This window comes from Rattus norvegicus, chromosome 13, assembly GCF_021556685.1.
Source record: "Rattus norvegicus strain SHRSP/BbbUtx chromosome 13, alternate assembly SHRSP_T2T, whole genome shotgun sequence".
NCBI classification, from domain to species: domain Eukaryota; kingdom Metazoa; phylum Chordata; class Mammalia; order Rodentia; family Muridae; genus Rattus; species Rattus norvegicus.
In genome coordinates, this window is record NC_141546.1 from 109,031,913 (window position 1) to 109,093,767 (window position 61,855).

Consider the following 61,855-nt stretch of genomic DNA (forward strand, 5'->3'; position numbering starts at 1 on the left):
TACAAATTTAAGTGGCTTATTCAACTTTTATTTTTGTAAACAGCATTTATTACATTATGATTAGTAGTAGTACCACTTAGAAAGCAGAATGTGCTCCATATAATGTATAATAAAAGTAAGAGGAAATGGCTCTTTAGCTCTTTTTAAAGCACTAGCAACAAACTTTTGACATAATGTTGGCCTAATTGTCATTATTCATTCCTTTTTCCTTGTGAGTGACTACCAATTGAGGCATTATCTGTCCTTTGAGGGCCATAGCCAGATTTAACTCTTTGAGTTGAGAAGGTCCGGTATCATCATAGAGTTTGGTAGTTTGAGCAAGCTTAATCCCCATAGGCTCACATGTTAGAATGCCTGGCTGACAGGAAGTAGCACTGCTAGGAGGTGTGGCCCTGTTGCAGTTGCTGTGGCCTTGATGAAGACAGCTTCACTGAGGGTGAGCTTTGAGGTTTCTTATGCTCAAGCTCTGCCAAGTGTGAAATTAGAGTCTTCCCCTGGCTGCCTGCAGAAGACAGCCTCCTTATGGTTACCTTTGGATCAAGATATAGAATTCTAAGTTCCTTCTCTGGTACCATGTCTGCCTTCTGGCTGCCATAGTTCCTGCCATGTTGATAATGAACTAACCCTCTGAAACTCTAAGCCGGTGCCAATGAAATGTTTTCTTTTATAAGAGCTGCCTTGGTCATGGTGTCTCTTCACAGTCATAAAACCATAACTAAAACAGAAGTTGGTACCAGGAACTCTGTGTGGTATTGCTGTGATAGGTCTGGCCATGCTTTTGTTTAGAGGAATGTGGGTTTGGGAACTTTGGAAAGCAGTGGAATGTTCTAAGTGAGTCTTAATAGGCCATACTAGTAAAAGCTTGGAAGACAGTGGTACTGAGGATGATCTGAACTGAGGGTAGGAGGATCTGGATCAACAGGTTTCAGAGGAGGATTTTAGTATATGGTCTCGAGACTGTTCTTTTGATATTTTTGTAGAGAATTTAGCTGTCTTTTGCTGTCTGCCTAAAGCTAAAGTGAAGAGATTTAAACTAATTGCATTGGCAAACTAAATCTCAAAATGACCTAGCATAGACTCTTTCATGTGCTTCACTTTTATGCTTCACTTTTTGATCAATGTAGCAAACAGCAAGGAAAAATGCAAAAGGATTTTTTTCTGGTCAGAGAAAGGGATCTAAGCAGCTTGAAACTTGAGTATTTGAGGTCCTACTCCTGAAGATAGAAGAGCACATAGCAAAAGAGTAGTATAGTTTAAAGGACCTGATAGCCGCCTTCCAATAACACCAGCAAGGAAGTGAGGATTTCAGTCCTACAACCACAAGAAACTGAATTGTGCTAACAAGCATGAGTTAGAAGAAGTATCCCTACACTTACAGAGAGGAGGAAAACCGGTCAACATCTAATCTTCAGCTTTAATACATGCTCTGAGTGGGGAGCAAAAGCACATTCTGGCCTGTCTGGCCTATTGCACAAAAAATAAAATAAAATGAATGTCCTGTTTAACCTGCCATATCTGTGCTGATTTCTTATGCAGCACTAGGAGACAAATGGCACAGCTCAGACTTGGGACTAGAAATCCATGCATTTTCATCTTATATACACTTTGTTTCTCTCACATATTTGTTTCTTTTTCTTTCTCACTAGTTTATTTATAAATATTTTAAATCAAAATATAATTACTAGAAGCCATAAATAGTTTGGCTATACATTACTATTGATAAAATATTAGAAAAATGGCTGGACATGATGGTGTATATTGTAACATCTGAGCTCAGAAGTCTGAGGCAGAAGGGTCATGAAATTCAAGGCTATATAATATGCTCTTATCTCAATAAGAACAGTACAATATACGTACATGTATATATACATAAAAGTTAAAAGTCTATACCCTGTAGCTTAGTTTGTTTAACTAGGGAAATCACTTTCTTCCTTTTAGATTTTTATTTTATTTTATTTGTGTAAATACATTTATTCTCTTTCTTTTTACATCTCTATCTCAGTTTCCCCTCTCTCCTACCTCCCCTTTAGCTTAGTCTTCTTGTGGAATTCCTAACAGTGATCAAGAGCTGTTTCTGATTCTTTTGCTTATTTTGGGGATCCTTTCCTTCTACTGGGTTGCCTCATCTAGCCTTAATACAAGGGGAAGTGCCTAGTCTTACTGCAACTTTATATACTGTGGTTGATATCTATGGGAGACCTACCCTTATCTGAAGAGAAACAGAGATAAAACTCACACTTTTTTATACCTCAGTTCTTCATATACAAATAGAAACAACAATGCATATTCACTGCACTTTAAGTAAAACTCATGTTAGACAACAAACTCAATGTTCTTTCTGAAATTCATGCTGGTCAAAAATGCTAGCTAACCCCCCCCAAAAAAAAAACCTAGCAGGTCACTTAGGGCAACCAGATAAATCCACAGAAGCAAAATCTAGACTAGGGCATCTAGACTCCTACAGAAAGGTAAAATGCCTCTCAGAGAAAGCATCTGAGATAAGCTGTAAGGGTGATATCTCCTGTTCAGTGCACTTTCAGTTCTCAAGGGAAAGGGGCAGATGAAAAACCATGATAGACTAGTTCTCAACATTGCCAAGAACAAAATGTAAAAGTCTAAATGAAAAAAATTAGAATGCCATATCATCCCAAATGATCAAGTAAATTGCTTAGAATGTGGAAGGGAAAAAGAAAGCTACAGCACAATGCATGTGTAAAAGGGACATTAAAGAGAGTGAACAAATGAATGAAACCAAACACCCATGAAGCAAAGGAGAAGCAGAAGTCCTGGAAATGTTATCCTTGGCTGAAGATGGAATATGCCTCTGCTTAAATAATGGTGTGTGACAGGTCTTAAACAGGAAAGCGTATTGGAAAAACAGGCTGCAGGCATGGTGGAGCCCGCATTACGAAATTCAATCTATGAAAGAAAAAAAAAACAGACAAGAGATGAGTGATAAGCACACCCATGAAGGACAAAGGAAAGCAGATGAGTTCCTCCAAGTATTAACAGCCTCCTGGTTGGAGAATGTTCATTATAAATCTCATTATAGTTGCAAAACAGGGAAAGATTTTGGAAGACAGTTGGGAAAGGAAAATCAGCATGATACTCTATCTGTCCAACAAAAACAAAACATTTTTTCCCTACCTGTTCTACTGTTCACAACAAACATGCATGTTAGAATGTAAACCCAGGTAATGAATATGTACATGCGGTAAAATAGAAAACATATTTAAAGAAGTAATGACAAGCTTTTGCAAATGCAGGACAACCTCTATACAATCTGTACAAAACTAAAAACTAACTTTAGCAAGTAAAGCTACCTGACCACACACCTCCATTGGAGTCTTAAGATAGAGTCTGCCATGTCACTGGTGAGGGCTGGGCATGTTCTCAGTTTCTTCCTCTGTAAAACTAAGATAGTAAACACTTCACAAGGCTTTGGAAGAGTTAGATGGAATGTCACATTGAAAAATAGCTGACATATATCGCCAATGCTCAAACTGGTAACTTTTTTCTACTCACCGTTACCTAATAAAGAGAGCCAACCTTCCAACAACCTTTCTGTCCTAAAAGACTTGTGTTTTCACAATTATAGAAGTATAATTTGAGGCTCCTCAAAAAACTAAACATAGCTACAGTAGCACATATCAACTGCTTAACTGCTTGAGAGAACAGGAAACAGAACTGCCCAAACCTAGAAATTCCACACCATCCTGAACATAAGAAGACTCACCTGAAATACAGTGCACCACAACACATGCACACACACACACACACACACACACGCACACGCACACGCACACACACATGCACACATGCACATACACACACCATCACACAATCCAGCAATTCTGTGAGATAGATACATAAAAGCATTGTAAGCAGGACCCAGTATTATATCAATGTTCATTACAGCATTATTTATAACAGCAAGAGAAAAAGGTTGAGGGAAAACCCGTGTCTATTACTGATGAGTGAATAAACAAAATATATCATATAAGGAGTGAAATTCAGATACATGCTACTGTATAAGTGAAACCTGACATATTATGTAGAGTAAATCAGACTTTTAAAAAGGACAGATAACATACTATTTCATTATGTAAAATATCTAGATCAGGCAAACTCACAAAGAGAGGAAATAGAGGCAGCCATTGGCTTCAGAGAGAAGTGGGAAATGAGGAGTCACTGCCCAAAGGGGTAACAATGTTCTGTTTAGGATATTTAGAGTTTTGAAAATAGGTGGTGGTGACAGTTGCATAACAATTAAAATGTTTTAAATGGCATGCTTTAAACTATTAAGATTCATTTTTCCTACAAAGCCACCTATAACTCGGTCTTTCAAACATTAGAGAGGCAACACCCATATAAGAGAGATAAATTAATTTATGAGACTTTCCAGTCACTTCTGGGTTCAAACCTTCACTCTGCCATTCTTGTGCTGTCTGGAAGAAGGTGCTCAGGTTTTTATGAGCCTTATTTTCTCTCTCCGAGGAATGGAGATAATCCCAGGTGTGAAGGGATGTCATGGGGAACCATAAAAGGCTATGATAGATCAGCCAGTATTCCGTGGGGAGCACTGCTAACATAATAGAGGAATATAGAACCAGGGACAGAGGTCTGGCTGACCGGTTCTGGAGTAAAGTCTGAATTCTCAAGATTTTCTCAGTTGAAGTATAAGCCAAATTGATTGCAGATTGAAGGCAACAAAGCAGTCATTGAAGCTGGGATTCAAGCCCACTTTATTCTTCCCACCTCAGGGAAAGATCTTTGTAGTCAGCCCTTCATGGGATAGAACCACATGACGCTTAGAGTCAAGTTGAAACTCCTGAATAAAACTCACACAGTATGTCATGATCCAGCCTGCCTATCTATACTCCTGACTCTCACTGTATCTCCCTACTTCACTCAGTGCTGAGATACTCCCAGCTCCTCCTGAAAAGTTTCTTTTTTCTGTTTTTCCCTCCAATGTTTCCAGTCACCACCTGGTCAACACCTAGCTAGGAAAGTTTCCTGACTCACCATGACTGAGTTAGCTGTTTCTATAATGACTTTGTGTAATGCTTTCCCCTTTAATCCATGTTCTTGTGTCTCTCTAATAAAGCTGTCCCTACTTGAATTATTCACCACCTTACTCCAAGTCCCCAACATAGTTCCTGCAGTGCTTGGCTCAGAAACACAGGCTGATTACATAGATTAAGGAGCTTGACTAGATAGAAGAATAGAGATGGATGGACAGTCTAGCACTGGTTCTACATATAGAAGTTAATTTTGAAAGGTGGTAACAGATCCTATCAAGTTTTTGAAATCTCTCTCAGATCTTTATCATATGGTTAAAGTTCCCTTGACATATGTCAGTATCAATGAGAAATAGCAAGTGGTAGCGCATGTCCCAAATAAAGGAAGGAGGAAAATTGTTTATTAAAACCATTGGTGCTCTCAAGCCTCCACTATTAAGATGACTACGTTTGTTCCCATACTGCCCTTTGAACCAGCATGGTAGTGGTGGTTATGGTGGTGATGGTGGTGGTGGTTGATGTTGTTGTTGTTTTTCTTCATCTTCTTCCTCTTTTCTCCCCCCTCCTTTCTCTTCCTCTTCCTCCTCCTCTTCTTTTCTTTTATCTTTTATTTTTTTGAGACCCAGTTTCTCCAGGCTCTCTGTGTCCTGGAATTCACTCTGTAGACCAGTCTGGCTTCAGATTCAGAGATCTGCCTGGCTCTGCCTTCTGAGTGCTGGAATTAAAGTTGTGTCTCACCGCCACTCTAGCTGCAAGCACGGTTCTTCCTGCTTATATTGATAGTGTCACAGCCTGAATGATTTAAAATTCCTGTCATCACTGGCTTCACCAGTACTCCCAAACCACAAAGCTCCTCTGTCCAGACTTTTCACTCTCCACGTACATGCCCTTTTCTAGTCCTATTGTTAGTATCAAGAAGTACTTTGTGGGCTAGGAAGTTGGATCAGTCAGTAAAGTGCTTGCCAAGCAAGATTGAGGACCTGAGTTCAATCCATAGAACCCTTATTTAAAAAGCTGGATGTGGTAGGTAGCACACATCTATAATCTTAGCACTGGAGACAGGAAGATCTCTGGTGCTCAAAAAATCCCCAAGATCTAGGTCCCAGTGAAAAACTCCCAGTGACTCAGAAAACAATGTGTATGGCTGTTTAGTAATGGCCCCAAAAGTTCACCTCTAGTTTCTAACACACATGGACATACACCTATAAAAATATACACATGCAAAAATAAAACATAAAAAAACATACATATGCAAACACATCCACGAAAGTGCTTTGTATGGAATGTAGCTCTAATAAAGAATCTAGAAAGAACTAAAAAAAAAATTGAGCACCAGGAACAAGTAATCTAGTTAGGAAGTGAACAGTGAACTGGAAAACACAAATCCAAACAACACTGAAATTTCTACCCACCTGTCAGAATGGCTGTCTCTTAGAAAAAAATAACAAATACTGATGAGGATGTGGGGAAAAGAGAAACTGCATGGATTGTAAGTTAGTTGTACTAGTCAAGATATGGAGTCAGCCTAGATCTCCATCAATAAATGACTAGATTAAATGTGGTGTGTGTGTGTGTGTGTGTGTGTGTGTGTGTGTGTGTGTGTGTGTGTATCAAAATGTGATTAACCATAAATTGCATAAAAATTATGTCATTTGCAGGAAAATGGGCAGAACTAGAAATCATCATCCAAATTACCTTGACTCAGAAAATAAAGTATCACATTTTTTTCCTCATCTGTAGACTCCTTGGAGATAGGAATAATATCAAAGTAGAGACTGATAGAAAAGAAGATCTGGAGGGAAAGCAAGGTAAGAGCTAAGTGGTGTTGTGCATGTTAAGTTGATCAAAATATGGTATATACATGAATAGAGATGTCACAATGAACTCAGATATCTGATACAATCAATACGCACTAATAACAAATAAAATATTTGGTCACTACAATAATTCATTTTCAGTTGAGTCTTATCAGTGTATGTATATGTTCTTTATAGCATTCAGATTATAAGGCAGTAAAATCATGTTATATGCTTATAAAATTAATTTTTAAACTCATGTTTGAAACCAGGTGGTGGTGGTGCATATCTTTAATCTCAATACTTAGGAGACAGAGGCGGATGGGTCTCTGTAAGTTTGAGACTACACTGATCTACATAGTGAGTTCCAGGTCAGCCAGGATTTCACAGGAAAAAAAAAGTCTTGAAAAACCAAAAATAAATAAATAATATAAAAATCAAAATTAAAAACATCATGTTTGAAACTAAATACTGTGACAACCTATATTTTGCATGTGTGCGTGTGTGTGTGTGTGTGTGTGTTTAACTATGTATAAACTTATACATACTTATTTTTCTTGATTGCAAAAATAAAAAAATAGATTTTTCTCCACGGTATAAAATCATCATGAATGCCTGCTTAAGTCGACATCATTTGACGGAGCAGAGCACCGCCTGTTTCTTTAGCTCTACGAGGGAATAGCCCTGTGATAGCAGTTCCACTCTCCAGGTGTCTAGCAGGGCAAAAGAAGAATGAAACTTCTTTTTAACTTACTTCTTTGCTCTGGTTTTGTGACAGGATCTTACTATGTATTCCAGGCTGGCCTCCCACTCTCTGAACTCTTGGCTTAGCCTCCCAAGTGCTGAAGTTACAGATGTGAACCACCACACCCAACTTCAGCTAGCTACGGGGAATCATTCTGCTATTTAAGTTTCTTTTTTTTTTTAAACATTACTTATTTTGGCATCCAACAAATTTTCTTTTAGAAAAAATGGCAGGCAATAGCAATTGGAAGATATGCCTAAATGGTCACATGCATTTGAGGAATAGTTTTATCCTGTAGGTTGGAGCAGTTTACAGATTTTTCAGGGACCAGTATTGTTCTTGGAGAAGAGAAGACTTGGTACTCAGAGCAGTTAGGATCTAATTTCCCTGTGCCTCAGTTTTCTTTCCTGCAGAATGGAGATAAACAGTGATATTGCCTTCATAAACTTATAGGCACAGCCCAATCCATTATTCTTTGTGCTGCTGCCCCTCCTGACCAGTGAGTTTCAAATCTCATTGGAAGTTGAAAGTTGTCAGACTGTCTGCACAAGATGACAAATCCAGGTTTTAAAATTTCAATGATATGTTTATTTTTACCTATCCTATATTAAAAGTATGTAGCTCTCATTTGGACAAACAGCTCAGAAAAATTCTGTATTGTTTAGAGACTTTCTCATTATTTTTATAGATACTAAACATGTGCCTGATGAATTTTTCAACATCTGGTATTTGAGAGTTGAAGCACATAAATGCCAGTTTTCATTCTCTGGGCTCCAATCATGTAATGTCAGGCTTTGGAGGAAGTGTGACGCTCTGTCTCTTCAGCCTTGTGGAAAGGATTTAACAACTATCAGGTCAATATGTATGGGCAGCTGCTCTTATTTAAGAATAATATGACAACCCAGTGTCTAAATGACTCTTCTGTGTCTAATAAAGCCAGAGTGAGATGTTTTCCATATTGTTTTTCAATTTTCATTTTATAACACGTGTAATCAGTTCCTGTTTGAGAGGAATTTTATCCTCTGGTCGTCAGAAAATGGAACCTATGCAGTCCAACATCTTACACTTTTGTCTAGACTTCCAAAAAGTTTATATTCAGTTTGTCACTGTGTGTCTGTGCCACTCCATTAACTCTTCATTGACTTTCCTTGCTGCACCCTCCCATACAGATTGAAGAACTTCACGGTTAATTATCTCTTGCTGTATTTTCCGTTAGCCCTTCTAGAGCAGGAAGCAGCACAACCTTCAAGCTGTAAATAAAAAAAATTATTTCATTTAATTAAACAATACCAACAAGCGTTAAGTGCACCAGTCTTAGAAACAAACATGAGTCAACAACACTGTGCATAAATAAGGTCTGTTCCAAAGAGTTACACAAAAGAAAAAATAAGATATGCTCTGTTAGACACACACACATCTAGGTGGGGTAAAGGTTGGCAGAAGGTCCTTAATCCCAAAGCCTGAAAGTTGGCTTGAATACCAATGTCCTTTGACAAATTTTATATCCTGAGCAAGTTACTTGTATTCTTTTAGCTTCAGATTCATCATCTCAAAAAACATCTCAACTAATACTTTAGCGATTCTTGACATTCCCAGGGGTAGTAAGCTCCCAGTAAACATTGGTGTTCATTCTTTTAACTCCCCCTTTCTTATTTATCACAGAAAGACCTTGGTGTGATTAATATTCACATACTAGAGTTGAACAGTAAACTTACATACAATAAAGTGAGAATGGAAGCAAATTTTGAAAAGGAAAACCTATTAATTTTTCTTTCTATAGAGATTTCTTTACTCAAATTGTAGTTATCTAGGTCATGGCAATTTTTCATGGTTATTTTGTTATGTTTTGAGACAAAGTCACTATGTAGAACCAGCTGTCCTCTAGCTTGTAGTCTTCTTCCCTCTGCCTCCTAAGAACCTCTATACCTGGCCATGTGGTAATCTTTAACAGCTTCATCTGTCCAGGGTAGAGCAGCTGTGATTGTGGAAGTGGCTCAACGTTCGGTAAATCATGGGGTCAAAGAAGTGAGGGCACACAGCCCTTGTCCTGACAAGAAACACAAAGAACTGCCTAGGGAAAGGAAATTTCTCTATCTTCCAGATTAACTACTACATTAGAGTTCCTCTTCAGCCCACCGAGTGAGGCCCTCCATGATATCCAACATTCCCTGAACATGTGGTTCCAGAGAAGGCAGCAATCTGTAAAGATAACTGGACTTGTGAGCACTCTCCACCCAGAAAGCCACAGGACATAATCATGACTCTGGAAAGAAACAGAAGTCGGAGCCTCTGCCATCTTGAATGTCTAACCTCAACCCTCAGTCGTTGCTTACCCTTGGCCCTGCAACCATCTTTAGCAGCAGCAGCTCAAGAAAACAAAAACACCCTCTTTTGACTCAAAATTACCCATAATCAGATGACAAAGAGAAGTCAAGCAGGCATGTGGCTTATCAGAGTCCAAGAGGTGCTTAACTAATGATTTACTTGGAACTCTTACTTAATATACTATGCAGTAAACAAAAACATGAAGTATATGGAAGAAAAATTTCTGAAGGTTAATATATTTTAATGTTTAGTTTATATTTCACTTATTGAATCCTTATTTAGAAGAGTCACCATCAATTATAGGCTAGCTATATTTTCAAACATCTGTTCGTGTGTGTTTAAAAGTATTCATTTAAAATTAGATGAAGAAAATTAGATGCATAGGCCTCAACCCTACATGAAGAACTATAGGCAACTGAGGAAAACTGGGAATGGGAGAGGAGCTTTCCCCAGGGAGGAGAACACCAATTTGTTGTACAGCGCCAAACAGTCATCCCTGAAAACATACATAGAGGTAACATTATATGGACCAGACAGGTTATATTCAGGAATAAATGTATATTATAATAAACAATTGGTTAAAAAGAAAAAGTGAGACAATAAATTTGAAGGAGAGCAGGGAGGGTGTATGGGAATGTTTGGATGAGGAAGGGGAAAGGAGAAATGTTGTAAATTATAATATCAATAATGCTTTTAAAAAGAAAAATATTTACCTAATGAACTGAACGCTTTTCAATCCCGGTTTTTCGATGGAACTGGGAGATGATCAGGTCCAGCTAACGCACACACCATCAGAGGCTGCATAGTATAATATGATGCTACTGGCTACATCCTGCTTTGAGGCACTTGGAATGTGGCTAGAACTGTTGTGGTGCCGCATTCCTGCTTTTAACTGTAAAAACTGAAGCAATAACTGAGAATGAGGGCACACAGTGCAATTCCAGCACTTGGGATGCTGAAGGGGGAGAAAGGGGGAGAAAGGGGGAGAGGTGAAGACCAGTTTGAGACTGTAAAGTGAGCGCTTGTTTCAGTGACAACAAGAAAGCTAGTAAACACTGAAACCGTGCAAAATGTTTTGGCAGGACATGTATGTTGCTTAATATTTGTTATGTATGGTTTTCGGTGTACTCAGGATGTGTGTGTGTGTGTGTGTGTGTGTGTGTGTGTGTGTGTGTTGTGGGGGGTGTGCTATTTTTAGTGTTACATATAGACCACTTATTTAGTTTGTGTCTACATACTGATTGACTTAAAATATTTGATGGTTTTTTTTAACTGTATAACATTATATTGTATCCTTGATATTTTAGTCAGATATTACAAGCTGCAGTGACATCTATAACTGGTAATAATAATAATGAAAAACATTATTTTAATCATAACACAATGATTTTTAAGTTAAATGTAAACATGGGAAGTTTTAAGTCTGAAACCAAAATACACAACTGATGAAGAATTGCATAGGTACAGCTAATAATCCTGTGATAGCATGTTTGGTAAAATGCTTGTCTTATACTTATAGGCAAGGAGATCTGAATTTAAGCCCCCAAACCCATATTAAAAGTAAGTAAAGGAAAAACCAGACATGATAGAATATTAAACACTTGCAATTTCAGCTCTGGAGTAGTAGAGTCAGGTAGGTTCCTGAGTCCCTGATTATCTCCTACTGTCCCTGCAGAGACCCAGGGTGTCTTACTAAACAAGAAGGGGGCACCTGTGAAACAGCAGCCAGGTTTCTTCTCTCCTCCATATATGCATACTCCGTGTTCACAGAAGTAAAAATGAAAGAAAAGATCAGTGATATGCTGCAAATTCTACAATGGATAGCTGCTGTAATTTGCTGGAAGTAGAATAAATGAGACAGATAATTATTGTGTGGATTTCATTAAGAGAAACTTTCAGCTCCTCTCAGTAAAATTGTATATTTAAGGAAAATGTAAAAACTTAATTTTTAAAATATTTTATGTGTATGTTTTGCCTGATTCATGTATGTGTACCATGTTTATATCCAATGCCTACAGAAGTCAGAAGGAAACATCAGAGCCCCTGGAACTGTAGTTACAGATGGTTATGTTCCACCATGTGGATTCTGGGAACTAAATGTGGGTCCTTTAAGTGTTCTCCATCCCCAAGAACCTTTTTGTTAATTTAAAAATGTAAGAGTTTTAACAAGAACCAAGCTTGTGTCATTGGCCAGATGTTAAAGTGCTTTGCTTTACACATGTACATAAAAGATACATATACATTCTTAGATGGAAATATGCTAAAGGAAACTTTAAGATATAGATAGCACCTGAGGAATAACTTCTGAGTTCCTTTAGCGTTTACATGCATGTGCACATATGTGTAGGTACATGCGTGCAGACACACACGTCTGTACATGCCTACTCAAGAAGAAAGAATGTAAGATCTGTTGATTAAAAACTCCAGCTTTCTTTTATCTTTTTCCCCAATGTGAGCTTCGGTTTTCTGTTTTGTTTTGTGTTTTTGTTTTAAATTTAGATAAATCAGAAGATAAAAAATATGCTGTCCTATAAGTACTTTAAATGTGCTTCAATCCAAAGAATGGTTAATTTACCAAAAAATGTTGCTTATTCACTATCAAACTCATTCCACAATTATTTTAAACATTCTACATCTGTCAAAGAAGTTTAGAGAGATACTAAACATTAAGCAAATACTTTTCCCACTAAGGTTAGTCAAAATCAGATTTATTGGAATTTTCAAAGGCAGACTAATGTTTCCTTTACTTCTTTGTTCCACTCTATGATACATTTTAAAAATATTTATGCTCTTTGTCGAAGCACTCCATGAAGTGTGCCCTGAATACTGTTGTTAAATCATTCATTGTATACATGCAAAAGCAATGAGTCATTTGAAAGAAGTAGAAGACAATGAATTTAATAGCTTCTTGACTTCTTTGCTAATGTTCTTGTATTGAGTCATGAAAGAGCTTTATAAGGATTTACTGCCTATTTACTTAAATACAAGATTTTCTTATAAAGAGAAGTTTGTTGAATATTTCAAAATAAGATAAAGACCCCAAAAGGCAGTATGATTTATATTTTCATTTGTGATGTCAGACTATACCTGAAAGAGCCAAATTTGAAACCTTACGGAATTGAAAGCTTACCTTCAATCTAGCTAATTAAATTTGAGACTTTTGATTGAGACGCAGACTTTTTATAAGACAATCGATTAAATCACTCTGTCATTTTAGTTGTTGTTTACATGACAACATTTCAATTGTAGTTGATAGCATTATGTAAGTTGCATTAAAAAGTAACTGTAGGAAAATGTGAAGAGATTGCCAACTGAGAACAAGTGGATTTCCTAGAATCAATCAGTCAATCAATCAATCAATTCAAGTTTTAAGTTCAGAGTTAACTAATTTACTTAACTTGGTTAGACATAGTTTTGAAACTAGTAGCTTTTTCTTTCTCAAAGAGATTACTAGTAAAATGACAGAGCCAGGTGTGATGGCACACACTTGCAATCCCAGCCTTCAGGAGGTTGAGGGAGAAAGACTAGGAGTTCAAGGCCGTACTCTGCTACATAACAAGCTTGAGGTCAACCTGGTCTACATGAGATCCAGTCCTTCAAAAACTCATGAATTGTGGAGGAAGAAAGACCAGATCTGAGTGGAAATATTAAAGAATAATTTCAGTTAACAGAGAATTTTAAGTATGTTTGGGAGATTATGTGTGTACATGTGCCTGTGTGTGTGCATGTGTGTGTGTGTGTGTGTGAGAGAGAGAGAGAGAGAGCATGTGTATGTGTGATTTTTTTTCACTGTAAATTTATAAAATCAAATGCTTTAATCATTTTCCATTTAGAATTGAGTATCTGAACTGCAGAAGTGGCTTAGGGTTAAGAATGCTTGTTGCACAATCATGAGGACCCAAGTTCAGATCCCAGCACCTACAGAACAAGCCCGGTGTCTTGCAAATGCCTGTAACTCCAGCTAGGAGGCATCAGATATACTCATCTGACTTTGTGTACACACAAACATGTGCATAGGAACACACACATGTAATTTTAAAAAGAATATATCATATCTGGTTAAAAGTATATAAAGTATGCATAGCATGAAGGGGAAAATCTAAAATTCTTAAATATTTTTATATTCAACACATGTTAGAAGAAATATTTGAATGCATTGCATTATATAAAATACATGGTTTAAACTAATTAGCTTTGTTCTTTTTTCTTTTTTTTAAATATGACTAATAGAAATTTTTAAATTAAGAGAAACATTTACTTCAGTTGTGTACTGGTAAATTGTTCATGTTCCTGTCAACAACCTCTTACTTATCCTATAAGGAATCCTAATGAAAGTCAATGGAAAATAAATTAAGTTTAATTTAACAGACATGAAGATAGAAGAGGAATTAGATCAGAAGAGGGAGGTCAACAGAAGTAGGAATGGGACAAAAGAAGATAATGAGATGAATATGATAAAAATACATTGTATACATGTATGAACATGTTTTAATAAAACCATAACCAATGTTAAAGTAAAACCAAATAAATGCATAATTCATACACACTAATAAAGATAACAAAGAATTTCAATTACACATATGAGTTTAATATGAATTTCTATCAGGACACTGGTGTAGAAGCCACCAAGGGTTGCTAGCTAGAGAAACCACTAGATACCCAACTGGAGTGAGAGCTCGTTTTTCCTTATAGGTATTTTTCAGGCCTTGTTTGTTGCTTGCCATTGTCTCCCTGGACTTTCCTCTTTTAACTCTAAAAGAAAATCAGAGGAAGCTCACTTCTGGAAGCTTAAAGCCAGATTTCCTCTAGACATCTAGCTAGCCAGTTAAAATGTTGCCAGAGTCTATTCAGAGAAACCAGATGTGAGACTGAATGGTCTTCCCTAAGTTTAAGAGAAGCCAGGTGTGACACTGAATAACCTTCTCTACTAAGTGTAAGAGAGGCCTGGAGACTTTTGTCCTTAGAGCTACCAGAGGCTCTTAGGAAAGCAGAGAAGAAACTGATGTTCTGGAACTATGACAATCTAGGACTTTGTACCATTGAAAATGTCACTTAAGAAAATAAAAGTCTGTTTTTGTTTTTGTTTTTAAGGAAAAATGTGACCTTTGATGAAGAAGTGACTAAGGATGAAGGTTCAAGTTTCATAAGAAAAAGATACTTGATTTGCCTTCCTGTGTCTATATTTCTTCACATAGCAATGTGAGTCCTAAGGACCTAATACTTTATGCTTGTGTTTTAAGAATTACACAGAGGTATCAGCATAAATGATCAGAATGTCAATTTGTCTTGTTGGCTATGGTCTGGGAAAGGTTACTTTAGTTTGGAGAGGTAGAGTACGGTGGAGAGCTAAGCCATTTACACAGTTGTAGACTGTTGCACCCAGACATGGAAACTGGGAGGGAACAAAGCTTCAGGCAGCAAGCTTACCAACAGCCTCCATACTAGGTCTTCCTTTCACTGAGCTCTGTGCCCTGGGGCTGGGCACCATGTAGGCAGCTAGCATCATTTATTAGGAGAATTATAAAATGAGGTCATTTCCATAGGGAGATTTGTTGTCTAACTGGCAAACAGAATGCAAAACATAAGAAATTAAATAAAAGTAACTATTTGCCCTCTTTGAATTTTGTTTCTCTACCTTTTCTTAATAACAACAAAAATCCTTTTTCACTTCTTTTTGAGAAAAGTCAGTGGATCTACAGACATACACAAACAGCCTTTACTAATAAAGTCTCACATGCCAATTTTTCCTGTAATGGCTTGCATGCACTTCCCTGTATGTGTTATTTAAATCCTGCTGTAGGACATCTTCCTGCTGGGGCCAGTGAAACTTAGGATGTAAATACAAGTCTGGGCAAGTGGGAGATCTGCAGTTGATCTTCAGTTGTTCCAACTATAACACGGATTCTTTCTTGCTCACATTATTCATTCTATTGTTTAAACTTATGTTATAGCTGACATCTTCCCAATGCCTAGCAAAAAAAGAAAAAGAAAAAAGTTTTCTCAGAAATAGAAAAACCTGTACAAAAAAAAAGTACATGAACCAAAGAGATCCGGCAAAGTTCCTAAAAGCACAACAAAGAACAAAGAAATGTGAAAGTGGAAATGGGTTTTGAGAGAAAAAAGAAAAGAAAAAAAGGAAGGTAAGGAAGGAAGGAAGGAAGAGGAAGGAAGAGGAAGGAAGGAAGAGGAAGGAAGGAAGAGGAAGGAAGGTAGTCCTGACTTACTGCAGACTTTGAACAAGAAGGTCCCATGTAGCAATCACAACTATTTACCAATGAATTCTTCAGTGCCGTGGGATTTCAAACATTTTTTAACTTTCCTAAATCTTCATAGATTATTATAAACATTACTGATGAATAATATTGGGGAAATTATTTGAGAAATTTAAAAAGCATTTTTATTTGAAATAATTTATACTCAAGCTAATCTGAAATTACAAAACTAAAAACATTTTTAGGAATAAATAGGTTCTGGACATTAAAGGATGCCTGAAGTGCTGGCTGAGAGGTAAATTAGGAGAGTTCTAATATGCAATGTAGGTGGCGGAGAGATCCTAAACTGTTCTGCTATGAGTGTGTGTGTGTGTGTGTGTGTGTGTGTGTGTGTGTCTGTGTGTCTGTGTGTGTGTCTGTGTGTGTGTCTGTGTGTGTGTCTGTGTGTATGTGTGGTGTGTGTGTCTGTGTGTGTGTGTGGTGTGTGTGTCTGTGTCTGTGTGTGTGTCTGTGTGTCTGTGTGTGTCTGTGTGTGTGTCTGTGTGTGTCTGTGTGTGTGTGTCTGTGTGTGTGTGTGTCCCTTTTGGTAAAACTGAGCTTATAAGAAAATAAGAGAAATTCCTAAAGGAACAAGAAACCAGATTCATAAGTCTGTGCTCAATGCTCAGCTGCCAAAAGAATCTTCCCAATGGTCTCCTTCTCTGGAAAGCCCTGTGAGGAAAACTTGAGAGCTGATACTTAGTGAAGCAAGATGAGAAAGAACCATGCTTCATTCTAAATGTAATAGAAGGAGAGGGTTAGAAGATCACCATCCTAGGCAGCAGGAAAAGTTAAACAAAATTTTGATATAATTTCTCCACACTTGAAAATTCCTATCAGGAGAAAAGCTCTAGAAAATGGTGATAAAGCTTAAATTAAAAATGGAAGGACTGGTTGAAAGTCAGCTTCAGAACAGTTAATCCTCACCACCTCCTTCATCCAGCTTCTCCTGGGTGGCAGATTCTGCCAACTGCAGCAAAGTGACCAAAGGTTTAGGTACTGAAAGTTGTAAAGCGGATGTCTCTGGATGGCCACACTCCTGTCCATGTTTAGGAAGTGTTCCTGCTCTGAACCCAGCTGAACCTAGGCCTTCCCAGCCTCCCTCTCTACTAGTTTCTGCCTGCCATTGGATGAAAAACTCCAGAATGCACAGAGAATGTTCTGAAGCCTCTGGAACAAGCACAGGAAGACAGAAGGCTACTGGGTTTGGGAAATGGTTTGGTTTGTGAAGTACTTGAAACACAAGTACAAGGACGTGTGTTCCATGCCAAGGGCTCATGTCAGAACAATAACAAAACAAACAAAATACAAAATCAAAAAACCTAAGTTGTGGTGGTGCACATTTCTAATTTCAGGACTGGGTAGGCAGATATATTAAAAACCCTGGGGCTCAGTGACTGACATGGCTAATTAGAAACCCTACCTCAACAAAGAGGAGATGATGCCTGAGAAATGATACCCAACAATACACACCTGCATAGCACATACACACACGCACGCACACACGCGCGCGCGTGTGTGCGCGTGCGTGCGTGCGTGCGTGCGTGCGTGCGTGCGTGCGTGCGTGTGTGTGTGTGTGTGTGTGTGTGTGGAGAGAGAGAGAGAGAGACAGAGAGAGAGAGACTGACTAATGGCAGGGGATAACCAAATAGATCTCTTCCACAACTCAAACCTTGACTTTCAGATTTTTTTTATCAGATCTTTAGAACCCAGTAACTATCAAACATGAACACCAGAAAGCCTCTGTCTTTAAAAAATGAAGACAAAAACTAATGGGTTGTAAATAAATAAATAAATAAATAAATAACAACTTAAAGGAAATGTAGACCATTCAGGAAGGCAAAGAAAATGTTTTTGAAATGCTACCACCATCCATAAACTTAGATAAGATTCTTTGCACTTCAGGAGAATAGAGCCCACAGAATCAACTAAGCAGTACTCATAGGAGCTCACTGAGACTTAAGTGGCAATCGCATAGCTTACACGGGCCTGTACTAGATCCTCTTCATATATGTTATGATTATTTGGATTGGCATTTTTATGAAACTCCTAATGGTGGGAGTGTCTCTGACTCTTTTGCCTGTTCTTGGGACCCTTTCACTCCTACTGGGCTGCATCTTCCAGCTCTGATATGAAGGATCGTGCCTAGCTTTATTGCACCTTGTTATGCTGTGTTCGGTTTACATCCCTGAACGCCTGCTCTTCTCTTTTCTGTAGGGAAACAAAGTAGCTTTGAATCTGGGGTAGAGGTGAAGTAGGATGGGAAGGATTGGAGAGAGGGGAGGCTATGGTCTGGATTATTGTATGAGAGAAGAATAAATAAAAATTTTAAAAGATACTGTGTCCTTTAAACGAACAGAGAAAAAAAGTGTTGAAATAAAGACAAAGATAAAAACAATATTCAGAAAATAAAATAAAAAGCGCTCCAGAACGACTGCTAAACCACAATATCAGAAATTAAAAAGCACGATAAATGCTTCCAAAATTACCCAGACTAGAGTAAATATGAAAACAAAATAGTATTGAAAAGACAACTGTGAGAAATAGTTTAGCAAGTGTGGCATTCAGACAACAAAGTAATTCAAGCTAGTTTCCTCCTAAAGAACCCCTGAGAGCCCAGCTATACAGGAGACCTTAGCCACACAAGGCATATCAAGGATTCTTAAAACACTAAGCAACAACAAAATTATCCTACAAGTTTCCTGAGAGAAAAGGTGTAACATGCACAGGTCAGGGTTAGAGCAGCTCTAGAAGGCTCCCTAACAGCAGCAAGGACCTGGGGCGATCTTAAAGCAATAGTATCAGAATTCTGAAGCTAATCCAATTCCAGTCAACAAGTTTTAACTAGTTGTGAGCAGATAAAGGTCGTTTTAAGTAGATATGCTATTACAGTGATTGCCTGTGGTGCAGGACTTCTCAGAAAGCCGTGGAGGCTGTGCTATTCACAGTTAAAGTCAGCTATTAAAGAGAAGGTGAGAAGCAGGGAATTCAACCAAAGAGAGCAGAATGCAGCATCCTAAATGGATTTGAAAGAGCCAAGGGTATGAGTAGCACCAGGCTCAGAGAAGACCAGAGCAGCCTGTGTCAAGCGTCATCTAGGAGAGTCTAAAAACTAGCAGGTGATCTTCCTGAGATGGTCCCGCTATAGACAAATGACGGATTTGCTTTTCTAGGCAAGGATGAGAAAGTTTCATTTGTGGAAAGATTACTGCTATTAATATGCTTTTCCTGTTATTATTAAATATATAACGATCACTAGATATTGACCCACCCTTTCGAGCATATTTTTACAGACCTATGAAGATGTACTATCTTATAGTGATGCTATATAGACAAATAGATAATAATTCTACAGAATTCCCGGTTTGATTCACATAATTTTACGAAGAAAGTTTTTAGAGATGGTCTTAGTTGCTAGAAAGATGTAATAAAGTTAGAATCAAGAATAGAATGTGCCCACTACTCATAATTGTAAGTAAAGGCTGCATAATAAAAAATACAGTGAGATTTCATAACTATACTACAAAAGAAATAGATGGGACAATTTTGTATTCAAAGAAAAACATTTAGGTACAAGGATAAAGTTATAGGTGTGCACTATGACAAGGCAAGGGCATGTAAAAACTGTTAATTTGAGCTTTTAATGAGTATATTATAATGAAACACTGCTTTGAAGTTAATATCAACATCCTTCTGTAACTCCCATTCTATGTAACATTTTATCTCTGAGGTGATTTTCTAAAGAACTTTTTGTCTAAGAAGGTATAAAAGACCAGAGAAAAGAAATAAAGTTGTTGGATGAATGATATGACTTGGTGAGTTCCAACCACTCATCCATCCATCCATCTAAATGTATTTGTCTGTTTATCTATATGTTTGTGTGTAGATATATGTTTATATGTGTAAGGATGCATGAATATTTTTGGAGTTGATTGTGACAGTTGGGTCCGACCAGAGTATGGGTGTATGAATTTTTGAATGTATGTGCGTCAGTGCATATTTGGCTATATAAAGCATTTTAATTCTTTTCCTTTCCTTCCTCTCTGGTTCACAAAGAGTTAACCAGCTTAGCCAGAGCGTCTTCTAGCTGATTCACCAGGAAAAGGGGCACCAGCAATAAATCCTTTTATTTAATCCTTGCAGCTTTACTTTGAGGTGTTAAATGCCAAAGAAGGAAGTTTCTGGCCTCAGAGGAACTAAGACAGGTCAGCTACCACCGCAAAGTAACTTAGACTTAAGATAGACTTAAGATACATTTTATTGTATAAAAGACAACCCTAAATATTTCACAAGACCAAGTCTTGCCTCCTCTCCTGCAGATGCTCTTACCCCTTGGCTTGCCTCAAGAGAGAACCAAGAAAGAACAGCTTCTCTAAGATACTATTAGTAGAATAACTATGTATTTTGATGTCTTGAGAGTGTATAACAACAGAAGAAAAAGAGACCATGAATTTGAAAGAGAAGAAAATGTGTGTGTGTGGGAGGTGGGGGAGGGGAATACAATTGAGGGAAGGAAGAAATGATGCAATTATATTATAATCCCTAAAAAAATTAATTAAAAAAGAACACTAGCTCATTTTACAGAGGACCAGAGTTGATCCCTAGCACCCTCACGGTAGCTCACAACCATTGGTAACTCCAGTTCTAGAGTGTCTGATGCCCTCTGCTACTCTCTGTCCATGCAAGGCACGCTCATGACACACATGCATACATTTAGGCAAACATTCACATACATAAAAAGTAAACAAAGCAAACAAACACCAAACTGAACCAATCATGGCTATTTTCAGAAAACATTCTTTTTAAAGTTCAGGAAATAGCAAAGAAATAAAAAGTTACTTGGGTAATCTACTAGTTGAGCTCATATAACTATAGAATACCAAGTGAACAATCTGAATGTTCCAAGTCTACATTAAGATGTGACTATGAAAAATGAACTACTTATTTTAGTTACTGGAATTAATTTTGTAGGGCAAGAAGAATGGACTCAAAAATACAAGAAAGGGAGAATAATCATAATTCACCTGTCAACCAAGGGAATTTATGAATAATGATTAAAAAGAAAAATCAGTAAATGCAGACACCTTATCTAGAAATTTGAAGAGATATGCCCAAAGAATTGGATAAAGAAAGAGATGGATTATATGAAGAAGGGAACTGAGGTAAACATTTCTTTTTCCTTTTCTGTTTTTATTTCTATTTCATATTTATAATAAATCCTACAAAACAGAAGTCTCATATTCTCTCTCTCTAAAGACTCTCCAATGTAGGCTCCTGTCTGCAAACACATCTGGAATAGTGTGAGAGTTTGGTGCCCATCCATGAGATGGATCCCAAGTTGGTCCAGTCTCTGGTAGGCCTTTCCTCCAGTCTACTTCATTTTTGTCCCTGCTTTCTTTTAGACAGAAACAATTCTGGGTCAAAATTTTTGAAGGTGGGTCAGCGTCCCCATCCCTCTACTGGGGGCACTGTCTAACTACTGGAGGTGGTCTCTTCAGGTTCTATCTCTCCACTATTGGGCAATTTGGCTACAGTTACCCCCATTGAGTCCTGGGAGCCTCTCACATCCCAGGTCTCTGGGATTTTCTAGAGGTTTCCCCCTACACCCCAATCCTGGCAGCTGCATATTTCCATTCATTCTCTTGGCCTTCTGGGCTTCTCTCCTTCCCCCCCTCCCGTCCCGGCCCCCATGCCTGATCCTGCCCTCCTCCTCCCCTCTCCCACCCAGGTCCTTCCATCCCTCTGCCCCCTGTGATTATTTTGTTCCTCATTCTAAGTGGGACTGAAGCATCCTCTTTTGGGCCTTCCTTCTTGTTTAACTCCTTAGGACCTGTGGGGTATGGTATTCAGCACTTTTGGCTAATATCTACTTATCATACCATGCATGAACATTTGGATCTGGGTTACCTCACTAAGGATGATATTTTCTAGTTACATCCACCTGCTTGCAAAATTCATGATGTGTTCATTCTTAATAACTGAATAATGTTCCATTGTATAAATGAACCACATTTTCTGTATCCATTCTTCAGTTGAGGGATATCTGGGTTGTTTCCAGTTTGTGACTATTACGAATAAGGCTGCTGTGAACATAGTGGAGTACAGGTCCTTGTGGTATGGTGGAACATCTTTTGGGTATATGCCCAGGAGTAATATAGCTGGGTCTTCAGGTAGAGCTATTTCCAATTTTTTGAGGAATAGCCAGATTAATTTCAGAGTGTATCAATTTGTACCAGTTTGCAATCCCACCGGCACTGGAGAAGTGTTCTCCCTTCTCCACACCCTCACCAGCATGTGCTGCCACTTGAGTTTTTGTTCTTGGTCATTCTGATTGGTGTAAGGTGTAATCTCATGGTCATTTTGATTTGCATTTTTCCCTGATGCTAAGGATGTTGAACATTTCTTTAAGTGTTTTTCAACCATTTGAGATTCCTCTGTTGAGGATTGTCTGTTTAACTCTGTACCCCATTTTTAAAATTGGGTTATTTGGTTTTTTGGAATCTAACTTCTTGAGTTCTTTATATATTTTAGATATTAGCCCTTATCAGATGTAGGATTAGTTAGTGAAGATCTTTTCCCAATCTGTAGGTTGCCATTTTGTCCTATTGACAGTGCCTTTTGCCTTATAGAAGTTTTTCAGTATTAAGAGGTCTCATTTCTCAATTGTTGAACTTAGGGCCTGAGCCATTAATGTTCTGTTTAGGAAAATCTCCCCTGTGCCAATGCTTTAGAGGCTATTTCCCACTTTCTCTTCTATTAAATTCTGTGTGTCTGGTTTTTGAAGTCCTTTATCCACTTGGACTTGAGCTTTATGTAGGGAGATAAATCTAGTTTCATTTTTCTACAAACAGTCCACCAATTAGACCAGCATGATTGTTGAAGATGCTTTTCCCCCTCCATATGGTTTTGGCTTTTTTGTCAAAGATCAAGTGTCTATAGGGGTATGTGTTTATTTATGGGTCTTCAGTTCTATTCCATTTATCGACCTGTCTGTCTCTGTTCTAGTACCATGCAGATTTTAATCACTATTGCTCTGTACTACAGATTGAGATGAGGAATGGTGATTCTCCCAGAAGTCCTTTTATTGTTCAGAATTGTATTGACTATACTGGGATTTTTGTTTTTCCATATGAAATTGAGAATTGATCTTTCTGTGTCTGTGAAGAATTGGGTTGGAATTTTGATGGGAATTGCATTGAATGTGTAGATTTATTTTGGTAAGATGGCCATTTTCATTATGTTAATTCTACAGATCTGTGAGCATGATTGATCTTTCCATGTTCTGAGGTCTTCTTCGATTTCTTTCTCTGGGAACTTGAAGTTCTTGCCACACAAGTCTTCTTTTACTTGCTCCTTATATGCTACATTTCTTAACCTTAGTGCAGTAATATAATAAATTTATTATATTACTCTTTATAGCACCTTTTACAAATGCCTGAAATACTTCAGAATACATCTTTAAGTAACCAAGGTTACCTTAAATATATAAATGAGAAAATCAGAGAGACAGAGAGAGAGACAGAGACAGAGCGAGAGAGAGCAAGAGAGAGAGAGAGAGAGAGAAGAAAATAAGAAAGTGATTTTAGTGATAATGTTATTCTTTTTTATAGTTCCTGGTGTCTACTGGTGTGGATTTCTAGCAGGTGTCCTTTTTTTCTGCTTCCACCTTCTTCTTGTCTTATAAATATGCTGAAAGCTCTACTATTTTTAACAGAGAAATAAGTAACTTCTGTCCCTCATGTACCTATTGTCAATTCCTTGCCCAGTCCAAGTATACTCTCTTTAGCTCATCACTGCAAACCACAAAAGGCTTCTGGTCCACTTTGCTAGGAGAGCTCATCTAAAGCATTAACTGAAAGTTAATTCAAAGCATTTGATCAGATCATGAATACTTGCTATGTTTGGTGCTACTGATTTGATTTCTCCCTTCTTCTTGAAGCAGCGTTGTCCTGTGATTTGGATAACTCTTCTTGTTCCCTTTACTTCTCTCTGACCCTTTCACATTCATCACAGCCACTAAATTGTCACTTTCAAATAGACAAGATGAAGTATACATGGTGCGTTTTTAAATTCTATTCTATCCCATTCTTTAGTTTATCTCTTCGTGTTCCAAAACTCACTATCTTAATTAATTACTATACCTTTAGAATAGATATTGATACTAACATTTTAGCATTTAAAGTTAAACACAAATTTTAGAAAATTGAGTTTTAAACATTTTTCCATATATATGTCCAAAATATTTTGGAAAAATCTGAATTCGGAAGTATGAGAGTATCTAACCTAGTTATTTATTATGAATTTTAAGACTTAACTTAGGAGCAGCTCTTTCGAGACCCTTCATGTGTATGCACTATAGATTGCTCTGGTTCCATTCTTTCATGGACTCATATTTTCCAATGCAATTTTTTCCTCAGGAAATCATTCTAGCAGCTATTGCTTATGTCTAATAATTAATTATTTAATTTAACTCACAATCTCTGTGCAGTATCATATCACTTAATACAACAAAAGCCTGGGCTGGAGAGATGGCTCAGATGTTAAAGGCTGGGCTCACAAGCAAATAAAACAAAACATTAAGTTGTAGAAAAAGTGAACCCAGTTGCCTGAGAAAACACAGGTAATCAATTTTGAAGATGCAATGGTAAAGATGTGATTGCAAATCTCAACTGTCAACTGGATCAGATTTGGAAACACGTAGGAGACATGCTTCTGTGCTTGTTGGTAAGGACATCTCCAGAGAACTACAGCTCAAGAGAGAAGACACACTGAACACATCATGACATACACTGAGCTCCAGGGCTGAGTACAAAGAAAACAGAGAGCTGGTTACTCTCTCTCTCTCTCTCTCTCTCTCTCTCTCTCTCTCTCTCTCTCTCTCCCTCCCTCCCTCCCTCTCCCTCCCTCTCTCCCTCCCTCTCCCTCCCTCCCCCCTCCCCCTCTGCTTCCCTCACTGTAAATGCAATATGATCACACAATCTTCCTGCTAAGACTTTCCTGCCACGATAGACTGGACCCTTCAACTACAATCGCAAATAAACCTTCTCTTCCTTGCGTTGCTTTTGTCATGGGTTTTGTCAGCAACAGAGGAGAATGAATGTAACAAGTCTGATTCCAAAGCCTGATTTTTTTTACTATTCACTCCTCCTCGTCTAATGATATCATACTTAACCACATAATTTAAATTTAAAGAAAAAATGTTGGTAAAAATACAAGATGCTTACTTTTAAAAACACAATGGGGGGGGGGGGAATGCCCTAATGAATAACTGACTTTATAGAAAGTAAGTACAGTTCCGGTATAAACTTTAATTTTAAAACACCATTTTCCCAGCCAATAGTTGCTTCTGTTTGGATTATTAATTGCTGAATAACAAATGACCCAACAGCAGGGGCACAAAGCAAGCAGCATTGCAACCATTCATGATGTAGGGGTCAGGGGTCATGGCCCAGCAGGAAATATGGTTTCCTGATCAGTGTCTGGGCTGACATGAATAACTGGGAGCTGGAACAATGTTCAAATGCTTTCATTTAAGGCCTGATGTCAGAGGTTCAATGACTGAGATATGGGTTATGTGGTGGCATCTATATGGTGCCCTTTCTGTGTGAAAAACAAATTAACAATAAAAGCATTTCTGTGTTCTATGACCTTGCTGTTCAAAGTGTGGTCTCCAGTCCAGCAGCATCAACGTTGCCTGAGGAGGCATGCAGAACTTTGAGCTACATACCACATCTACGGGATCAAAATCTGCATTTCTGCATGGTGTCAGATGACTTGTTCACATATTACATTTTCAGGTCCTGCTTTATGAAGTAGATGCTATTAAGTTCATCTTTTATAGACTAAGAGATCTCAAAGGGTGAGGAAACTTGTTGAACAATAAGCAATTTGTGAGTGAGAAGAATTAGAATTCAAATGCAGGGAATGGATTGTCTAACCTATGATATTCATGAATATTTGATATTCAGAAAACTTCACAATCTTAGGGATATGTGGTAATATAGACAACTACCTTAAAGGGAGGTCCTAAAAGCCTTCATTGCTCTAAAAAGAGGTTCTTGAACAGTGTTTTCCCAAAGCATCTTTTCTCCCTCTTGTCACACATCACTTGGTCCTGTGGCTTCCTGCAAGACTACATTCCTGAAGGGACAGGACTATGGCCTTGCTTGTTTATATAGCTCCAGAAATAGACTTAACACAGCAGCTGCTCCTTCCTTGCTTCTTGATCTGCAGCCACTGACCTGATGACTCAAATAAGTTCTGAAGATTGTGGGTGGGTAACTGAGGGGTGCTAAGATTGTTTTCCATGAAAGGTAGATAAAGGGCATGTCCGTGTTTTACCAACAGCTTGAATTTTCAACTTCAAAAAATGAAGGGTAGAGGCAGCAGCTATGATTCTGGGGGCTGAGCTTATCTCTCTATCCAGACTCTCCTACTCAGCAAACAAGGGAACTTCCGGAGAAACTTCCTTTCTTTCCCACTCCTGCGGCAGCTTAATTTCTCTGGATCTATAATTAACTTTCTTCCATTTGATTGATACAGAAGGGTTGTGGCCCATGGGAATGCAAGGGAGCTTGGAGCTAGTTTCCAGGACTCTGTGGTGCCTTGATTTCTGGTACTTTTTAATCTGTTCCTTCTCGTGTCACCTTCCTGAGACATTCATGCAGATAGGAACATGGATGCCCAGCAAAGGGGCAGTAGCTCAAACAACTGAGACAGTCCTCATTTGTGTTTGCCATTCTGGCATATTTATCAGCAAAGTCCTCTTTCACTGCCAAAAAACAAACAAATAAAAATGGGGGTGAGGATCATGTCTGGGGAGAAAGGGTGTGGAAGAGATAGGGCAAGAAAGAGAATGGAAATTGGTGGGTGGGTTATCTCTGTTATCAGCCAGAGACCCAGAACTGGGAGGCTCCTAGGAGTTGATGGGCTTACCCTAGCTGAGAAGCCTAGCAGTTGGTGATATGGAGACTGAAGTGGCCACCTCCTGCAGCTAGGCAGGACTTCCAATGGAGGGAGGGAGATAACAACTTACCCACAAAACCTTCAACCTAAAATTTGTCCTGCCTACAAGACATGGAATAGAGACTGAGTCAACTAATGACTGTCCCAAATTGAGACCCATCCCATGAGAGAGAGCCAACCCCTGACACTACTAATGATACTCTGCTATGCTCGCAGACAGGAGCCTAGCATAACTGTCTTCTGAGAAGCTTCATCCAGCAGATAATGGAAAGAGATGCAGAGCTGCACAACAAACCATCAGATAGAGCTGGGGAGTCTTGTGGAAAAGAGGGAGTCATAGGAATGAGGGAGCCAAAGAGATCAAGGACACCACATGAAAACCTACAGTTTCAACTAATGTGGACCCATGGCTGGGAGGAGGGACTCATAGAAACTAAACCACCAACCAAAGAGCATACTCCTCAACCCCATTTGCAGCTGATTTGCAGCTTGGTCTTCACGTAGGTCCTCTAACAATTAAAGCTGGGCTGTCTCTGACTCTGTTGCCTGACAGTGAATCCCCTTCTCCTAGTGCCCTTAGTGGGAAAGGATGTGCTTAATCCTGCTACAACTTGATATGCTAGAGTAGGTTGATACCCCCCCCCAGGGGTCCCCTTCTCTAAGTAGAAGGGGAGGGAGTGATGGGTGTTTGTGAGGTTGGGACTGGGAGAAGAGGGAGGAAGACTGCAATTGGGCTATAAAGTGAATGAATAAATAAATAATAAGTAAATAAATGAAAAGAAAAACTCATTTGAGTGATAAGATACAATAACTATGGTACACAATGATTCTTGAGTCACCTCAGGAGCCAGAATAGGACAAAACCTCACCTAAGGACCAGAATCCATTGATCATGTAGTTGTCTCCACAAGGGTTGCTTTTAGCTGCTGTTTTAGCTAGAAGATAGGTTTCCAGGCTTTGTCTTGGCTCCACTCAGGATATAACCTTCCCTTGAAGAATCTGCTTTCTGACCTAATACACATTCTTCCAGCATTGGTTCTCAGGTTCAAGGCCTGTAGCTCTCATCCCTCAGAAGATGATTTGAATTCTAGCCTACACACTACAGCACTCACTGTTATTGGGTGGCAGCATCAGAAAGTAGAACTAAACTCCCTGGCAGCCCTTTGATCCCCAGCGGGGGAGAGAATGACCGGAAGGGACAACCCAGCCTGAGGCTAGACAGTTAGCATGCTTTCCTCTGTGCTCCAGAGGGTTGCAGACCAGCAGGAAAGAGTGCAGCTATTCTTAGATAAGGTGTGGGAGCCTGGCAGGAGCTGCAGGCATTGCCCCAAGGGTCAGAGACCGGAATCGGCCACCCACTCTGGCTGCTTCCCCTCTCAGTTGGCTGCCCCTCACACAAGGAAATGGCTACCCCACTCCTCCAAGCAGTTTGTGGCTGAGGATTGCACCACCCCCCTAGTCCCTAGTTCCCTCATTAGACAGCAGAACTCTGCCTTCATCTTATGCATCAGGAGTAGGTACACTAAGAGCAAGGAGGAGCCAGAAAACATCTGGGTTTCTTTAGAAAACCCTGTATCATGTGAATACCAACTCTGAGTACCAAGAAGGGGTCCTGACTTGTCCAGGTATCCGGGCAATGTGGATGCCCAGAGTTGCACTCAGAACTCAACCAGGTAGACATTAGGCTGATGTTGTAAAATTCCATTCAGAACAAGAGCCACATATAACCATGTTTCTATAAAAGAAAATCGGTATGATATTTTATGCTTTTTTAGAATGAGCGTTTTGAAGTTTACAAAGACTTTGTTTTTATGAAATGGATTCAATGATATATCACTATCACTGTCTTTGATATTAAAGCTGTAGAGTGGAGATCACTGAGAAGATATGAAAACAATTCATTCATTTTCTCAGGGCGGGTTTCAGAGTTTTTACTTTTGGTCTACACTGTAACAAGGCACCAAGTATACCTGATGTCTTTCTCCACATTCTTACAGTCAAACGGAGAATACAGGCAATAAAAATGTCATTGTGTAACTGTAAAAGTGACAAGGGTCGTGAATGGTCCTGTAGAAAGGATTAGTGAGGGCTTACTACCATTGGAAGTCAGAGGAGGTCAGCAGATGACAAGGTGCCAGTGTGCTGCTAATGAGCAGAAAAGAGCAGTCTGGGGTTGGGGATTTAGCTCAGCCAGCGGTAGAGCACTTGCCTAGCATGCGCAAGGCCCTGGGTTCAGTCCCCAGCTCCGGAAAAAAAAAAGAAAAAAAGAAAGAAAAGAGCAGTCTGGTAATGGGAAAGCCTGGATAGAGACTTGAGGCTGGAAGAGAACTTAAAAAGTTCTAGAAACTGTAAGACACTGACATAGTAAAGACAGGAATAACCAAGGGAGAGAGGCAAGTGGAAGTCTAGCCTCTTCAGGTCTTGTGGGCTATGACGAAGGGTATGGGCTTCATATTAAAGGAAAGGGAAGTCAGGGAAGAGTTTTCAGCAAGAAAATGCAACGTATAATCTTGATTTTAAACACACTACTCTGCTTGGTGAGTGTATCAGGAATAGGGAACAGTCCTGGAGAAGCCACCAACAAGCCATCAACAAGCCATCAACAAGCCATCAACAAGCCATCAACAAGCCATCAACAGGCCATCAACAGGGACATAGAAAGGGTGGCTCAATATAACCATTTCCCAACTCTGGAAGTCAATGCTTCTTTCGTGTTTTAGGACACACTTATGTATAATGCATACGTTTGGACAGTTTTAGAAAGGAAATCAGAACTTTTAGGATCTTCCTACTCCTAATCAATGGCTTTGCTATCCAGCTCTTCTGGCGGTCAATCCCCACACCCATACATTTCTCCTTAGAAAGTGCTCCCTGGTTTGACCCTGTTGCTCTATGAGTCCTGCTGCTCTATCAGTCCTGCTAGCTCTCTCTAGCTTGCACACTCCATCACTGGAGAAAACACATCTGGGAAGCAGCTGCCTGGCAATTATCACGGAACCATCTCCTGATCCAGTTGAAGCTGGGGTGGAGAGGAGACAAGGGGACTAAGGAAAAAACATGGATTCTTTATGGTACAAGATAAGGGTGGAGTGTTGAGGCACCACTTCATTATTTTGGAGATAGGCCTCCAGGGTAGCTGATAAATTTACAACTGGCTGCTGTGTCTTCCTTTAATTCCTACAAGGCCAGATGTGTCCCACAGCTGCATACCATCTGCCACTCTCCACCACTGGGGAAGCTGCAGTTGGAGCCTAAAGACAGAAGGGAGAAGGGTAAGCTCCTCTTTGGCTCTGGCGGGCTTACTGTGGGGGATCAGCAATCAAGACTTCCCATAAAGTGGGCATAGAGCCTGGCGTTCTGTACAACCACTCCCTCTAAAGTGCCCTGGAGTTTCTAAACTGCTTCCCCACCAACGGTTCCAACACTAGCTTCCAAACTTTATCTCTCTATTTGTTCTGCTCGTTGATCTTTTTCTTTTACTCCCTACTCCAAATGTACCCCGAGTTCCCAACCTGGGTCATGGTGAGTCTAACTGCAACCAGTCAAGCTGACATCTAATCCTCCCTGAGAAAGAGAGCACAATCCTGTCCAGCAGATGATGTTATCGGCCCCATCCTGGGCTCCAGGCTTGGCTCAGTCCAGACATATGGATCTTTTTAAAGACTTATGCAATTTGGCATCCCCATTTCACACTCTGCAAGCCCTGCTGCTTTGACACTGTATGCTGGGAATGCACCCAGAGAGGGAGGGAATGGATCTGTGCAGGCTTTTATTCTCTTTTCCTTGTCATTTCTCCTGGCAACTTCCTGCTCAATTTGGAAAACAAAAAGTTTTCTTCTCTTGACTCAGACCTTGCCTAAAAACAGGAAAGAAAAAAAAAATAGGGAAAGAAAAGAGAAAATGGGGGAAAGGAAAGAATATAGAATGGGCTTGTGAATATTCTGGTCAGTTTTTCAAGACAAAAACTGGGAACCCCTCAGTCACCAACTGTTCCTCCTCCTCTTCTTCACCTCCCCTCCATGTGAACAGACATAGATTCCAGTTTCTTTGAATCTCCTGGTTTGCACAGTATATAACCTGAGCACCATCTGTTACACAACAGCTTCCTCCATCACTTAATCCACCCTGAGGTTTGAATGGGTGAATTGAGCCTTGCTCTGGGTTCTCAGAAAGACCCCTCTTTTGTGGAGACAAAAATATGTCTCTGAATTGCCCCACCACTCCCAACCCCAATCTAGACACGGGAAACTGATAAGTCTTGGGATGAGGGGAACTCTTATGATACCCATAGAAGAAAGAATGCCTTCTCTGCTTAGAGTACAGCAGCTGCACTGTTAAGGGAGGGGTCCTGGCACTCAGCTCTTACTCTTCCAGCATGAATCCCCTGGTGGCCCTAGCTGAGAAGTCTGCAAAACTTGAACCCAAGGGTGGGGACATTTTGGTTGCAAATGCTAATTGGGAGTGTCCAGAACTTTATAGGAATTTGGCGATCTCTGAGCCATCCCCACACTCAGCCTCTAAGGTGACCTCTTTGCAGGCTGCAGGCCCAACTTAGCGAGGAAGGAAGGAAAACTTCATTTCACCCCTTTCTTCCAAAACTGGGTATGGACTGAGCACTGTGTTATAATTTGATAGAGAGGTCCTCTGTGTGAAGTCAGAACAGCTGGACAGATGTTTGCTTTGTAGCCAAGTTTAAAACAGCCAGTCTAATGCTTGGGCATTCGTATTGTACTTTACATGAAAGCTCCTCCCCTGAGTTTGCAGACATAAGCTGATTGGTTTCTGCCCTTTTCAGCCTGTTGGGGTGGGAACCAGATGTAGTACAGGGTGTAAGAAGAGTCATCTTGAGAGGATTCCGGTTCTCTCCAGTAAAGCGAATTGTTGTCCTAATCTACTTTGTGGAAAGAAGAAGGAGGAGGAGGAGGTTTCTATATTCTTGAATGGATTTTTCATCTTGGAGTTTTCCTGGCTTGACTGTCCCCTGACCCTAGGAATCTCCTCAGAGCCCCTGGCTTTAATGGAGACACACACACTGACTTGTGGCACTTGTGCTAAGCTAGACCTGCACCACCACAAAGATTTTTCCAGTTTAGAAGAGATTTAGAAAAAGGAGGAGAGGCATTACTAGCACTCCAACATGCTACATTCATACAAAGCAGAAGGTCTCAAAAAGCTACTTCCCAGTACAGAGGAGCACCACTCAAGTTTCCTTCATTAACATCTGGACAAGCTATGCTCACCCCTCATTAGACTGTTTCCACAATGACCCAGACCTGACACAGCCAAGGAAAACTAGTATAGTAGTGTAGCTACAACACTCTGTTCCTTTGTAAAAGGAAAATATGCTTATTAATGATTACTTGCAAAATAGTGCGTGATTATTGTGAAAAATAAATGCATTGCATGTAAGATGTAGGAATAAGAAAGTGAATATTTCTCATAACTCCAGCACCTAGAATGTGATGGTTTCAATGAGATAGACACTTATGTTTGAATGCTTGATCCCTAGTTGAGGTGTGGCCTATTAAAGGAAGTGTCCTGGGAATGGGCTTTAGGTTTCAAAGGCTCACTCCTTCCCTAGTGTGCTCTGTCTCCTGCTTGTGGATCCACATGAAAACTCTCCACTCTTCCTGGGCCATGCCTTTGCTTAGCCTTCGTGGACTGCAACCATCTGAAACTATAAGCCTAATTATAAGCTTTTTTTTTATAAGTTACCTTGGTCGTGGTGTTTTGTCACAGCAAGGGAAAAGTAACTAAGACACGAAGTAATCATATGCATCATATATAACACATTATCACCATCTACAGTGACTTTTTGTCTCTTTTTCAATAAAATACCTTACAACGATATACTTTTATTGTGCTCTCACAAACTCCTAATAGCTATAGCAAAGAGAAACACTGTAGATCGTATGTATGATTCCAGCTCAGAGGCCATCTCTTCTCTTTACTTACAAGTTGGTTGTTTTATAGGCCAAACTTATAGGTGGTCTTGGGTCCATGGTTGGATAAGAGAGGAAACACGGGCATTGCTTTCCTGACCCTTTTTCTGAACATCAATTAAACATTAGCCCTGATATCTCTTCCAATGAACAGCCTCACTCATACAAGTGCAAGAAATGGTGTTTTCACTCTGCAGCTCACTTAAAGTTACTTATATATAAGATAGCTATATGCAATATATTTATAAGATGCATATATAAGATATATTTATATAAAATATATAAGAATCTGAAAGCTTTTCTGTTAGACATCTAAAAACTAAGATAGAAATGATTCAAAGACAAGAAATTCTGTTATTAAAATACTAATTATTGTTTAAACAATAAATTGTATTTTCATATATTAGCAACAAAAATATTAACTATAAGATATCATGTTTGCAATACCCTTGTAACACTTGCAAGCAGTGCTAAGTTAGCAGGAAGATCTCTACGAACATTAAGAGACCAGAGAAAAGAGTTGAGTGAATGCCTTGCTCCGAAACATGGTGCATTCGAGGAATAACCCTGATGAAACATAAATTAGAACCACTTCAGGGAAAGCCACTAACTTTAGCAAAGACTTAAACAATGGATAAGCATATCTAGTTCATGGAAGTACAGATATATTCAGTTCTATCTGAATTAATCTGTGTAATAATTTTAGTCATAATTCAAAGGAGTGGAGCAAAGTATGGTGGTGGAGCTTGTGATCCTGGCGCTGAGGGGGCAGAGGCTGTCACACCTCAAATTTGAAGGCTGCTTATGCAACAAAATGAAAGTTGCCTCAAAAACAAACAAAAAATAACAAAGAAAGGGGGAAAGCAGGGGAAGCAGAGAATAAAAAGAAAATCTAAGAGGATAATTTGGGAGAAGATCAGATAATCTATTATCAAATTTTAATTATGCACTGAAGAATTATGATCCAAAGATAGGGCAATTCTGAAGAAAATAAAGGGAGGTCACTTGTCTGAAAAAAAATAGTACTTACTGAAAATGAAATTAAATAGGAGGATAATGCAGTCAGCGTGAGACGTGTGTTGTACAGGGTAGATGAACCAGCACACGAATATGGCAGATAACTAAAAACTTAGGTCAGATCAGCTGAGTGGAGATTACACAGAAAGAAAGAAAAAAGCTTGGGACAAGGTACTCTGTATGAAAAGTATTTGGGCACAGATTTTGTCAGTTATTTCTGCTGCATCTTTCAGTTCAATCCTCACCCTTCTATCTTCTTCTTGGTGGTACACTTGTTCCACCAACACAAAACATCCAATTCTGCCACAGAGGACAAGAAAACCAAACAGAATTCATCAGACACATTAACTACAGATTACAGTAATCTGTGAGACACTGACAGAATTCAGAACAAGTGCTAAAAATAGGAAGTCAGTAACTGGAGTGACATGTAAAATTAAAAATATATAAAATATATTGTAAAATGATGAAACAAAGTAGAATATGGCTTACAGGTCGAAAGAAACAGGAAAGCAAACCACAACCAGCAGAAACAACCATGTCATCTCTGGGCCAAGAGTTATGTTACTCCTAAACCGCTTATTTATTAGTGACATTGTTCTGAGTCCTTGTATGTTCTGTCCAAAAATGCTGACAAAAGAGATGGCTGCCCAGAACACCAATAAGCTATGTAAGTTGGCCTCAGCCCAGGCCTCTCCCAGTAAAACAACCGTACATGACTGCTTTATCCCACAGCCCCTCTTCTTATCCTAATATAAGTTACAACCTCCTGTTGAAAACACAAGATCCAGATGGTACATGTATTTGCACCCCATCCCAAGAGGATTAGACTTCCCCAACGCTTGTCTCTTGATTCTGGCATTTTATGCCCTAAATAACCTTTGTGACTGCCTCATAATAATGTGGTCTGGGCACTCCTGGTCTGCATCCTTTAGAATGGGTTGCCTGTTATTGAAGACAGCCACCATATCAAGATAATTCCTCACAAGACACTGAGTCTGAGAATGAGCAGGCCAAATGTTCCAAAATTTACTGTCAGTACGTGCTGGTCTGATTATGTCTAAAGGAGGCCCTGGAGAGCAGGAAGAACAAAGGAGGGACTCACTTTTAGAGTGTGGATTCTCACAGCTCCCCTCCAGTACCTGGCATTGCCACCATTAAGGATCTTTGCATACTGGGACAGTCCCCAAGTGCTTTCAACAAATTTAAAAGAATATTTGCAACATGGGTAATGGGGGGGAGCTTTAGTTCCAAAGTATGAAACAAAGAAAAATAGAAATAAAAAATGCTTCATTGATGTTCATGAAGAGTAACTTAAAATGTAAGCTAAAATTTGACTCATTAATAATTTTATATAAAGATGTTAGGGTTTGGATTAAGACAAAATGACAAATGTATTTTAAACTTTGGATTCATTGAAATCTTTCATTTCTATGGTTCAGATATTTTTTCTAAATTTCATATCCTAATCTGCAAATTTAAATCTGAATGGTATTTGGGGACTCTGTCGTGCTGAGCAAATGGACCTATTTAAAGATTAGTGGGCTATCCAGGGGAGGGGTCTGGATCCAAATTGAGAGAGCTTTTGACTCATTTGTCTTACCATATGATTCCCTCTGACATGCTATGATACAACCAAAAGGGTTCTCAACAGACATAGTTGATGCAGGGACTTAAACTACTAATGGTCTAGAACAAAGAAGCAAAATAAATTTGTTCTTGTTTTTAAGTTTTCTTTTTGTTTATGGGAGGGGGAAGTCCTTTGAAACAACATCTTGTATACCTCAGTCTGGACTCAAACTTGCTAATAATATAGCTGGAAATGACTTTTATTTCCTCATCATCCTGCTTCTAGCATTCTTTATTCTTTATAAAGTATCAAGCCTCAGACATTTTGTTAAAGAGAACTAAGATATTTACTGTTTTTCACATCAACGGTATTATATTTCACAGTCTATTTTTATCTGGGATGAAGTGTGTTTTGCAGAGGACGGTGAAAGAACAGGACACTCAGTGATAAGTGTGGCCGTGACCTTTAAGACCTCACAAAGAGTCCCACTGAGCTGCTCCTGATGCATTCCTTTTACACTCTCTACTTCAAGTGATATAGCTATAATAGCTAGTGTCTTCTGGAATCAGTTTAGGAGACGGGGTGTGGAAGCAGGGATGTTGAGGGGCAGACTTGGAAGACTCAAGGAGAAATGATGGCTCGATTCTACCTGGTCTGAGAGTTGTCAGAAGGTTGAGGCAGTAAGAAGACTCACTTATGTGCTGGGAGAAGGTGTGTGCTGTGAGTGATGTGTCTCAGAGACTGCATGCTGAGGGCCAGTCCTCCTTTGTGCTTTATATTATGATTGCATTACAGTTCTGCAGACCAGAAAAAATACAGCTTTGGTTTCTCCAAGGAATGGATTTCTAACCTCCCCAGATGTCTACATTCACTTCTTTTGTCCTTACACTTGTAGTTAGGAGGTATTCTTTTCCTTTCAGAACCTCTTGAACTTTAACACACGTAAGAATGACAGACAGCATATATTACAAGTTAAGATTCTTGGCACTCAGCCTTGATTCTGCTTCTATATGGATTTTTATTTCAGAAACTTTTGCATGGGATCAACATCTCTCACTCTCCTTCCCGACTCTGCTCCCAAATCTAGTTAAGAAGTTCAAGTACAAAATATAAGTTTCCTATGGTCCCATTTCCCATGGTACAAAAGACAAAAGATCTTTAAAGTAACCAGAGGAGAGTCTTGAACAATGGTACACTTACATTCCCACCACTCAGGAAGCCGAGGTAGGATTCTTCTGAGTCCAAGGCCATTTGGGGATACAGAGTGAGAACCTGCCTCAAAATGCTTTAACTAATTAATTAAACTAACAGAGAAAACATCCGGAAGTAAAGGTAGACTCAAATGAACCAGTTCGTTCCCTTTAGGCTATGTGACCAGACAGTGTGGGAAAAGTAGGGCTAGGTATCTGCAGTCATGACCACAGACCCCTCTGTGCCTTATCTTAACTTCTCCCTCTGCTATCATCTGCCTGGTCTTGCTCTTCTCCTGCCTTGATCTTCCCGACCTGTGACTAGTCTGACTACCCAACTTGAATCCTGCAATCCAGTGCATCAACAAGCAGAACCATTGCTTGGAGAAGCACAATAAGTAGGGGAGGGTAGGAGTCCAAGGAATTCTTTGTCTGAAGGTAGGGCAAGTAAAGCTCCCATAAAATCAGGAAACTTAAATCCAGGGTTGAAGAGGGGACATTGGAGAAAAGCCACGTGCTGTGGAGTAGCTATACTATCTTTATAGTATTGGGAATTGCTATGACCCAACTAACAAGAAAATATGGATGATCACAGCAAAATTAATACAAATTCTGTGGATTTTTGCTGGAAAATTAGTGTAAAAGAGAGATGGCAGAACAGCAGATAGGCCAGACGTGTGAAAAAGCTATTAGTGTCCTATTTGTGTCCTGCTCACTTTTAACATGCAGCACAGATGCCACTGTAACTATCATTAAAGGATTTGTGTTATTTCCTACTTAGCTGAAAGTTGTATTCCTGTAAACTCAGCCATACACAGTGGCTTCCTACCACACTTAAAACTTGAAAATAAAGAAATTAGAAAGGAGAAATTTGACCCTGCCCAGACGCAGCCAAGATGACACAGGGTTAAAAGTGAAGTAGGGGAGTTCAAAGACCCACTGTCCCGATCTGCCCAGTTAGTCAGCCGCTGACTTGGCAATCTCCCACGTCATCTGTCTGCAGCTCCAACCTCACTGCTCAGGTTCAGGGCTTTTGGATTCACCGGGAACTTTGCAACAGTCAAGGAGAGGGGCTGGCCTCGCCAAGACACAACAGGGAGGGGATAAACCAGCATCCCCCACCCCCTCCGGACAGGGAGCAGGGAGGAGAGCCAGTATCCCCCACCCCTGCGCAGGGCGGAGGAGCGCGTCCCGCGCCGGGCCGCCTCCTGCACCGAGCGCATCTCCGGAGCGGTGCGTGAGAATGCCGGTCCACAGGGGCGCGCGCGCGGGTCTCCTGCTACCATGGGGCTGGGTAGCTCTCTGCCTGATGAGTCTGCTGCGTGAGTATTAACAGCTGAGGGCCAGAGGGCCAGGCTATGGGCCGGGAGGAGGGAAGACCCCGGCCGCTGATCTCACCTGGGAATCCTTAGCTGGAACTAGGTGTGAGCTTACTCTGGTAGTGCTCAGTGCTCGGTGATGCCAGCTCCTCTGCGTGGCTGAAGGTGCAGAGCTCAAAGTTGGAGCTAGAACGCAGACAGAAGGAAGGAAAAGTTCTGTAACTCTCCTTAATTGAGAAAACAAGGGCTTCCAGAGAAGGGTCCAGACACCTATTGTTTCCAGGACATGGACATAAAGAATTTGTGAGGTTAGCCATTCCCAGTAAGGGCCAGGAAACCTTCAAGGAGGACTGAGGGAAGTTAGTGGAGGAGTCTGGAATAAAGAAGAGGCAGAGAAAAAATAGGACAATTTTAAATTTCAGATTAGAAAGCTAGAGTCGCCCCTGCAGAAACCATGCAGATGCTAGTAGGGAGGTGGTTTGGTGTACACACCAAGTCCTTCTGCTCACCAGTCTTCCCCATGCACACACATTCATTGCTCTTTGGAATTTTCTTGCTCTGCTTCCTTTCAGAGTCTAAAGCTGGTGGACAGGCCAAGACACCTCCTGCTGCCCACGCATACTCTTACTTCTTAAGCGCTTCCCCTCTTAGGTTGGCAAAAAAAATAGTATTTGCTCTGTCTATAGCAAACTTTACTGCATTGGGGGGGGGAGGGTGTTGTTCTTCATCCCAACTCGTGTTCTTAGAGGTTTTCAGTGTTGTGAGTTACTCATTTTGCTTTTAACCCTTCGGAGCTCCTAAATCCCCATTGTATACCTTAAAGGTCACTCACCATGGCTCTGTAGAGTGAGTGACCTAGATCTACCCACAAGATCTCTTTGCTTCCAGTCTTCTGTGCAGTCGCCTTTGGGTCCACTCCAAAAAGAGCTGGCTGAGGAGAAGTTTAGTTAGGTTCTGGGTTCACATGATTGGCAGCCCCAGACATGTCCATTTAGATGCAGTAAAACTGCTTAGACTAAAATGCCCAGAATGATGCCACCCTGTGCACAGGTGGGTGACCATGGCCTGGAGTCCTCATCAGATGCTCTGTACTTACTCTTTTGGTTCCTTAGCTCAGCACTGACCCAAGCCTGGGTGGAGTGCTGTCTTTTCTTATTTCCTCAGCTCGCCAGTGTCAACCTTGTCTTGGGCTGAAGGGGGCAGGGTGGAAAGAGCATACGAACCTCTGCAAACCTTGAGGAAATATCGGTGAAAATATCGGTGTCTCAGCTTTAGGGTAAAGGGCAGGGCTGGGGCTGCCATTCCCAACCCATCTAGACTTTATAAGCCAACCAAGGCTCTGTACTTTCTCCAAGAACTTCCTGGGGTTTGTGTTGGGATTCTTTTGTTTGTTAATACTACTATTTTCTGTCCTGGAATAAATTAAACCAATGACTTATGTAATTTAAATGCCCACAGTAGACAACTGTGCTGTTGTTACTGGGAAATTTGGTATAGAATGGAAACTCATTCTAAAGAGATAGGTCTCTTCTGTCCCACAAGAAGCTAGTGTAAACACCTACCAGACGACCACAAGCGTCACTTTTTCAGGGGCAAGAAAGATTAGTGACCAGAGTCTGACTTGTGGCTAGTAACCACCAGGCAACACTTTCGTGCTCCAGCTGACCTAAAAGTCTATCAGGTGACTAAGAATCCTTTTTACCTGGGTATCCCTCCCCAGGGCCTCTTTTCCCTTACTCCAACACTACCTCCAGCCCCTGCTCACATTTCTTTTCTTCCTTTGGATTCTTTGAATCTGATGATCCCACAACAATATCCTGCCTGGGGCTGCATGTAAGAAGGGAAAAAGAAAAGGGAAAATAATTTTATCAGATATTTTTCCAGAAGGGAAAAGCCTCCACTCTTTACTCCCTGCTACATGGTAAGGAGGAGTAAGAGTTATGGAACTGCCAAGTAATTCAGTGATTGGAGTGCTCCCCCTTGAAGGACTAGACCAGGCTCCACAACCTCTGCAAATGCACTTCTTCATCTTGGTCAGCAGTACTGCCTGGCTGATAAGCAGGCAAGAGCCTAGACCTCTCCCTTATCCCTTTGGCTCCACCCCCTTGGACCTGTTCATTTGAGTTGCCCTTACTGCTTTCCTTTCCTGAGTGGTCTTTGTCTCCAAAAACTCGGAGCAAGGAGTGCCAAAATTGTTGTAGATAAAGTTAGGGACAAAATCCTGGAAAAAAAAAAAAGCAAAGAGGGAACAGATTCCACTGTTTATGCTCCCTGAGGAACTAAGCTTTCTTCCAGTGATCCCCAGCTCCAGGCTCCAGTTCCTGTGTTTCCTTCTCTCATTGACTTCGGTTCATTTGACTAAATGTCCTGTAATGTGGCAAATTAAAAAAAAAATATGAGGGCATAGAAAAAAGGACACAAATTCACCTCTAAAAGAAATTTTCATAGTAGCCAGGGCAAAATTTACATATTATTGATAGGGAGAGGCTTTGACATTTCTAATGATAATATTTTCTTCTTATGTTGGCTAAAACATAGAAACGTAGTGTCTTTAAATTTGTTATCAAGTGTCCTGGCTGTGCCACAGGGAGAATGGGCATGTATCTTGGGGTGGGGTAGGGTAGGGATCCAAACAAATTGGAAAGCCTGGCAAGGTACTTTCCTGGACCTACACTTGGGATGGGCAGGGAATGAATCATTTCCCTAATGATGCAAAGGAAAAGGCCTCCTGGCTTAAGTGGGAAGTCTGCTGCTTCCTGGAGTGGAAAATAAAGGCAAGCCTCCTAGAAAAGTGGTTATCTCTAGGTAGTTTGCTCCATTCCTTAAGAAAATGTGTAAACAGTTCTTTGGGTGAGAAATCTCAGAATGTTAGACAAATTCTCAATGTTCAAAGGCAGGCAGGGTAGCTAAGTGGGAAGTGGAGTCTTATGTTGGTGTGGGTCAAAAGACTAAGGCAGAAGAACTCCAGAGTCCAAGGTAGACACAGAAGGGTGAAGCTCTTGCATAGCTGGAAGCTTTAAAGGAGATTTCTTATAGAATAGCTTCATTATCACAGTATTAACTAAGATTTCAAGGTGTGCCACGGCCTCCTCTGGCTAACCTGAAATTTCACTCCATGCTTTTAAAATTGCCCAAGCAGAGCATGTTTGCCAGAGAAGGACTCCAGGAGACTGAAGAAAATGGTGCTTGGCTGACTGACTTGCAGAAATGATAGTAGTGACCATGGCACTAAGCTGCCATGCAAGAATGAATGACACCAGACAAATGAAAGAAAGGCAAGTGGAAGAAATGTAAGCCTCTTGAGGATCCACAGAAGTTACTTGAATATAATGGGGAAATTTCAGTGCAGTGTGGATGACCAGGCCAGTTTATGCAGACAACTCTGCCTTATCTCTGAAACTAAGGAAAGTTTCTGTCAAGCCCTTTGTTCTAGTCCAGCAATGACTCAAACTCGTGGTGCATAACAGGTGTGAAGTGACTCTAATATGATTTTTTTTGAATGCTCACTTACCTACTAATGAGCTCACCCTATAAAAAAACAATCAAACTGCATTTAGTTCTCTTCCTGTATCACTGTGAAATTAGCCTTTTTCTAACTTCTAATCATTGTCCAATTCCTATTATTTTGATTGTCCCAAGGTGAATTCAGTTTTCATGAAAATCCCTGAAGACCTATCTAGTCAGCCCCAGTCCTAGAGGGATTTGTGTAAATCATAGCAATGCTAAGGCCTAAAAGAGAAAAGGAGTCAGATGATCCCTTATTTTGTGTTTGCCTCAGAACTTTTTATGATCCTTTACATGTTTGTGGTGCTTAAGAAAAAATGCACTTACTGTGAGAGTGAAATTAGTCTCCAAGAGGTTTGTTTACAAACCTTGCTAATGAAGGGCAAGACCAAAAGCATCTCAGGCTTGGGATCTGGGGATCTTGGCTTTCGGTGCATGTGACTTTGTATGATTTTATGACACTTGAAAAAATAGATGACATGCTTGACTCACTGACTGACCACACAGTATCAACCCCAACACAGAGCTTGCCTTAGGAGCTATAGTTTGCCAACTCTTGATCTGGATGAAATAAAATCAGGTCTTTGACAATGTGACTTGGATTCTAGAATTTTCCTCATTATATAGAGATAATTGGATATCTTTACACAGTCACTCCCTAATTTAATAAATTTCCTCTTTAAACAGAACATTAGGGCCAATAAGATAGCTCATTGGGTAAAAGCATGTGCCATACAAGTTTGAGGACCAGAGTTTGATTCCCAGAACACAAATGGTAGGAGAAAAATAACTGTAAATCCTCTGGCTTCCATGTGTGCTGTGGTACACCCTTGTCTGCACTTCTCTCCCTCTCCCTCTCCCTCTCCCTCTTCCTCTCCCTCTCCCTCTTCCTCTTCCTTTCTCCCTCCAATCTCTTTGTCGCACACATTCACACATTAATCATAATAATTAATAGTAATAAATAATAATAAACCACAGAGTATCAGAGTAAGACAAGAATGTTCTAGGTGGTGAGAGTGAGTAACACTGCTCAACCCTGTTGTCTGTCCTAGCATTGCAGGATCTGCTAAGCATCCTGAATAAAACACATGTATGCTTAAAAAAAAAAAGTCTTGACATTCAAGAAAATTTATAACCTAAGTCAGGAGAAAGACAGTTAAACCTCTCCTGAGGAAGAGACTTGTGGGACTTTGTGCCAGATGAGTGAGAGAGATAAGTTCTGCTCTGCAAAAGCAGAAGGAAGGGCCTTTTCATAACGATAGTCAAAGACCAGACAGTCTGGCTACTTTGTATTTCCTCACCTTCTTTGTTCCTCAGAACAACCAGGAGTCAGGGCCTACTTTGATTTCATTTTACTGGAGAAGTTTAAAAGTTCTCAATTGACTTGGAGCCATACAGCTAGAACACAGGAGAGAAGCACCTGGGGCATCTATCTACAAGGCTGGGTTGGTCTCTCTGTCTCTGGGCAGTTCTGCCTTCAAAATGGTAGTCCAGTAGCTCACCTCTCAGGGATGTGACTTTACTACAGATATATTCAGAACTGTTGTACTGGCTAGGGGCTGGCAGAGAAGGAGATCAGAAAATATCAGAAAAAGAACTAAAACTATCCTGGTGCACCCCAGTAATCTCAGCACTCAGGAGTTTTAGACAAGGTGAACAGGAGTGCAACACCATTCTTAGCTAAAGTGAGTTGCATGAGGTATCATTTAGCCTGGGCTACATGACACCGCTCTAAAACAAAACAAAATAACAAACACCCCCCAAACTCTAAAACTAAAGATATCTGGAAAAATTAGACCCAGAATGTATGGAAAATTGGTTATTAAGTAACAACTTAGAATATCTAACTTTTTTTTTACCAAAACTGGAATATAAAATATAAATCTCCAATTTATGAATATTGAGTAAAATTTTTTTCAAAGTATAGTCCACATGCCTTTGCTTCGTCAGAGCACCTACCCTTATAACTTTAACTTTCATGATACAAGTGTCTGTCTTTCATTTTGAAATTTCAGTTTCTTAGTTTTCAGCTGTTGTTTCTCCCTGTTTCTATTTTTCAACTTTGACTGGAATATCAAGATAACCAGGCTTACATTAATATTGTATTACCTACATAAGTACCTGTAACGTCAGTATGTGAATTTCACTACACGAATGAATTCTTGGTGTTATATATGTTGGTGTAAATCCTCATTTAAAAGCTTGCCAATAGCTTGTCTCCTGTCTTGTTCCAAGTTTGTTAAGTGAAGGTTGACAGGAAGAAGCTAGAAAGATGACTTAGGGATTGAGAGCACTCGCTGTTACTGCAGAGAATGCAGGCTCCACCTCTGTTTGGCAGCTTACAACCTTCTGTGACTCTAGTTCAAGGGGATCCAACTTTTTCTTCTGGTCCCCTTTGGTACATATGTGGTAGACATACATACAGAGCTACTAGAATGACTAGGTTAAATAGAGTATTTGAGGTGGCAAAGGGCGTATTAGGAACTAAATTTAGGAGCAGGATTTTACTTAGTTCAGAGCTAATCTATCTTCCTGAGGATTGAGAGAGAGAGAACTCTTCCTCATGGCCATGTGGAATGGAAGAAAGGTTTCCTTCCTTGTTTTTCAGCATCTGAAACGCTTTCAGGGACTGTAGGCTTCTCTTATTCCCTTCTAGCATGGGAATCAGAAATTCGGAGAAAGAAGGCCAGTGTTTGATAGTTTAAGGTAGTAGATATAGGTAGAAAGAGAGAAGGAAGAGACACATTGCCAGCCTGAGTAGAGTCTTCCTTTATGACCCATTAGTTCTGCAAAAGAGCCCTATAGGCTAAGGCCTAGTGATGTATCACAGAAGGACCTGTGCTATAGTTTGTAAGTCAGGAGTAGCTCCTAGTCTAGGGCTATGGTAGTCTCTCTTGGTAAGCTAGTTCTTATATAGCTCTTCACTTAACCTTGCTTTCTGTCCCTCTGTTCTGTTCCTGTAGCCTCAAAGCTTTGCTGCTTACCCTAGGTTTGGAGCTATACATCTGTCTTGGGCCCTCTTTTCATTTGCAATCTGGCCAAAGAGTGGGAGGGATGAGGCTGCTACAGCTGGGAGCCCATCCCCAGTAGGTCCATGGCTAGCTTGGATCTGGACTTGATTCACTGTTCTGGAACAGGCACCTCTGTCTTTAGAACTAGCAGCGGGTCTCTCTTCACATCTGGAAAAGTTCAAAATTGTTTGTCTGGGTGAAGGAGGCCCCTTGGGGGAGGGGTTCAAAAGCATGACATCATCTCAGCCAGGCCTGGTTTCCTTTGGGGTTGGGCCAGCCTAGACCAGATGGGATTCCCAGGAATTGACGTGTTTGAGTGGAGCAAGGAGGGTGTGGGCAGAAAGAAGGATTTCAAAGGGAACTCAAGGGATATCTTAGAATGATACATTGAGAATATGATTCCTTTAATTCATTGTATGAATGCTACCACCACTTGCTCCTATAATAAATTCATGACTTAGGGTCAGATTGATGGGGTCCTATCTTAATAAAGAAGTAGCTTAGGTTGGCTTCTGTATCTAAACCAAATAGGAATACAAATATACCCTGGACCATGGATGTACCCATTGTGATACTGAAGTTCACCCTTAGGACATCACAGGTTAATGCAGGTCTGGATGTGAGCAAAGAGCTGTTGGACAAGGTGTATGAAGACTTGTAGTCTCCAAAGTGTGCTCTAGAAGGGAGGGTCATCCTGGGTTGCCCATACAGGAAATAAAACAGGCTTTGGGACACATAGGGTACAAGGTCAAGGTTTTCCTTCCTAAGTCTAAGAATATATAGAAGAATATGAATGTATAGATCAAGAATCATTCTAACTTAGTAGTTTGATTTCCTGACAATTCATGTAAAAATAGCCTATATTTAAGGATTAAACTGAGGCGTGCATGCTTGAAAACATGTGGTTCTAGCAAAGCTTTCTGTTCTCCTATGAGAAAGAATGAGAAACCAGGCCTTAGTTCCCATCAAGGTGAGTTCCAGCTTAGAACCTCCTGAAAGGAATCTCCAGGTTGCTCACTGAAGTTGAGTTCTTCATTTAAAGAAATGGGTTTGAAGGTCCTGACATTCGTAAATGAGCAAGACTGAGAATGAAAAATTATGTAAGGAGATTTTCACAGAGAAAGTATGAATCTAGATTATTTATGATCATTAATATATTGAATAGAACTTGACCAAAAAACAAAAGTGTGTAAAATGGAGCTAGAAATATAGCCTCTCACATTTTCAATCCTTGTAATGTTTATATAAGTGATATTTCATATCTTGGTATTTTGCTAAACACATTACAGACATTGACTTATATTTCTGTGTTGCTACAGTTTTTAATTATTTGTTCAGTATATTTCATTATGGAAAGCCTAGTAATAGGAAACTTGTCTGATGTCTAAGAACATATTATTAATGTTTTTCTATTATTGCGGGCAGAAGGGAATGTTCCGGTCCATTCACCTAAAGTCATGAAGTCGAATCAGGTGCTGCCATGAGGCTCCGAGAAAGTTGGATTCTAACTTGTCCTTATTTCCCTGTAACCTCTGGGTTCACAGATCTAAATAACTTGACTTCTGTTGCCTCGGAGAATTCTACCCAAGGAGTATTTCCACCAGTTCCTACAAATGAGTCCACTGAGGAAAGTATCACATCTAGCATCCCTGGAAGTACCAGCCACTACTACTTGATTGGTCAAGATAGCAATAAGACCACACCAGCCATCTCAGGTAACCAGAAGTACTCAGCTGGGATAGCCTGTTCTCCCACCACAGATGGGGTCATACAAGCCAATGATTTAAGAAAGGGTATTCTTAAATAAGTTCTAAACAGCTTTCTCCATGTTGAAAACATTTGTACGCCATACATGACAAGTGGGTCCGGAATAGGACTAACTCATATTAATGCTAAATTCAGCTGCTATAAGCATCAGATTAGATTCCATTGATGGATATCTCTGTTCTCTTCTAAGTGGTAGAAGGTGGGTCTATGTTCAAACTAACTAAAGGTCTTCTGTAGGATAAAATTTTCGGTTTCAGAATTGGAGGGCACCTTGGCTACATTCTAGATCTTGTATGTCCAATCTGATACCTGGCGGCCTCAAGCATCTCAAGTTAGCTACAAATGAGGTCCAACATATTTGTCTGATAACATGATGTTACAATGTTAATGAAAGGGCGGACACCCTTGTTTTATATTATAGCTATGATTCTAACGGCTGACTTGAAATGAATTGGGTCAGGATTAAGATATAAAGTAACCTCACCAAATTCCTACTTCTGTGCAGAAATCCACCAAGTGAGATTGTTTCTGAGTGTACTGTGCAGATGCATACATACTGTTTTGGTGTATTCCAGAGACCACGGTCAACTTTACAGCTACCCCTGGGACCCCTTCAGGCTCTGGAACTCCACACACTTTTTCACAACCACAGACTTACCCAACCGTCACACTGCCTACTACTTCAGACAGTACTTCTACTCCAGAAGTGGAACACTCCACCTGGAACACCAGCCTGCCGTCTGTCAATGTTTCTGATTATTCACCTAATAATGTCAGCTCTGAGATGATATCAACCACTGAGCCATGTGCTCACACATCATCTTCTGTCCCAAGTATTATTAAGGTGGGTGAGTTGGGCCCCAAATGGCAGATTATGCCTCACTGCTCATAAGAGCGTGAGATTTAGGTATCTTGGAATCAACATGGAATATGTATGTATTCCACATTGCTAGAAAGGTGAGTCAGGATGAAGATGGGGAGGAGAGAGTAGAGTATAGTGAGAAGTCTGATCTGTGCTTTAGGTTTTGCATTTTGGAGAGATTCTTAGAGATCCTTCTAGTTCTCTGACTCTTCAGAAGCACCATTTCCCTTTGGGAATATTTGTATCTGTCCACTGTCTACTGGGGTTGTCTTTCTGAAAATATTTAGGGCACAGTATTTTTCACGTATGTGAGGGCTTAGTGGCTGTCCCAGACACAGAATGGCAGTAAGGATGTGACCTGCAGAACTGAGAACTGGACACATAGGAGTGGTGAGTTCAGTCTGACCTTCTTGGCTTTGAGCTTGTGGCAATCACAGCTTTCAATCTGAAGGACATGAGAGCATGTGGCCTACAGACAGGCACCAGGGGCCTAGTTCTTGTTTGTTTTTAAAGAGGTAGCAGATAAATGCAAAGACTCTTAGGGGTCAAGAGAAAAACAGGTGTCACCAACAGCTGCCCAGCCACTCCATTGTCTGCATGCAATTGACTAAAAAGAAAAACAAAACAATTTCCTCTTTTCTCCTTTAAACATCACCTAAAACAGAGGTTCCCAAGATAAGCAGATAGCCTCTTGCTTATGGTCTAGATTTGTTAACAAAAGGCTTGATTCTCTCATGAGAGAAGTTTATGAGGTGGGAACAAACACTGTAACTGCACTCTGAGTGCCCTTATCTGAAAATCCAGATTTTTTACTTTGTGATATTTCATCTGACTTTACAATATATAATGAGATATCTTGAGGATAAGATCCAAATCAAAACATAGAACTTGTCTGTGCTTCATATATACCATATGCACATAATTTAAAGGTCATTTTATATCACACACTTTTCAATAATTTTATACACTCAAAAGTCAGTAGTGTGTATCTCCCACTTTCAGCACCACGTTAGAGATCACAAAGATTTAGATTTTCAAGCATTTTATATTCTGAATTTGTTGAGTAAGGGGTGATCAGTTTTTATTTCAAATCTCACTGGGCATGTCTGAAATCACAACAACCAAAAGGCTGAAGCAAGACAATTATGAGTTGAGGCCAGCACAGGCTGAATTCTGAGCTATAGAATAAGACTTTGTCTCAAAAAAGTAACTAAATAAATAATAGAAATCCCTAGGCATCTGACTAGCTTCCAGTTTCCTTTCTCCTAAACTTTTCAAGAGAATACCTTGTCAGAAATGAGGTGGGGAAGAAATGGGGGGCAAAGATACTTGCATATTCATTTTGTTTTTCTTTTACTATAGGGAGACATCAAATGTTCAGGAATCCGAGGAGTGCCATTTACTCAGGGCATCTGCCTGGAACTAAGTGAAGCATCTAGTTGTGTAAGTTGGCCCTGGTCTTCCTCTCAAGCCCCCAACCACTCTGAAACTCTGAAGCTACCCTGGTTTGGCCTCCTCAGAATAAAGAATTATTCTTAGCAGAGTCAAGCTATTTCTTATATTGAGCCTTGGATTTGGGCAGTCAGAGGCCCCATCTAGTGAGCAAGAATGGCAAAAACAATTTAAAATAAATTTTGTTATTATTTGATGTCAGATTTAACCTTGCTTTTCTATTGTCATTGCCCAGATATGAACCATTCAACTAAAATGTAACTCAAAAGGGTTACATGTAACTCTTTAGTACACACTGAATTTATTCTCATGTTTATATTAAGTTTTTATATGACATGGTACTTCAGAGGTATTTATTTGTCAATTTTAAATTTGTTGTGTTTTTATATTATAGTGCTTTTAATATTCAACAAGTCAGATCGTTCCTAATAATACCAGAAAAGTATGGTTCACGACTTTTTTTTAAAAAGAAAATCTTAAAAAGCTACACAAATTTGAATAGGAACTTGTCTGAAATCCTTGAGGTTTTTTCTAGTCTTAATTTATATCTTTTATCATTTTTTTATTTAAAATGTTTCCCTATTTGTTCCCACTTCCCCTCAACATATATTTTTTTCTTTGGGGTAGGAATGGAACCCAAGACCTTGTACATACTAGGCAAGTGTTTTGCTGCTGAGGCAAATCCCCAACATTGCTTAGTATAAGTTTAATGGATTTTAAACAAGGATATCCTAACATATATTATAATTTACTATTGTGTAGATATTAGAAAATTATTGGAGTCTGAATATTTATCTTCAGTTGTGTCCTTCTTGGATCTGTTGATTCTAGGAGCTTCTTAGTTGATTCCTTTTCATTTTTAAAGTGAAATACCAAGGTATCTGTTGTGACTTATCATTTTTCTTATTCCTTAAAACAATAGTGATTCTTATTTCATTTTCTTGTCAGACTGCATTGGTTAGAATGTATATGGCATGATGGGAATTTTGTGTGTTACAGTAAATCCTGTTCCCCTAGAGAAAGAATGGATGTGAAAGAAAAAGTGCTGTTTTCTTTTACAGTAAAATGTTTTCTTACAAATTGGGGATGCAGTGAAGGGAAACTTGTAGGTAACAGCTGGCTGCATGGTTTAGACAGACTTTAGGCTATAGGGAACATGCCTTATTTATTTTGGCTACTCAAATAACTGGTTTCTTACCTGAAGCTATCATGTGGGTACCTCTGACTTACAAATCTTTTTAAACTACATATTAAAAAAAATCCTTTAACTTAGAGCATTTAAAAGCGGCAGAAATTATAGATACAAGTTTTTAGAATTGAATAACTCAGTGCAGTTTTCAAAACCATTTAAGGTAAACATAAATAGGCAAAGAACAAGCAACAGTTCATATGTGTCTGATGCCAACATTTTTAACCTTACCGATTGAAGATAAGGAAAAATAATCCCATCATTTTTAGTTTGCCTACTTTAATGGTGTATTCTTTCGTGTGTGTGTGTGTGTGTGTGTGTGTGTGTGTGTGTGTGTGTGTGTGCCAGGTCTGTACCAGAATGCTAGTTCTTTGCGCTCAGGATTTAGAGACAACTGCAGAGATTTTTCACATCAGTCTGCTGTTTTCAGGATCACATATAACTGGAGTCATCCTGTAAGATAAGTGTTACTCCAGAAAGAACTACTCTTTCTATCTGTGGTCTGTGCTGTCAGTCTTCTTCATTCCTGACCAGAGAACTCTCTGTGTGTTCCTTTGAGATTGGTGGAGCATCTGTTATCAGGGTCTGGATAGAGCAGCCCTTCCATGTGAGCCAATAACGAGACTTCCACACTTCACAAAGTCTACCACTACAGAACACACGTGAAGTGTCGTCACCCTCCGGTGTTCCCAACACTGTCCATCCCATTCCTTCCTCAGAGCTCTTCCTCCCAAGACCCTAGGAGCCCTCCTGGGGTAATTTTTCTCTGGATCCAGAATTTCTAGCCCTGGCTCCCAATGTTTCAAGATTCCCTTCCTTGAATCCTGCTAGTTTAATAGTCTGTTGCAAAGGGCACAGTGCCTCCTAGCGGCCATAGGTTGCATGTCCGCTTTGGTGTCAGAGGGCTTTTAAGTACTTACTGGCTTTTCTGGTGCAGAGGTTCTTAACATGCGGGTCATGACCCCTTTGGGGGTCAAAGAATACTTTCATGGGGGTTGGCTAAGACCATTGGAAAACACAGATATTTACATTAGAATTCATAACAGTAGCAAAATTACAGTTATGAAGTGGTAGCAAAAATAATTTTATGATTGGGTGTTACCACAATGTGAGGAACTGTACTAAAGGGTCACAGCATTGAGAAGTTTAAGAACCACTATACTAGTGGGAGACTCAAGCCGTACCCACGCCCCAAATTAGGAACATAAAGGATTTGGTTTTCCCTGTTAACACATCCTGCATAACACATTTGAAACCAATACCTACCTAATACAAGCTTCAACATAACTGTGTATGAGGTTCTCAGCCTTCCCAGCCCTCATTTTGCAAGGTGTATGATGAACACCAAGGAGCTAGCTCTCCCTGTGTGGTCCATTTAAATCTTTTCATATATACATTCTGTAACATTAACTCCCCACTCTCTTTCTGTTCTGCATCCTTTGCTTCTGAGCATCTTACACATGCTAAGGGATAGCATGTTTTCAAACATGTTGCTTAACCTCAGAGTCCTTAATAGTAGCGCATCATGTCTCCCCAGGTCTAATTCCCACTCTCTCCACTTCACTATCTGCTTAATTTAGTGTTTGTGGTCAAGATTCTCAAGATCATTTCTAAAATGTAAGAGTGCTTTATTTTCTTATATTATGGTCACGTGTGCAGGGGAATTCAACATTTTTAATTGTGGTTAAAATACCCACAGCGGGAAAAGTACTATCATTACAATTTCTAATTAAATCTGACTAATGTTGAACATCGACACTAGACTTTGCAGCCAATCTCTCTAGAACTCTGTATATCTTCCTATGACATGGTTCCCCACCACCAGGCAACTACTACTCTCCTGTCTATCTCCATGAACTTAGTTATTCTAGGTACTGATATGAGTAGATTAAATTACTTCTGAATTAAGACTTAATAATATTCTATTATGTTTGTGTACTTCATTCTGTCTGTCCACTCATTCATTGGGTAGACACTTGTTTTTCATCTGTTGGCTATTGTGAACAAAGTGGCTATGAACACATATGAACACATTTTATGGCACCCTAATATAAACTTTTGAGGTAAATCCCAAGCTTTATAATTGCTAAATGATATGGTAATTTTATTTCTGAATTTTAGAGGAAATACCATATTTTTTTGTTTTGTTTGCACTCTTGGAGATTGAATCCAGGTGTTTGTAGGTACTAAGCTAGTTCTCTACACTATACACTCCAGTCCATCTCAGTTTTTTTTTAATAAGCTGTACTATTTGATATTTCTGTAAACATTATACAAGGGCTCTAGTTCCTTCACATCCTTCTTAGCACCTGCTCACCTCTACTCTCCATTTTAAATACACAGCCAACCTAATGGATGTGAATAGTTATCTCATTATGGTCAGATTTATATTTCCCTGGTGCTTAGTGATATTGAAAATCTTTTCATGGGCTCCTTGGCATTTGTATCTCTAGAGAAGTATCAATTCAAGTTCTTTGCTACAAGTATAATGTTTTTTGAAACTACTCTATCTATTTAGTGCCCCTGTCTGTTATATTTACTATTTGTAACCATACAACTCTTACATACAATCATATCTTATATGGTTATTTGTAACCATATAAGATAAAACTTATGAGGTCATTTCTTCAATTGAGGGTCCCTCTTCCCAAATAACTTTTAACTTGTGTCAAGTTGACAATAAACAAGCAAACAAACAAACCAACCAAAAAAATCTATTCAGAACACAATGGGGGACAATTTATCCTAGAAATTTAGCATTGTTAAATATCTCAAAGATTCTTTATAAATATGCCTGTACCCTCTTCTCCACCCCAATATTTAGAATTTGAGGATATTCCTCTAGAAAGGTTAGTGATCTTCTTCTTCTTCTTCTTCTTCTTCTTCTTCTTCTTCTTCTTCTTCTTCTTCTTCTTCTTCTTCTTCTTCCTCTTCTTCTTCTTTTTTTTTTGAGAAAGTAATGTGTGCACAGATGTAGTTAGAAACTCTTAAATGTGATTCTCACAAACAAAATGGTGATTCTGTGGCTTCTTCCTGCCCACTCTCTCATGTTTGCCGCAGTGTCTCCTGGGGGAGGATGTTTATCCTAAGCATCCGGAGAAGCATTGTGTTTTGTTCAGGATCCACCTGCTCCTCTCCAGCACAAACACAATTCATTGGGGCTGGTAGATCCCAGAGTGGGAGGCTGGTCACTGTTATTGCCTTGAATTTAATCCAACAAGCTAGGGAGAGGCCATCCACTTGGGTGTTAGGCTCAACAACAACCTTTTAGTTCTTTTGTTTATTTTGTATAATACTAAGTGCACTATTGGTTCAGAATTACATAACATGCACCGTCACCCTCACTACATGGGCACTCAGGAGTCTTACAGTTTAGTCAGAGAGAAATGACAACAGTGAGGCAGAAAATAATCACAGTTTGCATCCCTAAGCATTACAATGAGAACTATGATCATTAGTAAAAATAGTAATATCTACTGTTTAGTACCAATTAGAATCCTTGTGTATTAAATATTTTATACATCACTATAGTGGTCACCACACAGTCAGTTTAGAGATGAGGAACTCAGATGATGACTTGAAAAGGTTCTAGAAAATTGGAGAACAAACATTAATGTCCAATTTGCCAAAGCTAAGACTGACTTCCTGGAGGACATGGGATTTGAGTTGAATCTTGCAGGGCATGCAGCAAAACAGAGATGATAGGGTCTTCAGGGTCTTTTCATCTTAATTTAGCTATAGTGGGGCTAGGCAGACTGTCACGCACCAGACTTGCTTCCATGCTCTCCTGCCCACTTCCCCAACGGCTTTACCAAAGCATACCGAGTCATTTCTGCTAACACAATTTGGATGTGTCTTTGCCCTCTTTTGCTCTTCTGAAAACTTAAGTGCTTTGTTATACTTTTCTTAAGTTAACTAGTCTTTGTGCTTCAGTTTCTTCATCTGTAAAATAAAATAATAGAAGAATTACAGTACTCACTTTCTATAATACTGGAAGAGCCAAATAAATAAAGGTGTGAAAGGTACCTAAGATTGAGCATTAGCCATAGGAACGGACATTTGTTTTAACTGCCATATATATATATATATAGACAAGAATCTTGATCATGTGGAATTCATAGCTTCTTTTCTTACCTCCCACCATATCCTCACATACAGACAAACAGGCAACACACACACACACACACACTCTTTCTGATAGTGCATGACAGCAAGCTTGATAAATGTTAGAATGACTTTATATTGTCAAAGTACAGCTTCTTAGCACTGGAGAAAAACAGAAGGTTCTATTTTGTTTAGATTTTATTTAGATTCTGTGGGAGACCTGCCCCTCATCTTTTCAAGAAGCAAACACTTTAACCAAAGACTCATAAAGAGCCCTGAGTCATTATGTGTAGTCTCTCCCCTAACCTGAAGAGCATGGTTTAGGGAAGGTGCTTTGCCCAAGTGGAGAACTTATAAGGCCACGTCCTTCTGGCCTCACTCATACCCAGTTATTTTCCTACTGCTCTCTGTAATCCCTGAGGGCCTAAGGTCAATCCTGACTCTGTCTGGTGCAGGCACAAAGAAGGTTTTCCTCCCTCAGATCTCAACAAAAGGAAAATACCCAGGTTCCCTTCCAACTGTAAAGACCTTTGGACTTCACTATGGGCAGCAGACCTGCCTCCAGACAGGAGGCCTTCTCCAGAAGGCTCAGGTCTGATGATGGTTATAAGCTTCAGCAGTTTTCTCCTAACAGGAATGTTATCAGATCTATGAAGCATTTTCTCCTTTGACATCTGCCATCAAAACTAGAGAAAGTCTTGGTTTGGGTTGTGTGAGGGAGGCCATTGTGATAGGAGGCTCCACAGTAATTCCTGGGCAGTGGGAGAGCCCATTCTGAAGGATATGGTCAGGGCCTCCAACTCCTGAGACTTAGTTGCTAAAAGTGATGGGAGCTTATCTCCCTAGTTCCTGAGTCCTGTAGACCAATCAGCAACCTGAAGGAAGACATGGAAATCTCATTAAACTTGTTTCTATGTTTTCAAAGGAAACAATATGTCATTGTGAACAGGGCTTGCCAATATAGTCTTGAGACAGTAAGAAGGAAGGAGCTTCCAGGAGATTGTGTAGCCATTACTCATAGGTTTTCCTCCATGCCTCACCTTTGTTGGCTTTTCACTATCATTTAGAGCTGGTGTAACAATAAAGCAAATGATTTTTTGTTATTAATTAGCAGTAAATAGTCACTATTGCATTAATTTGGTGGTGGCGGTGATTCTGAATTCAGTTTGAGCAGCATGCATATACAGGCAATTATTGAATAAGGAAATATCTCCTGTTTGTATGTTCACATCTTATTTTTTTTTCTTGCTGTGTTATTGCACATAAGGTAGCATTGATGCTTTACATTGGAATTCTAGAAAGAAAGATTTCTTGAGGAGGGCATAATAATGTGACTTGAGTCAGAATTCTTACCAGAGACTCTAGATGAGGTTCAGGATTACTAGTAACTTCACCTCTTGGTTTCTTTTCTTTTCTTTTTTCTTTTTTCTTTTTTCCTTTCTCTCTTCCCAGGAGGAGTTTAAGAAGGAAAGGGGAGAAGAGCTAATGCAAATACTGTGTAAAAAGGAGGAGACTGAGGCCGACGCTGGTACTAGTGTCTGCTCCTTGAATCTAGCCCAGTCTGAGGTTAGGCCCGAGTGTTTGCTGATGGTCTTGGCCAATAGCACAGGTAAGGTCCACTGTGGGGGCTTTGGATTGACTAGGGCTGAAATTAAATGGGGCTCATGTTAGAAGATCCTGGTTGGAGCTCCCATACCTCAGCTTAAGAAACCACAGGTGCTGGGAAGAGAAGTTTAGCTGAAAAGAACCACTTTGGATAAAAGCTTCTAGGACAACATCAAAGGATAGTTCAATATGAGCTGGATTAACTTCTAGATGTAACAACCCCTGTTTCTAATTCTAGAACTTTCCAGCAAACTCCAGCTTATGGAAAAGCACCAGTCTGACTTGAGAAAGGTATGTTCACAAGACGATGCATCTCACAGGAAGCACTGGGTCAGGAGAGGAAGTGGCGATCTCTTCAGGCATCCCCTTCCTTCTTTCCATCCTCTGACAGTCTTCATCAGGGAGTTCCATCAAGGGATACAGAGTAGTCTGGGCTTCTCACTAGAATTCCTTTTTCACGAGTGACATGCTGCCATTTGTTTGTATTTTCCTTAAGCTGGGGATCCAAAGCTTCAATAAACAAGATCTTGGGAGCCACCAGAGCTATTCCCGAAAGACTCTGATTGCATTGGTTACCTCGGGAGTCCTGCTGGCCATCTTGGGCACCACCGGCTATTTCCTGATGAACCGCCGCAGTTGGAGTCCCACAGGAGAAAGGCTGGTCAGTTTGGGGGTACAGGAGAAAGCAAATGAGAAAGATAATGAACTTCTGGGGGAGGCCACAGATGTCATGAAAGGGAGATGGAGAAATACCATAAAAGATATATTTGGTTATTTTTGACATAGGGATATGCATGCATGAAGACATTGTATTTACAAAAGAGTAGGGATATAATGCAACAAATTGGTAAAAGGGTAAATTGGGGCAAGCCCATCTGCTAGTCAACGTCACAGCTGATTTATGTCATCTACTTATTTTATCCTAGATAGTTCGGTTGGATAAAAGAGAATAGGTTATTAAATTGGGCATGTGGGTGTCATTTTACTCACAAACATGGGACATATGGAGGGGAAGTCTACTCTTAAAGTGTTCTGGATAGAGGGAGGGAAAAAGCTAAAGGTTGATTCTTGCCAATGGCTGGTATCTACTGGGGAGGCTCTTCTGCCCCTGAGACTGGTTTCTTATGGGGTTGGTTAATAAGCCACATTGACATGGTGTGGTGCCTTTCCTCTGTCCTTTCTCCTCTAGGAGCTGGAACCTTGATGGCTGTTGGGAAGAAAAGAGGCTTCACATGTAGCTGTACCTGCTCTGCTCCCATTCCTACTTCCTTTGTGCTCTCCTCACAACCCTGCTTACCAGATAATGCTACTTTATTTCTATACTGTCCAGGGTGAAGACCCTTATTACACGGAGAATGGTGGAGGCCAGGGCTATAGCTCAGGACCTGGGACCTCCCCTGAGACTCAGGGAAAGGCCAATGTGACCCGAGGGGCTCAGGAGAACGGGACCGGCCAGGCCACTTCCAGAAACGGCCATTCAGCAAGACAACATGTGGTGGCTGACACAGAACTGTGATTTGGCTGGGTGGGCAAAACTGGGTGGTATCCAGGGAAGTGGCATCTCTGTCTCTGACTGATGCTGCCTTCAGCTCATGTCCAACCTTCTCCTACTACATACACTTCTGAGACTCTTCCTGGAATTCTTCACCTTTGGAGAGGCAGATAAACTGCCCTCTCTCTGCACATTCAGCTTCTTGAACCCAATCTCTGACCTTTGGGTCAAGTTGTGGTGGGAAGAAGCCTAGGTCTAGAGGAGCTGCCAAGAAGATTGGTGGCTGCGTATCACTTGCCTTGGATCCTCTTCTCTCTCACCTCTTCACAGGAACTCTCGAGAAGACTAGCTTTTCTAAGCTACAGTTTTTTCCCCAGGAAACTTGGCTTTTTTTTTTTTTAACTGATCTTCCCCTACTTTGGAGAAACCAAGGTAACCACTGACACGTGCTCCCTTGCAAGGATACAGCCAGAAAAAGTGCTATCTTAAAATACATCCCTTTAAAAAATATATCCCTTGTAACCTCAAGACACTGTGGACTTAGTCACCAACTTCTCTCTTGTTCACCTGTTCCTGAATGTCTGTCTGCAGAGGCCAGGACAACTTTCTGTCTGGAGCCTGCTCGATGTTTTAGAGCTCAACCTGATCTCTTGGGCCCACACAGAAATTCTCATTGGTTCAACATAGATGGCCAGTAGAATTAGACTTTGAACTGAGCCTCTGTGTTTTTTTTTTTTTTGTTTTATTTTGTTGCTTGGGATTGAACCCAGAGCTTCACACATACTGGGCAAGTGCTCTACCATTGAGCTATATCCCAAGCCCTCCTCCCTCTTTTTATTCTGAGACAAGGTCTCATATATGTGATCAGGCTTGCTTTAAACTATATAGTCCAGGCAGGCCTTAAACTTAAACTCTTGCTTTAGGCTTCCAAGTAGCTTGGATTACAGGCTTGAACTACCAGCCCAAGCTGAGCTAAACCTCCTGACCTGAGCTCTTCAGAGGAATCCTCTTGCTCTGAGGCCCCTGGCCTTCTCTAAACTACATGACTTCCCCCTCCCTCTGACTCCTGGGGGAGCTGTGGCTTCAGTCCCCTGGCAGATTCCTGTCTGTGCCTTTCCTATTCCAAACCCCTTCACCATTTTATACCCCTTTGTGATCAGAGCTTTCGGATATCTACAAAGACTGTAAGCTTCCTCTTCTGGGGTTGACCCAGGGCCCTTTCTCTTATTTTTCCAAAGGGGAGAACAGGGGTACTGATTTTAATGATGTCTAGGAACAAAACTTTCCAGAGATAAGAGGACTGGGTGTATTTTCTTCTGAATAAACATGATGGGTGAGAATGTTGTAATAAAAGTGATGATGAAATCTTTTCTGTGGCCCTATGAGTGTGCTAACTGACTGGTTTCCATATCAGGCTTGGGACTATTGCATGGCAGTAAGGGGGAGGTGGACCAAGGAGGAGACTGGCATAGGGGAGGGACACAGGTACCAGCCAGGATGCCCAGAACTTGTGACTCTGTGAAACTTCTTTCCATGTTGGGAGGCAGAGAGGCAGGAAACTTTCGATAGTAGGGAGAAGGGCAGGCTGTAATGCTCTTTCAAAAAGGTGAGGCATGTTGGGTATTCAGAAACATCTTTCTGAGAAGAGAGGCACATGAGTGGCTGCATGCAAAATATAGAAAAATGGGGGGGGGGTCAGGCTTGCTTTGAACTATCCTCTGAGCATCCTCTAACCCAGCTCATAGCATAACCAAGACTATGTGAGGTCTACTCTGGATCTGGCTACCAAATCCCAGATTACAGCCATATATAAACACTTGCTCACACCAGATTCTAGGTGGGGAAGAGGTGCTGCCAGACTTTCAGAGGCCTCTAGAACACCCCTATTTTGTCTAACTTCCCTAATGGAAACTTCTCCCTAGCATTAAGGAAACTAAGGGACAAGGCTTGATCTTTGCCCAAAATGAGGTGGCTGTTAGGGGGATCAGAGAAAAGCAAGATGGTGATTGAACATAAAAGTCTAGTTAGCCTCCATTTGATAACATGTTTTACAACACTATCATCGTCAACGGTCTGGCCCTTGTTAGTGGTGTCTGGAAGTAATAGATGCTGGGAATGGAGTCCTTGGAAACATTAGAGGGAGGAAAAAGAGTAGCTGGGCCTCGGGCCCATTTTACTCTGCGTTTTTGAGGGTAAAGGCTTTAGGGGAAAGGTGTGTATGTTCTGGGGATAGATGGAGCAGCGTCCATGATGCTTTAGCAGCTTACTCTAAAGACCTCATTTGCTTCCTAAACATCACTTTCTCATCTGGCCTAAAAATCATGACGCAGCAATGGCACCACCTGCTGGCCCTGCTGGGTTACCACTACTCAGCCTCAGGACTGATATTTTGTGTTTTTTGGGTTTCCTCTCTGGTGTCACCCTACCCTTAACAGTCTAGTCCAGTTTATCTCATTATTAATATACACACAAGCATAGTAAGGTAACAGTGGAGAGGACTTTAAAGATACATTCAGTTCAGCTCCTTGTGTACAGCAAACCCACACCGAGGATATAGGAAGGACGTCCTGAATGTGAGGCTTCTTTTCATCTTAGCGTCCTGCTCTTCTGTGGAGGCTTCTGGGTTTCTTTAACTGGGTATTTTGATGCCAGTGCCATGTTTCCAAGTGAGTTTAGAACTACATTTTTGCATCATCTCATCAATACATACTGTACAGGACCCAAAAGTCTAGCAGGTCCTGAGCCTAGAACAAAAACCCTGTGAGGCTATGAGGCTCTGCATTCATTATAAAGTGTCCTTCAAGTCTGGATAAGCATGCTACCCTCTTTATATCTCTCATAAATAAATCAAGCTTATGTCCCCTCGTGATGGCATAAGCTCCAGGATAGGCTAATTTTTTTTTTTTTTTTTTGGAATAGGATGCTACTCATTTCCTCATAAACCTACTCGTAGTCCAAGGATTTTCTATTTTAAATTAGCCATTCAACAAGTCTTATCAAAGACACTCTGCATGACCGATGCTCTAAAGATAGGAAAAAGCAGACATTCATAGAACTCTAGAAGAGGAGAAAGACAGCAAAATATTTAGCTCATTAAAAATACACATACATTTTCTGGTAATATTCAGAACTATGATAGCTTCCTCTTCAGTGTTTTCCAAGACCCTTAGTAGAGATTGAAACCTTAGATAGTACTGAAGCCTGAAGACAATCGCTGTGATATTTTAAGAGTTGACCTGATAACTATGACAGCTACCAAAGGACAGCCCCCTATTCGAGGAATTGCCTCAGTGAGATTGGCCTGTAGACACATCTGTGTGTTTTGTTTTTTGTTTTTTGTTTTTTGGGGTTTGTTTTGTTTTGTTTTGTTTCTTTTCTATTTTTCGGAACTGGGGACCGAACCCAGGGCCTTGCGCTTGCTAGGCAAGCGCTCTACCACTGAACTAAATCCCCAACTCCTGTGTGGTTTTTCTTAATTGTTGATCAATGTAGGCCATCCTGTGAGGTATAAGAAAGATAGTAGCATATGAACCTGAGAATGAGACAAGAAGGAACATTCTCTCACAGTCTCTACTCCAATTTTGCTTCCAGGTACCTGTCTTGAGCCCTGACTTCCCTTGATGTAATTCAGGTAAACTCTTTGATCTCCGAGTTGAGTTTGGTCAATGTTTAATCATATTAACAGAGACAAAAGTAGGACAGCAATGAACTATTCTTTTCATAGCTCTTTGTGTAACTTTTGTAGAAGCCTCCCTAATTTGGCTGGCATTTTAGACACCAACAAATTAATGAAATTGTTTTACATAAGAAGTTAGTATTTGGGGCTGGAGAGATGGCTCAGCGGTTAAGAGCACTGACTGCTCTTCCAGAGGTCCTGAGTTCAATTCCCAGCAACCACATGGTGTCTCACAACCATCTGTAATGGGATTTGATGCCCTCTTCTGGTGAGTCTGAAGACAGCTACAGTGTACTCAAATACATAAAATAAATAAATAAATAAATCTTTTTTAAAAATAAGTTAGTATTCAATAAGCAAAAGACTATCTGCTTTGCCTTCCCTGAGCATGGCTTACCAAAGATGAACACAACAGGATGTAAGGCAGGGAAGGCAGCACTAGCAGATGAAGCAATCAGACCAACCATTCAGCAGATACGGATTCTGGCATTATAAGGGTCTCGGTCACAAAACTACAGGCCAGCAGTTATTCTAAGCTCTAACTCATCTGACTGCCATTGGCCTTGGTCAATCAGTTCACTACTCACCTCTGAGCATCAAGGCTGTAGGCTCTCCCACAGAAGGATTTCCTAAGTTACGTTTGGTTCATGAATGTAATTGCTTGGACCTGCCTGAGCTGCTTTGTGGGTCAACCATGAGGCTTTGGAGTCAGACATGCCATAGCTGGATTCAGCTCTGATGTTAGCTATGTGACCTTGAGTGTATTACATTTCAAATTCTCTTCACTGTTTCCTCGTTTGTGGGAAAAGGGAGGAAATAATATATAAAAAGATGTTATGCCACAAATGACTGCCCCGTGTCTTTAGGAGGGTGGGGCAGAATCTCAGAAGTAATTAGCTCATTGATCAAAGAAAACTCGGTAGTAACATTTGTTTAAAGGGAGCAGAAGAAAGGCTGGAGAGATGGCTCAGTGGCTAAGAAAGCTTATTGTTCTTGTAAAGAATGGAGGTTCTGCTCCTAATACCTAATACCTGTAACTCCAGTTCTCCGTG

The 61,855-nt window shown here is 40.2% G+C and overlaps 1 protein-coding gene and 1 long non-coding RNA gene across 9 annotated transcripts; one reads left to right on the top strand and one right to left on the bottom strand.

Annotated features, from left to right (window-relative positions):
- Nucleotides 1-5,400: 5,400 nt before the first annotated feature.
- On the bottom strand, nucleotides 5,401-39,266 carry LOC102550245 (uncharacterized). 7 transcript variants are annotated; one of them, XR_015636316.1, is made up of 5 exons: nucleotides 39,238-39,266; nucleotides 38,974-39,068; nucleotides 38,221-38,327; nucleotides 10,601-10,788; nucleotides 8,128-8,812 (listed from the first exon to the last, which is right to left on the bottom strand). It is a non-coding gene; the product is annotated as an uncharacterized LOC102550245 (long non-coding RNA). The 7 variants fall into 7 exon arrangements; XR_015636315.1 differs by having other exon boundaries at nucleotides 38,974-39,072; XR_015636320.1 differs by lacking the exon at nucleotides 10,601-10,788 and having other exon boundaries at nucleotides 5,401-8,812.
- On the top strand, nucleotides 38,044-58,497 carry Cd34 (CD34 molecule). Of its 2 annotated transcripts, none has more exon segments than NM_001412747.2 (8): nucleotides 38,044-38,144; nucleotides 46,201-46,371; nucleotides 46,999-47,267; nucleotides 48,648-48,728; nucleotides 55,483-55,639; nucleotides 55,874-55,926; nucleotides 56,132-56,296; nucleotides 56,825-58,497. In NM_001412747.2, coding segments are annotated over 8 exon segments (990 nt in total). In that variant the 5' UTR covers nucleotides 38,044-38,065; the 3' UTR covers nucleotides 56,840-58,497.
- The last annotated feature ends 3,358 nt before the right edge of the window (nucleotides 58,498-61,855 follow it).